The following is a 72,089-nucleotide window of genomic DNA, read 5'->3' as shown; positions in this document are numbered from 1 at the left end:
ATTGTGTTTGCTAACTGTGTAAGAAGGATAATGGATGTTTAGAAAACCCTAGAAAACCCTTGCACAAGTATGTTAGCCCAGCTGAAAAAGGTTTGTCTGATTTGAGAAGCTATAAAATTGACCTTCCTTTGAGCTAGTTGAGAATCTGGAGCATTACATTTGTTCGTTCTATGAAACTCTCAAAATGGCTAGAAAAAGAGAACTTTCATGTGAAACTCGACTGTCTATTCTTGTCCTTAGAAATGAAGGCTATTCCATGCGAGACATTTCCAAGAAACTGAAAATTTCCTATAACGGTGTGTACTACTCCCTTCAGAGGAGAGAACAAACAGGCTCTAACCAGAGTAGAAAGAGAAGTGGGAGGCCCCGCTGCACAACTGAGCAACAAGACAAGTACATTAGAGTCTCTTGTTTGAGAAAACAAGGAAAAGAACACAGATATTGGACAGAGGAAGATTGGAAAAAAGTTTTATGGACAGACAAATCAAAGTTTGAAGTGTTTGGATCTCACAGAAGAACATTTGTGAGACGAAGAACAACTGAAAAGATGCTGGAAGGGTGCCTGACGCCATCTATCAAGCATGGTGGAGGTAATGTGATGGTCTGGGGTTGCTTTGGTGCTGGTAAAGTGGGAGATTTGTACAAGATAAATTTTGAATAAGGAAGGCTATCACTCCATTTTGCAACGCCATGCCATACCCTGTGGACAACACTTGATTGGAGCCAATTTCATACTGCAACAGGACAATGACCCAAAGCACACCTCCAAATTATGCATGAACTATTTAGGGAAGAAGCAGGCAGCTGGTTTTCTATCTGTAATGGAGTGGCCAGCGCAGTCACCAGATCTCAACCCCATTGAGCTGCTGTGGGAGCATCTTGACCGTATGGTATGCAAAAAGTGCCCATCAAGCCAATCCAACTTGTAGGAGGGGCTTTCGGAAGCATAGGGTGAAATTCCTCAAGATTACCTCAGCAAATTAACAGCTAGAATGCCAAAGGTCTGCAATGCTGTAATTGCTGCAAAGCAAGAATTCTTTAACAAAAGCAAAATTTGAAGGAGAAAATTATTCTTTCAAAAAGAAATCATTATTTCTAACCTTGTCAATGTCTGGACTATATTTTCTAATCATTTTGCAACTCATTTGATAAATAAAAGTATGAGTTTTCATAGAAAACACAAAATTGTCTGGGTGACTCCAAACTTTTGAACGGTAGTGTATATATATGTTGTGGAATACCTATACTAACTATAAACAAGCAAATCTCGACTTGACTGAGCAGCATCTCTCCCTACTCTGCCTGTTTTCGGGGTAGAATGTGATGAGCATAGAGGCGCCAGGTATTATATAGACCCGATGACGCTGTGCGGCCAGCCAATCGCTGTAATGCCCACAACCAACATGGCTACCGCATTACAGTGCGTTACAAGCAATCCCTTCATGTTCATTGGCTCTCTAAAGAGCACCAAACATGCAGGGCGGGGACCCGAGTTCCCACCCGAGCAACCCCGAAATACTCGCAGAGCGCCGAGCTTGTCGAGCACCGTGATGCTCGGGAGAGTACTCAGTAGTGGCGAGCACGTTTGCTCATCACTAATTCCCAGTAGTGAATGAGAGGAAAAAGGGAATATGAATTATAAATAAGAATGCTGGAAAATGGGCCATGTAACAGTGGTCAATTATTAAATAAATTATCATAATAAATGTAAAGGAACAAGGATGATGAAGTCAGTGCACCATACAAGTGCAACATAGAAATATACAGCTATGAAGAAGTATACAGCTATGAATTATACCAGAATTTAATATGATGTATAGAGACTGCACCTTGTCATCTAAAACCATCGCACTCTAATCAACATGTCTGTTTATCCATTCCTCCTACAGGTACGTCACTCAGCTCTTCCCATGCTGTGATTCTCTCTACCTCTGCTGGCTGTACTCACTTGTACTTCACTCAGCTCTTCCCATGCTGTGATTCTCTCTACCTCTGATGGCTGTACTCACTTGGTACATCACTCAGCTCTTCCCATGCTGTGATTCTCTCTACCTCTGCTGACTGTACTCACTTGGTATGTCTTTCACCTAATCACTGCTCTACCCCCACTTTTATTTATGACCTCGTTTACTCTGCATTTGAATATCCTACATCTGGCTCAGTCTTAATTATTTGATAAAGATGAGCAGAGGCCTCTCCCCTCTATTTCACACCTGAATGCATTTTGTAACAAATATATTGTGAACACTACCTCTGCAAGGCGTCAGTCTGCTCAGTGTACCTTACAATTGCACCATAGAAGTCTACAGCTATGAAGAAGTATACAGCTATGAATTATATCAGAATTTAACCAGAAGAACACTGAAGGTAACTGGCTACTTAGTCACAGTAAACAATGTTTCTGTTGGTTTTCACTCTCACCCCTATAGTCGTTCACTTCTTACTAATCCCCTAATCCCTACACCTAGAAATAAACTGGTTATCTCTCCCTCCATCCTCCCCATTCATCTCACTGCCTCATCAGAATTGTTCCTCAACATACAATTCTTTGTCTCCAAACACAGACAGCCACCTCATGCCCTCTACTGCGCCCACCTACTAACACTTTCTCTGCTCCTTCTCACTGCCAGCGATATCTCTCCAAATCCTGGTCCTCGTCAACACACCCCCATAGTCACTTCTACCTCTCATCCACAATCTTTCACAAATTTCTGCAACCTTTCTAACCTTATACCCATCTGCCCAGCCCCCACTTCCCCAGTGCCTCTAACAGGAGCTCTATGGAATTCTTGCTCTGTCTGCAACAAACTTTCCTACATTTATGATCTTTTCATTACTAACAAACTTTCCTTCCTTGCCATCACCAAAATCTAGCTTACCCACTTTGACACAGCCTCTCCAGCTACACTTTCGTATGGTGGATTCCACCTTTCCCACACACCCTATCCCAGTGGCAAGCATGGTGGAGGAGTTAATTTAATTTCCTTTCCCCACTATCATCATGGGTGACTTCAACATCCCCATTGACACTTCCCTCTCAGCTGTCTCTTAGCTTCTAACACTTACTTCCTCCTTCAGCCTTGCTCAATGGTCTTCCGCAGCCACTCACAAAGATGGCCACACACTGGACCTCATCTTCACCCGCCTCTGTTCCCTATCTAACCTCTCTATCTCACCTCTCCCTCTTTCTGACCACGACCTACTTACATTCTCTTCCCTCCTCTCTCCAGGTCCACAATCCCCAGTCCATAAACTTGCACACCCCCGCAGAAATCTCAAACAACTTGACCTACATTCACTTTCTGAATCTCTTCTCCATCTTACAGACATAAATTCCTTATATGACGCAGATGCTGCCGCCGCTTTATATGACACCACAACAGCTGCAGCTCTTGAATCGGTTGCCCCCTCACGCATACCAAAGCTCGCACAATCAACAGGCAACCCTGGCACACCAGCTTGACTAAAAAACTGAGACAGGCTTCCAGGGTTGCTGAGCAGAGATGGAAAAGGTCCCACTCCAATGAGCACTTCAACACATTCAAACAGTCCCTCACTACTTTCAAGTTCACACTCACTGCAGCAAAACAAACCTACTTCTCATCTCTCATATCCTCCCTAAACAGCTATTCAGTACTTTCAAATCTCTCCTCCATCCCCCAGCGCCTCCTACCTCTCCTCTAATCTCAGCTGAAGACTTAGCCTTATTCTTCAAGCAGAAGATTGTCAACATAAGGCAAAGATTTTGTCTAAAGTCCCCACAGCCCCATAACTACTCAACTGTCCTCCAAAACTAGCTTCTCCACCATCACGGAAGATCAACTTTCCTCTTTACTCTCCAACTCACATCTCACCACCAGTGAATTTGACCCAATCCCTTCCCACCTCAGTCCAAACCTTACCATAGTCTTCATCCCAACCTTAACCCACCTCTTCAACCAGTCACTAACAGCTGGTGTCTTACCCTCATGCTTCAAACATGCCTCGATCACACCCATCCTCAAAAATCCCTCCCTTGAACCATCCTCTGTGTCTAGCTGTTGCCCCATATCACTTCTCCCCTATGCCTCAAAACTACTGGAACAAAACTTCCATTTTGAACTGTCCTCCCACCTCTCCTCCTGCTCCCTCTTTGACCACTTACAATCTGGCTTCCGAACGCACCATTCCACTGAAACTACCCTGACTAAAGTCAACACTGACCTACTAACCGCCAAATCCAAGTGAAACTACTGTGTCCTCCTCCTCGTGGACCTGTCATCTGCCTTCAACACAGTAGACCTCTCCCTCATACTATATCTCTCTCATCTCTTGGCATCACAGACTTGGCCCTATCTTGGATCTCCTCATACCTAACAGATCGGACATTCAGCGTCTTCCTCTCACATACCACCTCCTCATCTCGCCCCTATCTGTCGATGTTCCCTAAGGTTCAGTTCTACGACCCCTGCTCTTCTCCATCTACACCTTCAGCCTGGAACAGCTCATAGAGTCTCACGGCTTTCAATATCACCTCTATGCTGATGACACACAGATCTATCTCTCTGGACCTGATATCACCTCCTTACTAACCAGAATCCCACAATGTCTGTCTACTATTTCATCCTTCTTATTTGCTAGATTTCTAAAACTTAACATGGATAAAACTGAATTCTTCATCTTTCCACCATCTCATTCTACCCCACCAACTGACCTATCCATCAAAGTCAATGACTGCCTACTCTCCCCAGTCCCTTAAGCTCGTTGCCTCAGGGTAACCCTTGACTCTGAACTCTCCTTCAAACCTCATATCCAAGCCCTTTCCACTTCCGGCCGACTCCAAGTCAAAAATATCTCCCGGATCCGCACATTCCTCAAATGTGAATCTGCAAAAACACTAGTGCATGCCCTAATCATCTCCCGCCTTAACTACTGCAACCTCCTGCTCTCTGGCCTCCATTCTAACACTCTCGCATCCCTCCAATATATCCTAAACGCTGCTGCCCGACTAATCCACCTGTCATCCAACTATTCCCCAGCCTCTCCCCTCTGTCAATCCCTTCACTGGCTCTCCATTGCTCAGAGACTCAAGTTCAAAACCCTAACCTTGGCATGCAAAGCCATCCACAACCTGTCTCCTCCATATATCTGTGACCTGGTCTCCCGGTACTTACCTGCATGCAACCTCCGATCCTCACAAGATCTCCTTTTCTACTCCCCTCTTATCTCCTGTTCCCACAATCGCATACAAGATTTTTCCCGTGTATCCCCCCTTCTGTGGAACTCTCTACCCTACCATTTCTGACTCTTGTCTACTGTTGAAACCTTCAAAACGCACCTGAAGACCCACCTCTTGCGACATGCTTACAACCTGCAGTAACCCTCGCTCCACCATACCGCTGCTCGACCAGTTCTATCCTCACCTACTGTATCCTCACCCAGTGAGATAAGCTGCTGCCAGAGGTGTGGGTCTCTTGTAGAAAATACAGGATCGAGAAAGGAGGAATTGGGATATATAGTTGCTGAATGAACCATCAATCGACTGACAGCTATCTATAGTGTATGGGGTCCCTTACCGTGAAGAGGCATTTCTGATAGAATAAAAGGGCCTGATTCATCAAGACAGGCATTCTTCACACTGGCCCTGATGTGCTGGAGACAGATGCTCCTGATTCATGAAGAGGCATAAGCGTCGGACGAGTGGCGTGCACCTCTGTGTGCTTCTTGACAAAAATCCTGCTCCAGTGCCGGCTGGAGTAAGAATTATGGCTTAACAAACATCGCTGCTCATTATAAATGTAACGAGCGGCAGTCATTATGCCCCATCCTGCCCCAGCTCCGTCTTCTATGTCAAAATTGGTCAAAAATGGCGTGAGAACACTAAAAGTTGAGTTGCACCAAAATTATGTGACTTTTCAAAGCTTTTTATATCAGAATACTGGTGCAAAATTTTTAATGAATCGGCCCGATTGTATTTATCATCAGCCAGAAAACTCATAAGATTGCTCCGATTTAGAAAAACTGCTCACAATTCCAACCCTCAGTAGATATTTTCGTGATTTCACTCTGATGGTGGGAATTGAGAGTTAAAGTAAAAGTGATAAGTCTGCAGTCACTCTGTGTGACTGCAGACTTAGGAATCCCCCCCCAGCGCAGACACTGTGCGCTGCGGGGATTCACCGGTATGAGACCCGGGACCGGAGACTATGTATACCTTATACAAATCCCCGACCATTCAGCACCGCCTCGATCCATACACTTGTATGAAGCGAAGCCATGTCCTGTCTAGTGATGTGGACGACCATACCATCTCATACCGGCGAATCCCCGCAGCGCACAGTGCCTGCGCTGGGTGGATTCCTAAGTCTGCAGTCACACAGAGCGACTGCAGACTTATCACTTTTGACTGGAAAAGCCCTTTAAGGAAACTTATGTTGTGCTATTATTTGTAGGCTTTTGGAATACCGATGCATTGCCTCAGAGAGTAACTGTTCATGAAAGGCATTATCTCCATGAAGGAGAAGGGGAATATAAGAACCAGTTTCCTTTAGCATAGCTGTGATAACCATTGATCTCATGTTTCAGGGACATTAAAATTGTAGATATATAACTCAGTCCTGTCAAAATTTTGGAAACTGTTCTTGTGTTCAGTGAGAAATTTATTAAAAACTTACTATTCAAAGGGGGTATACTCATTTATGCTGAGCACTGTATACACACACGTAAAGTTTAGGGTTTTGTGGGAAATTATGTCCAATGTCTCTTTTTTACTCAGTTTTTTTTGCGTTGTTCCAATACACACAAAGGAAATAAAATGTGTATAATACAACATGTGTAATTGCAACAATTTTCTGGGAGAAATACATTTTCAGGAACAATTTCAAGGGTGCCAAAACATTCGGCCATGACTGCATTTCAATTAGACTACTATAGGGCTTGTATATATTTAGGTAGTTGTGAATGCAAGAAACAGCCACCAAAGGCATTTTTAAATTTGTATTGCTTAAAATGGTTGAACAGATTTAGAAATACATGACTGCTTTCTTTAACCACTTCTAGTGGCAGCCAATTTTGTGATGTTTTCCTCCCCTTCTTCTAATAATCATAACCTTTTTGTTTTTCTAGCATAACTATATGAGGGGTTGTTTTTGGAAGTATGATGTATAGTTTTGATGCCATATTTGACACCATTCTTTTTACCATACAATATACTGGAAAACAAAAAAAATATTCCAAATGCACTTAAATTATAAAGAGAGAGCAATTCTGCAGTGTTTTTTGGGGTTATTTTTAATTTTGTTCATTTTGCGGTAAAATTTACCTGGTAATAGGATTCTCCAGGTCAGTATACTTACAGTGATGCTAAGCTTGCATAGTTTTGTATTATTTTAGTGATTAAAAAAGTTCTGAAATTTGTAAAAGAAAATTAGTTTGTGACTCCATTTCCTGAGACCCCAACTTTTATATGTAGCTTTATGAAGCAATGGCGCTATACGAGGGTTTGTTTTTTGAGTGGTGATCTAATGTTTTTATTGATAGAATTTTGAGGTACATACCATGTTATCATTACTTTGTAGAGGCGGAGCAGTGTCTTAGTAATGGCAATTCTGGCGTTTTGACTTTTTTTTTTGCTTTATGGCCTTTACCGTATGCGGTAAATAATTATGTATTATTATGATTTGAACTTTTACATTCATGGCCATAATGAATATGTTTATTTTATAATGTCTAATTTTAAAGGGGAGAAAAGATTATTTGAATTTGTATGTTTTTTTTTTTTTTCAATGATTATAAAACCTTTTTTTATGTTTTACACTTTTTTAGACTCCTTAAGGAGCGTGAAACATTGATCATCTTATAACTTGATTTATACATACAATTTATTGCAGTATATAGCTAAAATCACTGTCTCATAGGAAGTACAGCCTGTAACTGATCTTTACAGGAGTACCAACATAGTAGCCAGGTCATTGGCAGGCCCATGGCTGCCATAGTAATCCATTGACACATCGATGGGCACTCAGAATGGATCATGGACCTTAAAAGGTTATTCCCAAGTTTTCTCTTTCACTTCCTTTTTTATGGTAGGGCAGGCACTCTTCCTTGAGTAACAAGTCTGGTGAGTAGCAAAGCTCTAGTATAAGTACAACAATTTAAAGCATAGCAAAAGTTCTGCTGCAACACATACAGCTACAGTAGTTTACTTTGAGTTTATACTGCTAGATCTATATATGTGCATAGCGATAAAAGGGCATTTGATCAAGCACATAGCTCTGGACAGTGAGAGCCGTGATTAGGACAGTGAGTGCCATGATTAGGAGACCTGCTTTGAAAGCAGCCGATGGTGAGAGCTGGAAATTTTACAAGATTTGTATCAGCAGCTTGTCAAGAGCTTGTCAAGGAGGAGAGATATGAGCAGCTCACTGCTGTTTAGAAATTAATGTGCTGGAGATAGCTGACTGATATGTGATGAGTTAAATGCTCTCCTGGAATGTAGTTACTGTGCACATTTGACCAGAGTCTGGGCAGGCACTAGTGACTCAAGCTCTACCAGCTCTACACTATGAAAAATAAAAGCTCTTATTGCTGGAGCTTGACAGCAGATAGAAAAAGCAAGTCAATTGCAAACGTGTTCATGCTGTTTAACACAATTTAATAACTCAAGAATACCACTTTAAATGCTGCTGTCAGAGATTGATAACAGCATCTAAGGGGTTAGCAGAAGAAATCAGAGCTTATCTGCGGTCAATGATGTTACAAGCAGGTGCCAGCTGTATAATACAGCCTTACCACATGCAATCAAAGGACAGATGTGGGGCTGTCTCTGGAATAATGCTGTAATCTTTTTATAATCCTGAACAACTGCTTTAAAGTTTTGTGTCTCTTGGGAAATATTTCATGTTGTGTTCAATATGACCTATCGCGTTACATAAATGCAAAGCTTCACATTCAAACTGGTAATATAGATTTTCAGTTATGTTGACAGCATTGGATTGGACTTCTGTTCTATTCGGTTCATCATTAAAGTAAAATAATATCATCAGAAATTATCGGCTAACATAAACAGATATGTCACCATTAAATAAACACTAAGCCCAAGCAGGATGTTAGGTGATCAATTTTCTCTTTCATTAGTTTATAAAATAGATCTAAGATTTTCTTACTTCACTAAGAAAGTTAACAACAAGTCACTGAACCATTCTATAGGTTTATAGAGCAGACATGCAGAAAGATTCCAAAGTTAGAGAAATGCATATATTAAAGCATTTTGCACTGTAAGGTTATAATTTTGTCAAACTTTATTAGAGATGGTAATTAATGAGCTGTAAAGCTTGCTAGTGCATAACCAGTAAAGGAGCTAGTCTTGTTCAAATCCGCAGTTCATAAATTTATTGCTACTCCTTTTTTCATTTATTAGTGTGGAGAGTGCTCCGAAAGCATATTAACTACACAGTGCCGAAGCTATCAAGGCATAAAAAGGAGAGAGGATCTAAAGGAGCAGGGACTGTAAAATAAAGTAATTCGATATCAACTTGCAGATGTGCTAAGAAATAAACTTAGTCTTTGAAATCTTAAGCATTTTTTTAATTTTTGAAAAAAGAAAGGACTCCAAAATCGTCTAAATCAGGTTAAATATCTCTATTGGTTTATGTTATGTTAACAGTTTTTTTTGTAAATATCGTACAACTAGACATGGAATTGTAATTACACTAATACTATTATTATTATTTCTGAACTGAATTCATTTGAGCAAAAGGATTACTACCTTCACACCTTCTCATATGAATAAATTGACATAGATCACTGGATCAATATTCGGCATTGTAGCATTAAAATGAGACTCTTTGGGCCCCACAAAGGAAATGACTCTGAAGGACTATCCTCCATCTCTACAGAATATGTGCCTTGCACTTGCTGGACATATTATCAATAAGGTCGAATAGATTATTTGTGTGCCAACCCATAATAAAAAAGACACTTGGATTAAATGATTGTTCCAAAAGTCAGTTTCAAATGGGGTTGAGACCTTGTTGTAATAGGAATCCTTCATTCTATCTGGTCCACAGACTATTGAAGAATCTTCTGTTACTTTGGTGGAACAGTCCAGTGCTGATTAAAGATGTGCGAATCCATACAGAAATGTTCAACGTTCGTACAGGACAGTCACAGTTCGAGCCTGCACGCCGAACAAGGACTTTCTCCTGAAGTCTGGTGGGGAGAGAGAAAGAGAGAGAAAGAAAGACAGAGAGAGAGAGAAAGAGAGAGAATTATTTTCTTTCCTTAGGCGTTTGTGTATCCATTATTTCAATGGGGTTTGGGTACTTGTGGAAGTTCGGGTCCTGTTTTGGTACCAAAACCCAAACTTCCACCGGTCCGCCCATCCCTAGTGATGATTATCATAACAATCTAATACACTCTGTAGGTCTGCATAGGAGTCCTATACAAATCGTTATATATTTTTAGTCAACACTATTTTCAAAGTTGCTTTTATATTTTAGAGACATTGGATCAGTTGTCAAGTAAACAAAATAATTAACAATAATGCTCTACTGGTACATTGCTAGGAAACGTGCTTGCCCCTTCTCAATTTCCTGTATTTTTGCATAATAATCTTTACAACAAAATGTTTCAGATTGTCAAATTACCTTTAAAGGTATCCTCTCATTAGATTCATTGCTGACCATACCACGAGTCAAACACTGAATGATAGTAGCCAGCTATGTTTTCCTTTGAAATGCTAAAAAGGGCTATGTGTCTCAGCTGACTGGACTATCTCGGACTGACTTCTCTTTACACTGCTCCCTATGACTGACAGGTATCTCCTGATACACATGGAGAAACTGGTTAGGACTTCACTGGACTATTCGGCTGAGACACCCTGGCTGGCTTTTCAAAGTATTTTTACTATGAGATGCAACAGAATTTTAGAGGAAAATATAGCTGTCTGCATTTACACAGTCAGTTTCTGATTCATGCCGCCTATGGTCCGGTCAGCATGAATCTGGTGACAAGTTTTCTTTAATACTAGAAATGGGTAACCAAAGTAAGCACAAAATGCTATTTTTAAATGATCATTTCATTTATTGAAGAAAAAATGCTGTTCCAGTCTATGCGACCTATGTGAACAATTAATTTTCGTCGTACCTACCAAATTAATCCTTTACCCAAATTCAATTTACTAAACCCATTCTGGCTAAATTAGTTCAGATCTGTCTGGTAATGTGACGCAGGCTCAAAAGTCTTAAAAAGCAGCACACATCATGTTCATATACAAGTGGAGAAAACTTGATACAGTGATTAACATTCACCAAAAGCAAGTTGACGACTCATTCAAGAGGCCTCAAGAAGCCTAGACAAACACCTGAAGAACCGGAGGTTTTGCCTTAATTAAATAAATGCATATAATACCAAAACTAAAAAGATAATGGTCAAAAATTGTATCTGTGGTGAAGATGCAAGATAAAGGCTTGTATCTAATTTACCAAAATGCTTGTACAACCCCTGGCAAAAATTATGGAATCACCGGGTTCGGAGGATGTTCATTCAGTTGTTTAATGTTGTTGAAAAAAAGCAGATCACAGACATGGCACAAAACTAAAGTCATTTCAAATGGCAACTTTATGGCTTTAAGAAACACTAAAAGAAATCAAGAAAAAGTTTGGTACTCAGTAAGGGTAATTTTTTTCAGACCAAGCAGTGGGAAAAATTATGGAATTACTCAATTCTGAGGAAAAAAATATGGAATCATGAAAAACATACACACAAAAGAACACTCCAATACATCACTAGTATTTTGTTGCACCACCTCTGGCTTTAATAACAGCTTACAGTCTCTGAGGTATGGACTTACTGAGTGACAAACAGTACTCTTCATCAATCTGGCTCCAACTTTCTCTGATTGCTGTTGCCAGATCAGCTTTGCAGGTTGGAGCCTTGTCATGGACCATTTTCTTCAACTTCCACCAAAGATTTTCAATTGGATTGAGATCCGGACTATTTGCAGGCCATGACATTGACCTTATGTGTCTTCTTTCAAGGAATGTTTTCACAGTTTTTTCTCTATGGCAGGATGCATTATCATCTTGAAAAATGATGTCATCAGCCCCAAACATCCTTTCAATTGATGGGATAAGAAAACTGTCCAAAATATCAATGTAAACTTGGGCATTTATTGAAGATGCAATGACAGCCATCTCCCCAGTGCCTTTACCTGACATGCAGCCCCATATCATCAATGACTGTGGAAATTTGCATGTTCTCTTCATGCAGTCATCTTTATAAATCTCATTAGAACAGCATCAAACAAAAGTTCCAGCATCATCACCTTGCCCAATGCAGATTCGCGATTCATCACTGAATATGACTTTCATCCAGTCATCCACAGTCCACGATTGCTTTTCCTTAGCTCATTGTAACCTGGTTTTTTTCTGTTTAGGTGTTAATGATGGCTTTTCTATAGCTTTTCCGTATGTAAATCCCATTTCCTTTAGGCGGCTTCTTACAGTTCGGTCACAGACATTGACTCCAGTTTCCTCCCATTCGTTCCTCATTTGTTTTGTTGTGCATTTCCTGTTTTGGAGACATATTGCTTTAAGTTTGCGGTCTTGACGCTTTGTTGTCTTCCTTGGTCTACCAGTATGTTTGCCTTTAACAACCTTCCCATGTTGTTTGTATTTGGTCCAGATTTTAGACACAGCTGATTGTGAACAACCAACATCTTTTGCAACATTGCGTGATGATTTACCTTCTTTTAAGAGTTTGATAATCCTCTCCTTTGTTTCAATTGACATCTCTCGTGTTGGAGCCATGATTCATGTCAGTCCACTTGGTGCAACAGCCCTCCAAGGTGTGATCACTCCTTTTTAGATGCAGACTAACGAGCAGATCTAACTTGATGCAGGTGTTAGTTTTGGAAATGAAAATTTACAGGGTGATTCCATATTTTTTTCCTCAGAATTGAGTAATTCCATAATTTTTTCCCTCTGCTAGGTCTGAAAAAAATTACCCTTACTGAGTACCACATTTTTTATCTTGATTTCTTTTAGTGTTTCTTAAAGCCATAAAGTTGCCATTTGAAATGACTTTAGTTTTGTGCCATGTCTGTGATCTGCTTTTTTCAACAACATTAAACAACTGAATGAACATCCTCCGAGCCCGGTGATTCCATAATTTTTGCCAGGGGTTGTAGATGTCCCCCCAAACTTTTAGGATAATAGTATGTGGACTGATGAATCACATGAATTTCACAAAAAAATTGTTTTTTTCAAAATTCTAATTTTTTGAAAGTTGATTTAAGTGAATCCAGCAGAAAGGCTAGTTGGTTTTCATTTTGCTAGGTTAAAAAGGGCTGGGAAGGGGTTAAAAACAAAGATTAATATTCACAGGACATTGGACATTGCAAGGCCAAGTGGGCGTATGAGACCTGAATGACTGGACTTGACCAGAGCAGCCTTGCTGGGAGCTACAAAGTCAAGATGAGGGCCAGGAAAAGGAAAATATTATACATTTTTTTTTTACATTGTAGAAACTTTAGAGCATACTAAGACACATTTGGTTTGCATTAAACATAAATCAATGTGAATTAAATTTGAGCAACTTGCCAAATTCAAATTTCAGTAGATTCGCTCATTACTAAAAGACACAAGTCTGGTTGCATCTGGCATAAAGATAACACCGTATTTCATCATATGAACATCTTACCAACAGTCAACTAACAGGCTGCTTTGCTCCTGCAGGACCTAAATGACTTTTCATAATTGTTGGATCCATTGGTTCTGATCTCTATCACAAAATCGTTAAGAAGAACGTTTATCAGTGTGTGACATAAAGCTCAAAAGCAGTTGGGATATGCAGCAGGACAATGATTTGAAGCACACAATCCAGTCCATTTGTGAATGGATCAAAATGAACAAAGGATTTTCGCGTGGCCAAGACAAAGTCTTGCGTTGAATCCCACAGAAATGCTGTGGCAAAACCCTAAAATATTAGTTCACACCAAAAAGCCCTTTGAATTAAAATAATTATGCAGAAAAGAGCCAAACAAAATTTATCCAAAGCGATGTAAAAGACTCATCGCAAGCTATGCTAATCATTGGATTGAAGCTGTTAATTAGTGTTGAGCCACCCCCGTAGTGTTTGGTTCGGTTCGTCGAACACCCTTGTGTTCGCTGAACTGTTCGTCGAACTGCTCGTCGAACACCTTCGAACACCGTTAAAACCAATGGCAGGCAAACAAAAACACATAGAAACACATAGAAAACACCTTCAAAGGTGTCCAAAAGCTGACAAACTGCTCAGAAGACATAACTAACACATGGAAAATTGACAAGGACATATAGTCATGCGAAAAGAAAAGAGGTGGAGGAGTAAAAGGAGGGGGAGACACAGATATAGGCATGTCATGCCCTTCTAAAATCCAAAAAGTGAGAAGCCGACACGGCCAGTCCGTTCCTGCCCGTGCCACCTCCGTGTCGCCGGGTTTGTGCCAGAGCCGCGGTGGACCCTGACGGCCAGCCCCCCTCTCCCAATACTGGTGCCTGTCCGCTGGTGGGTCGAGCGAGCCCCCCTGTGGTGGAGACAGCTCTAAGCTTTTTAATTTAAATTGTCTCTCTAATTTGAATGAATACACTTTAAATCCTTTTACAAGGATCTATTGGAGGGCAAGTCTCATGCCAGCAGCCGCGTAATTCCAGCTCCAGTAGCGTCCACTAAAGCTGCTGCAGTTAAAAAGCTTTTATAAGGATCGAGCTCGACTGTCCACCGCAAGGCGTCCTACCGCCAGTCCCAGCCCCTATGCCTTGGGGTGCCTCCTGATGCTCTTCACTGAGTATCCCGTGGTCCCTAAGCATTTCCTTTGAAAACATTAAGTGTCCAAACTACAGGTGGTGTAGCTTGCTTAACAGCCGGGATAATCCGCTGACTAGCAGACACTGCTACTAGGCACAAAGTATTTCCTGGGCCAGATGCAGTTAAAAATTTGTAATTAGATACTCTCGTTGGATGCTGAGAAAGCATTCCATAGAGTCTCCTGGCACGCCATATATTATTCTCTTAAAAAGCTTGGGGTAGGGGTCTAGGGGACCCTTTTATAGCCAAAATCACGGCCCTGTATCGCAATGCGTCACCTAGGCTGAAGATAAATGGAACTGTAGCACCTCGAGGGCTCGGTTGCTGCAGAGGTATTGCACCTCACCCAGAGGTGTGATATCTCACTCTCAGGTAAGGATGGAGTGTGGATCAGGACCCCGACACCTGCATGCATTACACCACATTGCCGTGGGGCAGGGCGACCAATATGCCCCTGAGATGGGCACGACAGTCCCTGTCCCTGGCTGGAGTGGGGGGAGGGAACACTGAGGAAGGGGAACCCTGTAGTGCAGGAGCAGGGAGGAAGCAGTTCCTGGGTGCATTGAGAAGGGAGTATAAAAGGTGGGCACCATCTTAGTTCAGTGCAGAGAAGTCTGAGCAGAAGTGACAGGGAGCAGGGGCTCTGCATGAACTCTGCTCCAGAGGCGGGCCTAGTAACAGAGGCCCAGGCCTGGAAGAGGGAGAAGGAAGGAAGAGGAGCGGAGAAGGCTCCAGGACCGAGGAACGAAGGGATCCCAGGGGTGTGGACGGGCGAGTCGCCACCGCACGCCCGAATCCACCTGCGTGGAGGGGTCAGGCCAAAGGGGGAGACCGGTCCCCGAAACTAGTGGAGGCGGGAAACGACCCTCAGCTAGAAACCAGAGGCTGTGACATTTTATGTGGCGCAGCCCCTCGCTACACCCGCTAGGAGGGCAGCACATAGGGTCAGGGAAACTGGCGCCAAGTTTACCAAGAGGAGGCCCGAGGCAGCCGGACAGAAGGGTTGGTAAGAAAGGCCAGACAAAGGACACACAAAGGGGGTCCTGTGAACCGCTCCAAAGTTATCTGGGAGTTGTCTGAGCCCCACACCTGGTGAGCACAGTATGACGTGGGCAGCCGTTACCTGCAGAAGTGGTCTGGATAATAAGAACTGTGAGTAAAGGCCCTGGACTGCATCACTGACTCCGTGTCGTTAGTGCTGCTGCCCTGCACCATCACCCCCATCCTCCGCATACACTGCCCTGAGGCTATACTCCTCCCGTGGGGAGTTATGCTACGCTCTGCTGCACCCACAACACCAGCCTCAGCGGTCTGCCCTGCAGCGGCGGTTCACTCTGACCGCAATGCACGGGTGGCGTAGTCGGACATTTAAACATCAAAACCACATAAATAGTTCCGCCACTGGTTTGACCGCCCTGAGCCACGGAACCGGGTCGCCGCCACGGAGACTACAACCACCAGCATCCACCAAAAAGGGTCCGGCTCCGGATGTCCCAAGGCCCAGGGGGCGCGTCAGAACATTTTCATCACCTTTCATAATCACCAATGGGACAAGGCAGGGATGTCCTCTGTCCCCTCTCTTATACATCCTAGTGACGGAGCACCTGCTCTCATCAATTCGCCATAACCCCAATATTAGGTGGATTGAGGTGGGAGGCACCGAGTACAAGTGCTCTGCATTTGCTGATGATGTCAATCACATATATCCATCAGCAGGCTGTTATGGCTGAAATAGATCACTTTGTTACATGGTCAAATTTTAAAATCAATACAGCGAAGTCTGAGGCCCTCGATGTCTCCCTCCCCAAATCCATACAGGATTCCACCCAGTCCAACTTTCCCTTTGCCTGGCCCTCACAGGGTATCAAATTCTTAGGAATTCCTATTCATAGAGAACTCTCCCGTCTATGTTATTTTAATTTTGGGCCCTTTATTGAACAACTCCATACAGACCACGGTTGGCAAGTTAGAACTGTAACATTCACTACGTGAACCACTGGTGTTTTGTGGAAAAGCACATGTACACTGTGTTCCAAATTATTATGCAAAAAGTGTTTAGGAGTGATAAGGGAAGAATTTGTTTGTTTGTCAGTTAAACTCATTGATGGTGATGTGTGTCAGGGCTCTTTATATCACTCTAAGCAATTGCAGACACCTGTGCTAATTAGTTTGGCAGGTGTGTCCAATGAATGGCAAGACTACTTAAGAAGGCTGTCCCACATTATTAAGCAGCCTACATTTTCTGCCAAAATGGGAAAGAAAAAGGATGTGTCGGCTGCTGAGAAGCAACAAATTGTGCAGTGTTTAGGTCAAGGCATGACTACAATCAACATTGTGCGATGATCAGGATGAAGTGTCTTGGCAATCAAGAAGTATGTAGCTGATTCACAGTACACACGTGTGAGTGCTGATAAGGGCAAATTGAGGACTCTTTCCTACAGGCAATTACGTCAGGTTAAAAGAGCAGCGGCAAAAAAGCCTTGTCATAGCAGCAGACAAGTTTTTGAAGCTGCTGGTGCCTCCAACGTCCCCCGAACAACAAGATGCAGGGTCCTTCAGAGGTTTGCAGCTGTGCGTACGCCATCCTGTCGACCTCCTCTATCCATTGCACACAAGCAGAAACGGCTCCAGTGGGCGAAACATTACATGAAGACTGATTTCAAAACTGTTTTGTTCATGGATGAGTGCTGTTCAACGCTCGATGGTCCAGATGGATGGAGTGGAGGATGGCTGGTTGATGGACACTCCACGCAAACACGGCTACAGCGCCAACAAGGAGGAGGTGGAGTAATGTTTTGGGCTGGAATCATGGGGAGAGAGATTGTCAGCCCCTTTAGGATCCCTGAAGGGGTAAAGATGAACTCCATAATGTATGTGGAGTTTCTCAAACAGCACTTCCTGCCATGGTTCAAGAAGAAGAACCGTATATTCCACAGCAAGATCATTTTCATGCATGATAATGCACCGTCTCATGCTGCACGTAACTCATCTGCATCTCTGGCTGATATGGGCATAAAAGGGGACAAACTTATGGTGTGACCCCCATGCTCCCCTGACCTTTAACCCATTCAGAACCTCTGTAGCATCATCAAAAGGAGTGTCTATGATGGCGGGAGGCAGTTCACATGTAAGCAACTGCTCTGGGAGGGTATTCTGTCCTCATGCAAAACAAATGAAGAAGAAACCATCCAAAACCTGACAAATTCAATGGACGAGAGAGTTCAGAAGCTCCTTTCGAACAAGGGGTCCTATGTGCAAATGTAACATCACCTAGAATAAAGTTTTGAGTTGAGAACTGTTTGATTTCAGTTTCTAATAACCTGCTAATGCTTATAATTTCAAAAAATGACCATTTTTTTGGTCTTTATTAAAATGAAAAGGTTGATCGAAGAGTGTGGGGGATCTAAGAGTGTGGCAACCCAGTAGTCAGGATTACTTCGAATTCTGACAATCTGAGGGTCATGTTGCAGGTAGTGCAGCAAGAAGGCACTTATGTGTCTTGCGCATCTCGGAGCCCCAAAATTATTTTCCGGGCTAGATGCAGCTAAAAATTAATTTTAAATCTGGTGGAGCTTAGTATAGATGGCCTAATAGAATCAGTACTGCACACTGCTACAAAGCCCAAATTATTTTCCAGCCAAGATACAGATAAACATGATTAGTAATTTGAAAGCTTAAAACAGTTGGTGAGGTGATTTTAACCAATCATGAAGCTTTTACTCTCCCCAGGATGACACAGGGGTAGAAAAGTCGTTTCGGATCCATGATTTGTTCATCTTTATGAACGTGAGTCTGTCTACATTATCAGTGGAGAGCCGCGTGCGCTTATCTGTCAGCACACCACCAGAACGCTGTCAGACAGAACGCTGGCTGCGGGGCATGACAAGATCTCCAAGGCGTAAGTGGCGAGCTCCGGCCATTTATCCAGATTGGAAGCCCAAAAAGAGCAAGGGTCCAGTGACACAGTCATGGCTTCAATGTTTACTTGGAGATACTCCTGTACCATCGTCTCTAGGCGTTGACTATGTGTCAGACTTCTTGTCTCCTGTGGCCTTGCAAAGGATGAGCTAAAAAAGTGGTGAAATGATTCCGCAAAATTGATGTTACCAGCAGATACTGTGTTTCTGTTACTGTTTGAGTGCTGAACACTCGACGGTCCCACGGTTGGCAAGTTGGAACTGTGAGATTCACTATGTGCACCACTGGTGTTTTGTGTAAAAGCACATGTAAGATTCTGCAACAGTCTCTGCTGATACTCCTGCATGCGTGCATCCCTTTCTATGACAGGAATTATTTCTGCAAATTTACTTTTGTACCGGGGATCTAACAGTGTGGCAAACCAGTAGTCAGGATTATTTCTAATTCTCCCAATTCGAGGGTCATGTTGCAGGTAGTGCAGCAAGAAGGCACTCATGTGTCTTGCGCATCCAGGAGCACCAAGTCCCTGTTGTGTTGGTGGCGAGGTAACAATCATGCTTCCTTCCTCTGTCCTCTCCCGCCAACCTCGCACAACAGAAATGTGATCAAGGTTTCCCTCATCTGATGAGTCTTCCATCAGTTCGTCCTCCACTTCTTCCTGGGCTCCTGCACCTTCCTCACTAGTTTGGCTGCTACCATGCGCCCTGGTAAAACCATCTCCCCCACCCTCACATGCCTGCCGCCTTGGTGCTGCCGACCGTCTGGACCTTGCAGATGTTAGCCCTTCCGCATACAACTCCTCCTCCTCTACTTCCTCCACCTCCTCTTGTGCCACCACCTGACTCCGAATTCTGTTTAACATGTGCTCCAGCATGTAAATCACCGGAATAGTCATGCTGATAATGGCATCGTCAGCACTAAACATCTTCGTCGCCATTTCAAAACTGTGCAGAAGGGTGCATAGGTCCCTGATCTGAGACCACTCCTTCAGCGTGATTTTCCCCACCTCTGGATCCCGTTGGCCCAGGCTATACGTCAGGACGTATTGCACCAGGGCTTGTCGGTGCTGTCACAGTCGCTGAAACATGTGCAGAGTTGAATTCCACCGGGTAGGCACATCGCACTTTAGCCGGTGAAGTGGCAGGCCCAACAACTTCTGTAGAGATGTAAGTCGCTGAGCTGCGGGATGCGAACGGCGGAAGTGAGCACACAGCGACCGTGCCCTCGGCAGAAGGCCATCTAGTCCGGGATAGTGGGCTAAAAATTGCTGGACAACCAGGTTCAACACGTGAGCCATACAAGGCACGTGTGTGACATTGCCCCGGCAAAGGGCCGCACCCAGGTTTGCAGCATTGTCGCACACGGCCTTCCCTGGTTTCAGGTCCAGTGGAGACAACCATTCATGAAATTGGGTCTCCAGAGCTGACCACAACTCCTCAGCTGTGTGACTCACATTTCCCAGACATTTCAAAGTAAAAACCGCCTTATGACGTTGAGCCCTACTGCCAGCATAGTAAGCAGGTGTGCAGGATCCCTTCTGCGCAGTTAGAAAGCTTGTGGCATGACCAGACAGGCTTTGGGTGCAGATGGAGGACCGAGAGGAGGTTGAGGAGGCAGAAGCAGTGGAGGAACTTTGACATAAAGAGGATTGACGCACCTTGTCCTGCTGTCACTATAGCTACCCAGTGCCCAGTCAGCGACATGTAACGCCCCTGTCCATGCCTACTCGTCCAAGTGTCTGTGGTGAAATGCACCCTGTCACACACAGAGTTTCTCAAAGAAGCGGTGATGTTGTGTGCGACATGCTGGTGGAGCGCAGGCACACCTTTCTTTGAGAAGTAGTGCCGACTGGGCATCTGGTACTGGGGCACTGCGACGGACATAAGGTCTCGAAAATCATAGTTACATAGTTACATAGTTTATAAGGCCGAAAAAAGACAAGCGTCCATCCAGTTCAGCCTATTTCTTGTGCACTGCAGCTATTCCGCAGCGTTGATCCAGGGGAAGGCAACAAAAAAACATGCGGTATAGGCCAATTTACATCATTGAGGAAAAATTCACTTCCCGACACCAATCTGGCAGTCAGATTAAATCCCTGGATTAATTAACTAAGCATAAGATGTAATTTTATTGTTCTCAAGAAAGGCGTCCAGGCCTCTCTTGAACTCTTTAAGTGAGTTGGACATCAAAACTTCCTCTCCCAGAGAGTTCCAGAGTCTCACGGCTCTGACCGTAAAGAATCCCCTTCTATGCTGGTGCAGGAACCTCCTTTCCTCCAGACGCATAGTGTGCCCCCTCGTCTTTGTCACCATCCTTGGTATAAACAGGTCATGGGAGAGATCTCTGTACTGCCCACTGATGTATTTATACATGTTTATGAGGTCTCCCCTAAGCCTTCTCTTTTCCAACGTAAATAGGCCTAATTTTGACAACCTCTCTGGGTATTCTAGTCCCTCCATTCCCTTTATTACCTTAGTCGCCCTCCTTTGTACCCTCTCTAGCTCCAATATGTCTTTCCTGAGCACCAGAGCCCAGAACTGTGCACAATATTCTAAGTGCGGCCTTACCAGCGCTTTATACAGAGGAAGAACAATGTTCTCATCATATGCCCCTATTCCTCTTCTGATGCATGCCATGACTCTATTTGCCTTCGTGGCTGCTGCCTGACACTGGGCACTCCAATTTAATTTGCTGTTAACCAAGACTCCCAGGTCCTTCTCCATGTCAGATTTCCCCAATGGTTTCCCATTTAATATGTATGGGTGACTGCTGTTTTTCTTTCCCATGTGCATGACCTTACATTTCTCTGCATTGAACCCCATTTGCCATTGTTTGGCCCAACTCCCCAATTTATCTAAATCCTCCTGTAGCTGTGCCCTATCCTCATCTGTATTAACTACTTTACAAAGTTTAGTATCATCTGCAAATATTGCTATTTTACTATGCAACCCTTCCACTAGATCATTAATAAATATATTAAATAATATAGGGCCCAAGACAGACCCTTGAGGCACCCCGCTAGTAACCCTGACACACCCTGAGCTTACTCCATTGATAACCACCCTCTGCTTTCTATCACTCAGCCAGCTATTTACCCACTTGCACATTATCCCCCAGGCCAAGCATTCTCATTTTATATACCAACCTTTTGTGTGGCACGGTATCAAACACTTTGGAGAAGTCAAGGTATACAACATCCACTGACTCTCCCCGGTCCAGCTGTGAGCTCACCTCCTCGTAGAAGGCGATCAGGTTTGTTTGGCAGGAGCGATCCCTCATGAATCCATGTTGATATGGAGTTAGACAGTTATTATCATTAAAATATTCTACAATAGCATCTCTAAGAAATCCTTCAAACAATTTCCCCACAACAGACGTTAAGCTGACTGGTCTATAGTTCCCAGGGTCACTTTTAGACCCCTTTTTGAATATTGGTACCACATTTGCTTGGTGCCAGTCTAGTGGGACAGTCCCTGTCCATAAAGAGTGCTTGAATATAAGATACAGCGGCCTGTCTATCACATTACTTAATTCTTTTAGTACCCGGGGGTGTATGTCATCTGGGCCTGGTGACTTGTCTATTTCGATATTATTTAGGCGTTTCTGAACTTCCTCCTGGGTTAGGTGGGTGATATTTAGCGGAGGGTTTACTTTATCACTCTGCATTTCCTCCGATAAATTGTTTTCTTTTGTGAAAACAGTGGAGAAGAAGCTATTGAGTAGGTTTGCTTTACCCTCATCGCCCTCTATGATTTTACCCAGGTTTTTTTTCAATGGGCCAACTCCATCAGTTTTAATCCTTTTACTGTTTATATAGTTAAAGAACAGTTTGGGATTCGTTTTACTTTCCTTGGCAATTAGTCTCTCTGTCTCCTCTTTTGCTATTCTTATTTGTTTCTTACAGATTTTGTTTTTTTCCCTATAAGATATTAGCGCTTCCTCGCTGCCTTCTTGTTTAAGTTTACCGAAAGCCCTTTTTTTGTTTTTCATTGCCCTCTTGACTTCCTTATTTAGCCACATTGGCTTCCTCCTATTCCTAGCCCTTTTATTCCCATAAGGTATGTACCTTCTACAGTGACTATGTAGGACTGTTTTGAAAATTTCCCATTTTCTATCCGTACTCCTATTACTAAAGACACTATCCCAGTCTATAAGGTTAAGGGCATCTCTTAGCTGTTCAAACTTTGCCCTCCTGAAGTTCAGTGTTTTTGTGACTCCCTTGCTGGGCACCCTACTGAAGCACATGTGGAATTGTATAATGTTGTGGTCACTATTTCCCAGGTGCCCCCCGACCTGCACCTCAGTTATTCTGTCTGGCCTGTTAGTTAATATTAAGTCTAAAAGGGCCGTCCCTCTAGTTGGTTCCTGCACAAGTTGTGACAAATAATTGTCTTTGATAATTGACAGAAACCTGTTTCCTTTCTGAGATCTACAGCTTTCGGTTTCCCAGTCTATATCGGGGTAGTTGAAGTCCCCCATAATAATCACCTCGTTATTTTTTGCTACTTCGTCTATTTGTCTCATTAATAGACTTTCCGTGGCTTCTGCTATATTTGGTGGTTTATAACAGACTCCTATGATAATTTTATTATTGTTTTTTGCCCCATGTATCTCCACCCATAAGGACTCGACCTCCTCATTTCCCTCCCATACATCCTCCCTCCCGTATTGTAGGCTTTAGACACGTCTTTACATATAGACAGACTCCACCCTCTTTCCGACTTCTTCGATCCCTTCTAAACAGACTGTAACCCTGTAAGTTAACTGCCCAGTCATAGCTTTCATCTAACCATGTCTCGGTTATTCCCACTATGTCATAGTTACCTGTTGATATTTCTGCTTCCAGTTCATCCATCTTGTTTGTCAGGCTCCTGGCATTTTCTAGCACGCAGTTTACACGATTTTGTTTTGTTCCAATCTTCTCCCTGTGGATTGTATTAGAAATTTTCTTACCTCCCTTCCAAGTATCTTGTCTTGGAACTTCTTTGTCGCACTTCATATCTTTCATTAGTATGTTCTCTGGTTGCATGTTCGTGTCAGGCGTTTTTCTTCCCATCCCCTCTTCTTCTAGTTTAACGCCCTCCTGATGAGTGTTGCGAGTCTCCTGGCGAATGTGTGCTTCTCGGGTTTGTTGAGGTGTAGTCCGTCTCTGGCAAGGAGTCCGTCATAGAGGTAATTCACACCGTGGTCCAGGAATCCAAATCCTTGTTGTCTGCACCATCGTCTCAGCTAGTTGTTCACATCAAGGATCCTGTTCCATCTCCTGACGCCATGCCCGTCTACTGGAAGGATAGAAGAAAAAACTACCTGCGCATTCAGTTCTTTTACTTTCTTCCCCAATGCTTCAAAGTCCTTGCAGATTGTCGGTAGGTCCATCTTTGCCGTGTCATTGGTGCCAACATGTATCAGAAGAAATGGGTGGACATCCTTGGAACTGATGAGCTTCGGTATCCTATCGGTAACATCCTTGATCTTCGCCTCTGGGAGGCAGCATACTTCTCTTGCGGTTATGTCCGGTCTGCAGATAGCTGCTTCTGTTCCTCTCAGTAGTGAGTCTCCCACCACCACCACTCTTCTTCCCTTATTGGTTGTCCTTTTTCTTGTCGCTTCTGGGTGTTTCTGGGTGCTCTTTTCTTTTTTGCTTGCTGGTAGTTCCTCATCCTTAGGTGTGCCATCTTCGTCCTCTACAAGTCCTTGGAATCTGTTTCTCAGTTGTGTGGTTGGTGGTGTCTCCATGGTCTTCTTGCTTCTTTTGGTCACTTGCCTCCACTTGTCTACCTCTGGAGGTTCTCTGATGCTTCCTTCACTTTCCGTGACCAGTAGTGACGCTTCTGTTCTGTCCAGGAAGTCTTCATTTTCCTTGATGAGTTTTAATGTCGCAATTCTTTCTTCCAGTCCCCGCACCTTTTCTTCTAAAAGAGCCAGTAGTCTACACTTCTGGCAGGTGAAGTTGGTTTCAGCTTCTGTGTCCACCAGACGGAAAGGCAGCATTTCTGTAGCCAAGAGCTTGCAGATGGTGAAATTCAACCTCTTAGCTTTCTCATGGCTAGGAGGAAATGGTCTTTTACTTGTCCACATCTGAGGGACTGAGGGCTGGCTGTTGTGCTTAGACGGGGTTGAGAAGGGTGTCCCCGGCAAACTGCCGGTCTGTGAGGAAGATGCAGGCGGACAAGTTAGGTTGCCTTGATCCAAAGGTGGTGCTATCGATGTCGGACAGCGCTGAACACCAGCTGGTGTTACCACCTCCAAAGAAAATGATGACCTGCCAATCACGCTGGCTGTTGCGGGTAAAAAGGTGGCAGGTCTGCGTCCCAAAACAGGTGTGACTGCTGTCCCCCCAGTCACAGAGGATGAAGAGGCTGCGGATGCACAAGATGTGGCAGACGGCGGTTGGCCCAGCCAGCTAGGCCGCATTGTAGCACAGTGAGCTTCCCACTGCAACTTATGCTTCATGTCCATGTGCCGGTTCATGCATGAAGTACTCAAACTATGTATTTTTTGGCCTCTACTTAGCTTTTGCTGACAAATGTTACAGATAACATGAGTTGGGTCATCTTTATCGATCTGAAAAAATGCCCGGGCTAAGCAAGGCTTAGCACCCATGCGACCTGAAGAGCCACCACGACTTGTGGTCAGAGGCAGAGTTGTGTTTGAGGATGCAGTTGTTGACGTGCTTCCAGTACTATGTCTCTGTCCAGGAAGGCGCAACCTGACCTCGTCGTCACTAGCATCCTCCTCCACCTCCACTGCTGACCTCATCTCTTGGCTGACTGTGGGTTGACAGTAAGTGGGATCTCCAACCTCATCATCATCACCCTGTGTGTTATCACACCCGTCGTCCTCAGAGCCAACCTGTTCCTGCCCTGACAAAAAACTAAAGTTGTCGCTCCAATCAGGTATTTGAGTGTCATCATCGTCTTCCTCATTGTCTCCACCAACAGGAGTTACAGTTTGGGAATGAGGGTCTACATTATGGTCAGAACCTTCTGCGTCTGGTCCTGGATCCGACTCATAAAGATTCTGGGCATCAGTGCAGATCATTTCCTCGTCTGGATTCACAGAAGCGCTGGAGCCGACCTCTGATTCCCAGGCTATAGTATGTGTAAACAGCTCTGCAGACTCAACTATCTGTTCTACCTCATACTCAGATGGGCAGCTGGAGATTTGGGAGCTGTGAGGTAGCAAGTGCGATTGGGGTGACACCTCTGAGGACTGGAGTATTTGTGATGTTGAAGTTGATATGGAGGAGAGCCCATTTAAAGGAGCACTTGATATCCGTTGAAGCACCTGCTGTTTTTGTGCCTCATGTGGAATTTGTAGCGATTGGCGTGGCCGTAAGAAAGGGATCTTATCACATTGTCCGCTAAAAGAAGTAGACAATTTAGTTTTGCTGGAAGATGGTCTTTCTTCTGCAGATGTTACTGTTGCTTTAACACCTACTCCACGGACACAACCTTTTTTCCCCTTCCCAACACGCCTATTCCCCTTTCCACCAGCAGCAGGCCTTTTTCCACTCATTTTGGTGGTTAACTAATTCACAACTCTGGAGTTGTTTGCACAAAAAAACAATGGATGGGAACCGAGCAGAGCTGAATGGCCAAACTGTGGTATTAGGCCAAAACTATTGTCTGGGTTAGATGCAGAAAAAAATTATATTCAGTTTGCAACCTGATGGAGGTCAGTATAGATGGACTAATAGAACAAGTCCCACACACTGCTAGAAGGCCAAATATTTTTTCAGAGCTAGATGCAGAAAAAAATTATATTCAATTTGTAACCTGATGGAGGTCAGTATAGATGGACTAATAGAACAAGTCCCACACACTGCTAGAAGGCCAAATATTTTTTCAGAGCTAGATGCAGAAAAAAATTATATTCAATTTGCAACCTGATGGAGGTCAGTATAGATGGACTAATAGAACAAGTCCCACACACTGCTAGAAGGCCAAATATTTTTTCAGAGCTAGATGCAGAAAAAAATTATATTCAATTTGCAACCTGATGGAGGTCAGTATAGATGGACTAATAGAACAAGTCCCACACACTGCTAGAAGGCCAAATATTTTTTCAGAGCTAGATGCAGAAAAAAATTATATTCAATTTGCAACCTGATGGAGGTCAGTATAGATGGACTAATAGAGCAAGTCCCACACACTGCTAGAAGGCCAAATATTTTTTCAGAGCTAGATGCAGAAAAAAATTATATTCAATTTGCAACCTGATGGAGGTCAGTATAGATGGACTAATAGAACAAGTCCCACACACTGCTAGAAGGCCAAATATTTTTTCAGAGCTAGATGCAGAAAAAAATTATATTCAATTTGCAACCTGATGGAGGTCAGCATAGATGGACTAATAGAACAAGTCCCACACACAGCTAGAAGCCCAAATATTTTTTCAGAGGTAGATGCAGAAAAAAATTATATTCAGTTTGCAACCTGATGGAGGTCAGTATAGATGGACTAATAGAACAAGTCCCACACACTGCTAGAAGGCCAAATATTTTTTCAGAGCTAGATGCAGAAAAAAATTATATTGCATTTGCAACCTGATGGAGGTCAGTATAGGTGGACTAATAGAACAAGTCCCACACACTGCTAGAAGGCCAAATATTTTTTCAGAGCTAGATGCAGAAAAGAATTATATTCAATTTGCAACCTGATGGAGGTCAGTATAGATGGACTAATAGAACAAGTCCCACACACTGCTAGAAGGCCAAATATTTTTTCAGAGCTAGATGCAGAAAAAAATGATATTCAGTTTGCAACCTGATGGAGGTCAGTATAGATGGACTAATAGAACAAGTCCCACACACTGCTAGAAGGCCAAATATTTTTTCAGAGCTAGATACAGAAAAAAATTATATTCAATTTGCAACCTGATGGAGGTCAGTATAGATGGACTAATAGAACAAGTCCCACACACTGCTAGAAGGACAAATATTTTTTCAGAGCTAGATGCAGAGAAAAATTATATTCAATTTGCAACGTGATGGAGGTCAGTATAGATGGACTAATAGAATGATGCTATGCCCAAAAGGTTTTACTTCACTAGGTACAGTAAAAAAATTGTTATTCTATACACAGGTGGTGTAGCTTGCAACACAGATAGGCTACTCCACTGACTAACACACTCTGAAATAGGCCAAAAAGGATTAGCTTTGCTAGATTTAGCCAAATGCTGTGAAAAAAACTTGCACAGCACTGGCACAGACCTGCCTGGCAAAAACTGATAGGAACGATGTAACCTAGTCCTGAAAAGGACTGCAATTACAATTAGTCTTTACTCCCACAACCTATCTATTTAAGAGCACAGACCTGCCTGATAAAAGTCGTAGGAAATGCTGTAACCTAGTCCTTAAAAGGACTGCAATCACAACTATTCCCTACTCCCAAGCTATCTGTAGATTTGTGCGAAAATTGGCTTGAAATTAACAAGGTATAGCGCACACAGCAACAGCGGTGCCGTCTAACACGCAGCTGCAGCAGTGAGAAAATGGTGGCGACGGGGAAAATGGCTTGGTCTTATAGGGCAAGGACATGTGACATACACTGCCAATGACACATGCCCTTGCTTGTGTGAAAAAAAGCACTTCGCTCCGTGTGTGCGCTGCTGATAGGCTGACAGATTGCACCTCCCCACTGTAAATGCGGGAAAGAGAAAAAAAAATGGAGATCTTCATTATTCCTGCAGAGATCCATCCCCTGCCCCTCCCCCCGCCCCGCTGTACACTCAAACTGCGTATTAACATTAATTTTCATCATTACTGAGAAAAAATCCAGTTATGATTTTGGTGCACGAACAGTTATCGAACATAACCTCGAACAGCTGAATTTTTTTCAAATCATTTGTGTTCGCCGAACGGCTCGAACACCGCCCAAAACAGCTCGAATTTGAGATTGGCGAACAGTTCGAGTCGAACAACGCTCATCTCTACTGTTAATGCTACTGGTGGCACAAGCAATTCTTAGGTTTAGGAGGGAAAAACTTTTTTTGCCCACAGCTGATATAGGTTTTAAATAAATCTTTACATTCAATAAATGGAACGATCATTTAAAAACTGCATTTATTTGTGTTATCTTTATCTTGTATTAAATTATTTTGGATGATATGAAGCATTATAACAAATTAATAAAAACTAAAAAAAATTGAATGGGGGGCAAATACTTTTTCACGTCACTTTAGGTACTGCTCAGAGTCCTAAGGTAGATTCTAGGGGACTCTTCTACCAGAGCAGGTAGTTGTATGTAGAAATTACAGATGCAAATCGTTTAGTAATGGAATAAATTCACAATGTTTAATGTTTGCCACTCCCTTTAGCATTGGGATTCTCATTATGATCATCAAAAAGTTATGATGTTTAAAGAGGTTTTCCACTACTAACTTAATCCTATTTCATATGTTCTAACTCTTCCTATCAGTTTTCCAATATACTCCTATTACCTGCTCTGCTCCTGTAAGCTCATCGCTATGTGGGTTATCCTGCCTGCTGTTGTGATTCTGGCTCTGCTACTTTCGGTCTGTAAGCCGGAATTGGACGAACAGACTTCACTCTCCTCCTCTGCCTGGATCCTGCCGATGCTTTGAAGTGCCGTCCCTTCAGCTGACAAGCGCTGCAATGTGCTGCTTGCTATTAGACAGTATATTACAGGGCTTGTCAGCTGAAGGGACGGCACTTCAAAGTATCGACAGAGTCAGTCTGCATCATGCATGACCAAGGTCAGATCAGGCTTCACTCTCCTCTCTGCTTGGTCCTGCTGAAGCTTTGGAGTACTGTCCCTTCATCTGACAAGCCCTGTGATATGCTTTCTAATAACAATTTTGCTTATGAGTGTTTTCATATAAACCAATTCTTGTAGACCTATATACTGATGGATATGTATAAATGATGACATATTGGATATTAATGCATTCCTGTCATGATATAAATATCTATTAATTTTGAGGGCTATTTATGAACTTAAGGTGAATGACTTTGCCGGTGTATGCGTTCATAAAACCAATTTTTGTAAACCTGATATACTCTGATGAAATATTTGCATATATGCTTTGTGTGTTTAGGTGAATGGTTTACTAGGGTCTTCAGGGACAGTCATCAGTGAGCGGGGGCACCATGTAGACTAATTAGAATGCCTATAAGGGTCAGCTAGTTTGTTTTTCTGTAATTTCCCTGAAACTCCTTTTCAATAGGAGTGGTTCTAATATGGACATGTTTTTATAAAAATGTATTAACAAAGGTTATTTTAAAGGTTTTTTTCCCTCTATGGTACATACGTTTTTGGGACTCCACTATAGATATACCCATTATATGCTTCTTTCAAAATAAGATAACATCATTATCTCTGAGCAGAGATCTAAGCAGTTTCCATCCCTTTAAACGACTCTGCAGTTTGGGATATATTTTTAGTCACACTAGTCTATCAGTAATGCTATCATGAATGTAATACTCTTCATAGGAACTTGCTGACTGTAAATTGCATATTGTGCTTAACAAGATTTTTTTTTCAATAATTCAATTATGGTCATTTTTATCCATTTATGTTTTCAAAATACCTAAAAAGAAATTTGATCCAGATGTATGAAACACAGAACAAAATCTACACCTTTTTTTTTTAAAGAAAGTGTTTCTAGCATTTTCATAAATCATACAGGATTTTAGAATGGTTATAATAACTATGGATCTAATGCACTAAGCCCCAACATGCCTTGAATTCCTACTTCCAAAGCCTAAATCAAATTAGGTTACACTATTTATGCCTAAACCAATATTGTGCTGTGAAAAGTATCTGCCCCCATGCAGATGTAAAAAAATCACTTTTACAGAATGGGACCCTGGTAAATAAATACATCTCTATTCACCTTCATTCTCCCTTATGTCTGTCTTAAGGGGAAAGTTTGGAGATCTCTATACACATTAGCATGCCAACTAGTTGACTGACTTGATTTGAATTCAATTTGTGAATATACATTTGTGTATTATGAAGGATGTGGAGGCTAAGCTTATTAGTATTTATACCATTTCTAATTGGCATGTGGCCTGTAACGGCCTCCACAATTCTGGAAATCTGGGCTGACACTGAGCTCACCACAATTAGCCACAAAAGAGCAGGTGGTCAGCAAATGAGCAGCATGACATACTATTACGTCACGGAGCAGGTGCAGGTGTATGGACGTGAGCCCGCTCTACACAGGGCTGGTGCCAGCTGTGCTATACAGTCAAGACCTGCCTCTAATTGCAGTGATTAAAACTAGCCCTGATTGCTGCTGTTAACTTGGTAAATGCTGCTGTCAATTTCTGGCAACAACACTTAAGTGAGCATGGTGGGACGCCCATCGTCCCTCCTGGGCACAATCAAGGCAGCTGATGGATTACTGACGGAAACCTGCAGCCATCGTAGCTCCCCTGTACAGCATAGAATACCTTGTTTTTCACTATATACTGCAATACTAAGGTATTGTAGTACATGGAACAAGCGATCAAACAAGTAAAACAACATAAAAATTGTAATCATGCAATTTTTCCCATTTAAAAATTAAGAAGTAATATATTATTGCACAATAAATGTTGTAAAAAACAAACAAAACCCAGATAACTATGGTGGAATTGCATTTTTTTCACCATTTCAACACACTTGGAATCATTTTCCCATTTTTCGCTTTAGGAAGAAAAAATTAAAATGCGAAAGCAAAAATTAGGGGGCTAGAGTGAATCTGTTACTAGAAAAACTATGCCTGTGTAAGGTCACTACAGTGTCAAGATCATTAAACACCACTCATATTGATTGTTGGAATACTTCTAGATTCTTTCCATCCTTTAAAATTTGTTTATTGTCAAGTATGTCCATCATATTGGTGGTGCTGTCTGCAGCAATCCAATCTGCCTGTAAAAATACACCCAACTAGCAAACACAAAAAATTGTTTCTAAAGAAAAAGTTTCTCTTCTCCTCATGCAGATCAGTGTCCGGCCCATAGCCTGAAACAGGTCATTTATACACTGCTCAAAAAAATAAAGGGAACACTTAAATAAAACATCCTAGATCTGAATGAATGACATATTCTCATTGAATGCTTTGTTCTGCACAAAGTTGAATGTGCTGACAACAAAATCGCACAAAAATAATCAATGGAAATCAAATTTATTAACCAATGGGGGCCTGGATTTGGAGTCACCCCCAAAATTAAAGTGGAGAAACACACTACAGGCTGATCCAACTTTGAGGTAATGTCCTTAAAACAAGTCAAAATGAGGCTCAGTAATGTGTGTGGCCTTCACGTGCCTGTATGACCTCCCTACAACGCCTGGGCATGTTCCTGATAAGGTTGCAGATCTCCTGTGGGATTTCCTCCCAGACCTGGCCTAAAGCATCTGCCAACTCCTGGACAGTCTGTGGTGCAACGTGACGTTGGTGGATGGAGCGAGACGTGATGTCCCAGATGTGCTCAATCGGATTCAGGTCTGGGTAACGGGCGGGCCAGTCCATAGCTTCAATGCCTTCATCTTGCAGGAACTGCTGACACACTCCAGCCACATGAGGTCTGGCATTGTCCTGCATTCGGAGGAACCCAGGGCCAACCGCACCAGCATATGGTCTCACAAGGGGTCTGAGGATCTCATCTCGGTACCTAATGGCAGTCAGGCTACCTCTGGCGAGCACATGGAGGACTGTGCGGCCCTCCAAAGAAATGCCACCGCACACCATTACTGACCCACTGCTAAACCAGTCATGATGAAGGATGTTGTAGGCAGCAAATCGCTCTCCACGGCGTCTCCGGACTCTGTCACGTCTGTCACATGTGCTCAGCGTAAACCTGCTTTCATCTGTGAAAGTGGCGACTTTGCCAATCCTGGTGTTCTGTGGCAAATGCCAAGCATCCTGAAAGGTGTTGGGCTGTGAGCACAATCCCCATCTGTGGACGTTGGGCCCTCATACCACCCTCATGGAGTCGGTTTCTTACCGTTCGTGCAGACACATGCACATTTGTGGCCTGCTGGCGGTCATTTTGCAGAGCTCTGGCAGTGCTCCTCCTGTTCTTCCTTGCACAAAGGTGGAGGTAACGGTCCTGCTGCTGGGTTGTTACCCTCCTACGGCCCCCTCCACGTCTCCTGGTGTACTGGCCTGTCTCCTGGTAGCACCTCCAGCCTCTGGACACTACGCTGACAGACACATCAAATCTTCTTGCCACAGCTCGCATTGATGTGCCATCCTGGATGAGCTGCACTACCTGAGCAACTTCTGTGGGTTATAGAGTCTGTCTCATGCTACCACGAGTGTGAAAGCACAACCAACATTCAAAAGTGACCAAAACATCAGCCAGAAAGCATTGGTACTGAGATGTGGTCTGTGGTCCCCACCTGCAGAAACACTCCTTTATTGAGGGTGTCTTGATAATTCCCAATAATTTCCATCTATTGTCTATTCCATTTGTACAACAGCATGTGAAATTGATTGTCAATCAGTTTTGCTTCCTAAGTGGACAGTTTGATTTAACAGAAGTTTGATTTACTTGGAGTTATATTCTGTTGTTTAAGTGTTCCCTTTATTTTTTTGAGCAGTGTATATAAGAAAAAAAAAAGAAAAAGGATTTCTCTGGAATAAGACATCAGATTGCCGATATCACAGTATCATTTTATTCAGCCTCCTATGACCTACATGCCCATATAGATGGCTTAGGAGGGTTGATCCTACTGACAGATTCTGTTTAATCCCACACTATTGTAAATGTATGGCCCAGGTTAAAGCTACTTCTCTTGCAATCTTGCAAGAGCAGGTCATATCTTCGGCTGTCAGACACAGCTGGGGACCCAAAGATGAAGAAGACAGAAGCAGCTTATTACCGCGATTATCTTCTATTTCAACATCTACATGAGCTGAATGAGCACTATGTAGTGTACAGAAACATAGGCATTGGTGATGCTTCTGTAGAACCTTTTTATCACATGACCATGACCACTGGGTTTTTACTGGCACAGTAGAGATGCCGGAACCCAGATTCACTCTACTAGTGACTTATGTCACTGAGCGTGCTCCTTTCCCCTGAAACTGGCGCTTGTACTGTATATTTATATATATATATATAACAGCAGCCATGGGTTTCTCTAAGCAGCTGCCTAGCTTTCTGAAAATGAAAATAGTTAAGGCCAACAAAGCAGGAGAAGGCTATAAAAAGATAGCAAATCGTATTCAAGTTGCCCTTTCCTCAGTTCGAAATGACAGTTAACAGGAACAGTGGAGATCAAGATAAGGTCTGGAAAACCAAGCAAAATTTCAGTGAGAGCTGCTTGTAGTGAGCACAGACCTGTAACTCTGCCTCAACCCCTTCCACATCTCCCACAGAGTCATACACAGGCCCAGCATGACCTTCCTGTACAGGACACTGCAGGCAGTAACTACAATAGGCACAGGGATTGCAATCGCACCTGGGCCCTGGAGCATAAGGGGCCCCAAAATATTGTTGGCCTATATGAAAAGACCATAGCTATTAACGCCTTGTAATATTTGGGGGCCCTGTTGGAGCTATTGCATTGAGGCTAGTGTTGAGCGATACCTTCCGATATCGGGAAATATCGGATCGGATTGGATCGGACCGATACAGAAAAAGTATCGGATATCGCCGATTCCGATACCGGAAACCAATGCAAGTCAATGGGACAGAAATATCGGAATGAAAATAAACCCTTTCTTTCCTTGTAGGTTAATTCTACATGAAGGAAAACAACTAAGAATAATGTAGAATGTATTGGGGGAGGTGGGGGAGACAATAAAGGCATAGAGGTTTAGCCCAATCAAATGGAATAGCAGGAATTAATATTTTTTTTAAGACGTTCTGAGTTACGGAAATATTGACTATGTTAAGTATTTTTATATTTTGTCAGATATTTATGTTTCACTACTTCCATGCTCTTCACCTTCTTTTTTACTTCTCCCACACTTTCTCCTTCATCATCCTCAGCATCTTTTTCATCCTCTTCTTCTTCACATTCTTCGTATTATTCTTTTTTTTTACATTCTTCATATTCTACTTCTTCATCTTCTTCATATTCTTCTTCTTCATCATATTCTTATTTGTGACAGGCATTCCTGTAGTTGTTATCTATAAAAGGTTGGACATTACACCTTTCGTTCTGCCCGTCACAAAAGATTTACAACAGGATTTGTCCGCGTTCAGTTTGGCCTGCAGCAGCAGGTCTTTTCCAGGGGCACCACGAGGAGGAACGGACTCACCCCCATACACTGCTTAGTCATCTTCTGCTTATAATTTAGATATTATCTTTTGCTCTGATTTTTAGTCTTATGCTTAATGTTCTTCCGCTTTTTGTTCTGCAGCCTCTTGTATTTCTGCTTCTTGGTTTTCTGTCTCTTGTTCTTCTGTATCTTGGTGCTTGTCTTCTCTTCTTTGTCCTCTTGGTCAACTTCTTCAGGGTCATCTTCTTGGTCTTCTTCGGGGTGGTCTTCAGGGTCGTCGTCTTCGGGGGTCCTCGTCTTCGGGGTCCTCGTCTTCTTCGGGTTGGTCTTCTGGGTCCTTGTCTTCGGGGTCCTCGTCTTCTTTGGGGTGGTCTTCAGGGTCCTCATCTTCTTCGGGATGGTCTTCAGGGTCCTCGTCTTCTTCGGGGTGGTCTTCAGGGTCCTCATCTTCAGGGTCGTTGTCTTCGGGGTCCTCGTCTTCTTAGGGTTGGTCTTCAGGGTCCTCGTCTTCAGGGTCCTCGTCAGGGAGATCCAGAGTGATTACCAAGAACCATTTCAAAAAGCTTGAACTTGGAAATGTAGCAGAAGGTACAAGAAAGCTGAGGAACTACCGAGAACCAGCTGACGGTACTGGAACCCGGATGGGTAGCAGAAGGTACAAGAGCCAATGGAACTGCCGAAGACCAGCTGACGGTACTGGAACTCGGTTACTAAGCAGGAGGTACCTGTGCCAGAAAGCACTACCAAGGACCAGCAGACGTTGGTGGAACTTGGATACCGAGAAGGAGGCACCTAATCCAAAGGCACTGCCGAGAACCAGCTGACGGTACTGGAACCCGGATGAGTAGCAGAAGGTACCCATGTAAAAAAAAGTTCAAGGCCGCGAGCCGGCCGCAGTTACCAAAACCAACAGTCCTACAGGGGGTGCTTGTCCTATTGGCACTATGGAACCAGCCTTCATTGCCAGATCCCGCAGCCCACATAGGAGTCACCTAAACTGCAGGCACCATAGAGTCGGCTAACCCGACCGCAACACGACAGGATAACGCATTGGAGGCAAAGTGACGTTGACACTACCCGGAAACAGCTGGCGTGCTGGAACCAGGCTGGGCAGGAGGGAGTACCCGTGCCAATGTCACTGCCGAGAACCAGCTGACGGTACTGGAACCCGGATGGGTAGTAGAAGGTACAAGAGCAAATGGAACTGCCGAGGACCAGCTGACGGTACTGGAACCCGGATGGGTAGCAGAAGGTACAAGAGCCAATGGAACTGCCGAAGACCAGCTGACGGTACTGGAACTCGGTTACTAAGCAGGAGGTACCTGTGCCAGAAAGCACTACCAAGGACCAGCAGACGTTGGTGGAACTTGGATACCGAGAAGGAGGCACCTAATCCAAAGGCACTGCCGAGAACCAGCTGACGGTACTGGAACCCGGATGGGTAGCAGAAGGTACCCATGTAAAAAAAAGTTCAAGGCCGCGAGCCGGCCGCAGTTACCAAAACCCACAGTCCTATAGGGGGTGCTTGTCCTATTGGCACTATGGAACCAGCCTTCATTGCCAGATCCCGCAGCCCACATAGGAGTCACCTAAACTACAGGCACCATAGAGTCGGCTAACCCGACCGCAACACGACAGGATAACGCATTGGAGGCAAAGTGACGTTGACACTACCCGGAAACAACTGGCGTGCTGGAACCAGGCTGGGCAGGAGGGAGTACCCGTGCCAATGTCACTGCTGAGAACCAGCTGACGGTACTGGAACCCGGATGGGTAGTAGAAGGTACAAGAGCAAATTGAACTACCGAGGACCAGCTGACGGTACTGGAACCCGGATGGGTAGCAGAAGGTACAAGAGCCAATGGAACTGCCGAAGACCAGCTGACGGTACTGGAACTCGGTTACTAAGCAGGAGGTACCTGTGCCAGAAAGCACTACCAAGAACCAGCAGACGTTGGTGGAACTTGGATACCGAGAAGGAGGCACCTAATCCAAAGGCACTGCCGAGAACCAGCTGACGGTACTGGAACCCGGATGGGTAGTAGAAGGTACAAGAGCAAATGGAACTACCGAGAACCAGCTGGCGGTGCTGGAACCCAGGGTAAATACTAAAAACAGAGTGGAGCCAGAGGTGTAATTGGAGCAAGTTTTAAATCAGTAGTACAGTGGATGTGGACAAAGCAGGAGAATTTGCCGGACACACAGCAGGGGAACAGCTGACGTTACTGAACCCCAATAACACTGGAGCAAGCGTTGACTGTGCAGACGGCACTTCTGAGCAGCAACTAGCGGTATTGGAGCCCAGGGTAAATACTAAAAACAGAGGAGCCAGAGGTGTATTTGGAGGAGGTTTTAAATCAGTAGTACAGTGGATGTGGACAAAGCAGGAGAAATTGCCGTCCACACAGCAGGGGAACAGCTGACGTTACCGAACCCCAATAACACGGCAGCAAGTGTTGACTGTGCAGACGGCACTTCCGAGCGCCAACTGGCAGTGTTGGAGCTCAGGGATAATACTGAAAACAGAGGAGCCAGAGGTGTATTTGGAGGACGTTTTAAATCAGTAGTACAGTGGATGTGGACAGAGCAAGAGAAATTGCCGTCCGCACAGCAGGGGACCAGCTGACGTTACTGAACCCCAATAACACGGCAGCAAGTGTTGACTGTGCAGACGGCACTTCAAGCGCCAACTGGCGGTGTTGGAGCTCAGGGATAATACTGAAAACAGAGGAGCCAGAGGTGTAATTGGAGCAACTTTAAAATCTGTAGTAGTGAGAATGTGGACAGAGCAGGAGAAATTTCCGTCCGCACAGCAGGGGAACAGCTGACGTTACCGAACCCCAATAACATGGCAGCAAGTGTTGACTGTGCAGACGGCACTTCTGAGCGCCAACTGGCGGTGTTGGAGCTCAGGGATAATACTGAAAACAGAGGAGCCAGAGGTGTATTTGGAGGAGGTTTTAAATCAGTAGTACAGTGGATGTGGACAGAGCAGGAGAAATTGCCGTCCGCACAGCAGGGGAACAGCTGACGTTACTGAACCCCAATGACACGGCAGCAAGTGTTGACTGTGCAGACGGCACTTCCGAGCGCCAACTGGCGGTGTTGGAGCTCAGGGATAATACTGAAAACAGAGGAGCCAGAGGTGTAATTGGAGCAACTTTAAAATCTGTAGTAGTGAGAATGTGGACAGAGCAGGAGAAATTGCCGTCCGCACAGCAGGGGAACAGCTGACGTTACTGAACCCCAATGACACGGCAGCAAGTGTTGACTGTGCAGACGGCACTTCCGAGCGCCAACTGGCGGTGTTGGAGCTCAGGGATAATACTGAAAACAGAGGAGCCAGAGGTGTAATTGGAGCAACTTTAAAATCTGTAGTAGTGAGAATGTGGACAGAGCAGGAGAAATTGCCGTCTGCACAGCAGGGGAACAGCTGACGTTACTGAACCCCAATGACACGGCAGCAAGTGTTGACTGTGCAGACGGCACTTCCGAGCGCCAACTGGCGGTGTTGGAGCTCAGGGATAATACTGAAAACAGAGGAGCCAGAGGTGTAATTGGAGCAACTCTAAAATCTGTAGTAGTGAGAATGTGGACAGAGCAGGAGAAATTGCCGTCCGCACAGCAGGGGAACAGCTGACGTTACTGAACCCCAATGACACGGCAGCAAGTGTTGACTGTGCAGACGGCACTTCCGAGCACCAACTGGCGGTGTTGGAGCTCAGGGATAATACTGAAAACAGAGGAGCCAGAGGTGTAATTGGAGCAACTTTAAAATCTGTAGTAGTGAGAATGTGGACAGAGCAGGAGAAATTTCCGTCCGCACAGCAGGGGAACAGCTGACGTTACTGAACCCCAATGACATGGCAGCAAGTGTTGACTGTGCAGACGGCACTTCCGAGCGCCAACTGGCGGTGTTGGAGCTCAGGGATAATACTGAAAACAGAGGAGCCAGAGGTGTAATTGGAGCAACTTTAAAATCTGTAGTAGTGAGAATGTGGACAGAGCAGGAGAAATTGCCATCCGCACAGCCGGGGAACAGCTGACGTTACTGAACCCCAATGACACGGCAGCAAGTGTTGACTGTGCAGACGGCACTTCCTAGCGCCAACTGGCGGTGTTGGAGCTCAGGGATTACAGTTCAGGTGGTAGAAACATGAACAGAACAGGAGACCTGGATACTTTTGCCAACAATTATTTATTCGGGAAGAGGACTGGCAAATTCATGAGAGATCCAGGCCTTGTTCATTTTGAGAAAAGTAAGCCGGTCAACGTTATCGGAGGATAGTCGCATGCGACGGTCTGTTAGTACACCACCTGCGGCACTAAAGACGCGTTCCGATAATACACTAGCAGCAGGGCAAGCTAGCACCTCCAATGCATACTGACTTAGCTCTGGCCATGTATCTAGCTTACAGACCCAAAACTTGAAGGGAGAAGAGCCGTCTGGGAGTACACTAAGAGGGCAAGACATGTAGTCTGTCACCATCTGACGGAAACGTTGCCTCCTGCTGACTGGAGCCGTCTGTGATGGTGTAGACATTTGTGGCGGCGGGGACACAAAACTTTGCCACATTTCGGCCATACTGGTCTTGCCTTGTGCTGAGGCGCTGCTTCTGCTCCCTCTTTGTGCAGAGCTTCCTCCACTGCCTCGACGCACTGAGCTGCTTTGTAAAGCACTAGCAGCACTGCTCTCGGTTGGAATGGAGAACATGATGGAATGCACCAGTGCGTCTTGGTACTCCCGCATTTTACGCTCCCGGTTCAACAGTGTTATGAGGCTTTGTAAGTTGTCCCGGTAGCGAGGATCTAGGAGGGTGGACACCCAATAATCAGCCGTGTTGAGAATGTGGGCGATGCGGCGGTCGTTTCTCAGGCACTGCAGCATGAAATCAACCTTGTGCTGCAGACTGCCAACTGGCCAAGAAACGCTGTCCCCTGCTTGAGGCGTGATCTCTGCCTGCTCTGCATCACCCCACCCTCGCTCTAGATACTGACTACTAGAGCATTCTGTACCTCCCTCCTCTGGACAGATGTCTTCCTCATCCATTGACTCCTCCTCATCCTCCTCACAAAGTGTCCCCTGCCTAGGCCTTTGTGAGGAACCACGTTGCGCAGACTGTAGAGAAGCAGATGGCATTTGTGACTCCTCATCCTCCACCTCTTCCAAAACCTCGTCCCTTAGTGCTTGCAGTGTTTTTTCAAGCAGGCAGATAAGGGGGATAGTCATGCTGACTAGTGCATCATCTGCACTCGCCATCCGCGTGGAATAATCGAAGGCACGCAAAACGTGGCAAATGTCCTCCATAGAGGCCCACTCAGTGGTGGTGAAGTGTGAACGGCGCGCACTGCGACTTGTTTGCGCCTGCTGCAGCTGGTACTCCATTACTGCTGCCTGCTGCTCACACAACCTCTCCAACATATGTAACGTTGAATTCCACCTGGTGGGTAGGTCACATATGATGCGATGTTCCGGAAGACGTAATCGGCGCTGCAGAGCTGCAATGCGTGATCTTGCATTGCTGGAACGCCGCAAGCGAGCGCACTCTATGCGGACCTTGTGAAGCAGTGCATCAAGATCCGGATAGTCCCTCAAAAAACTCTGCACGACCAAGTTGAGCACATGTGCCAGACATGGGATGTGAGTGAGGTTGCCTAGGCCCAGAGCTGCCACCAGATTTCGGCCATTGTCACACACTACCATACCTGGCTGGAGATTCGCTGGCACAAACCACACGTCGCTCTGCTGCTTGATGGCATTCCAAAGCTCCTGCGCTGTGTGGCTTCGATTCCCCAAAGAAATTAATTTTAATACGGCCTGTTGACGTTTGGCCACGGCTGTGCTCATATTGGTCACCATAACAGGTAACCGTTCACGGGTCGATGTGGAGGTAGACCGTGACGGCTCCTGCAGCGCTGATTCAGAGGAACTGGAGTATGAGGAGGAGTCAATGTGTACAGACTGGATTCCTGCAATCCTTGAAGTTGGCAGAACACGTACAGCGCCACTCTCAAGATCTGTACCCGGCTCCACAACATTTACCCAATGGGCAGTGAGGGAAAGGTATCGTCCCTGTCCATGCTTACTGGTCCACGCATCGGTGGTCAGGTGGACCTTGCTACTGACGGCGTTTTGTAGCGCATGTTTCCCTCCACATGATGTTGCAGGGCAGGGACGGCTTGCCTGCTGAAATAAAATCGGCTGGGCACGTTGTATTGTGGGACTGCCAATGCCATAAAGTTACGGAATGTGTCAGTCTCCACCAGCCTGAATGATAGCATTTCAAGGGCCAGTAGTTTAGCAATGCCAGCATTCAGAGCCTGTGCTCGGGGGTGGTTTGCCGAGTATGGGCGCCTTTTCTCCCATGCCTGTGCTAACGATGGCTGTAGACTGGCCTGGGAGTGTGAGGATGACTGGGAAAGTGGTGCTGTGGGTGGAATTACACTGTGTCTCTGTACAACAGTGCCAGAGATTCTTCCATGGCGATCCTGTGAGGAAGCCGAACCAGCTGTGTGTGAGCTGGAGGAAGAGGCTACAACACGAGCTGAAGAGGTGATAGGTGGCGCTGTAGGTTGGCCTAGGTCTTCAGTGTGTTTTTGTAACTCCATCACGTGCTTGGTCCGCACATGTTTCCACATATTTGTGGTATTGAGGTTGCTGACACTTTTCCCTCTTTTCACCTTCTGATTACACAGCTTGCATTTGACAAAGCAAATGTCATCTGCAACTGTGTCAAAAAAGGACCAGGCACTGCAAGTCTTGGGAGCGCCCGCTTTGGATTTTGGAAGAGCCATGCTCCTAATGGGTGCCGAAGTGGAGGCTACAGGCAACCAAGTCTGCCCCCTCCCTCTCCCTCCTTTTTGGGCTGTTCGGGAAATCTCTTCCTCAGAGCTGCTCCCACCACCTTCCTGTCCCTCATGCCATGATGGGTCAAGGACCTCATCATCTACACCACCCTCTTCAAACAACTGCTTCTCCTGGGTAGTCTCGACAGCACAGTACGCACCAGAAAGTGGCACCTGAGTCTCATCATCAGATGCGTACTGAGGTGTGCTGCTGATCATAGGCACTGGCCCACCCGCCTCTTCAGATTCAGAGAGACAAAACGGTTGCGCATCACTGCATACTACCTCTTCTTCAAATTCTCGAATTCTGCTTGGCTGGCCCCCTCTTTCCAAGCCAAGAGATTCAGAGAACAGAAGTAGAGATGGCTCCTGTCCAGGGCTCTCTGACTGCCTGGGCAATTTGGCAGGTGGTGAAGAGACAGATGGGTGCTCTTCAGTGCTCAGGACCTGAGAGGATCTGGAACTAATTGAAGTCGATGCGTTAGCTGCCATCCATCCGACAACGGCTTCAATTTGGTCCTCCCGCAGCAGTGGGGTACGGCTAGCTCCTACAAAGCTGCGCATAAAGGACTGTTCCCTGGTAAAACTGGGGGATGCTGAGTCACTGGTGCCCGCAGCAGGCACAGAATCCCCACGTCCTCTCCCTGCAGGCACAGAATCCTCACGTCCTCTCCCTGCAGAAACTCCACGCGCACGCCCACGCCCACGCCCACGACCACATGCCTTACTCCCTGCCTTCTTCATCTTGGTAGACTGATAAAGATAGGCAGAAAAGTACTAAGGGCTTAGTGTGCTTATTCCTGAACAGCTGCTAACAGGTATAAGAAACACTAATTTTATAAAGTGTGGACTAGACTTTAATATGAGCTAATGTGGCCTACACAACTGTAAAGTGGAGTGTTTGGTGAACTTTATTTAGGTTTTTTTTGTCACAAAAAGACACTGGATGTGCCTAAAGATGTAATAACGATACTATCACAAACTTTTTGTAGCTATTACAATGTAGGAAGGTAACCTACAATGCAATAGATGAGGCTGCAAAAAATAGGCTAATACTAATCTGGCTGGGGCTGCAGGGCCCAATGCTGCAGAAAGGCTCCTCTAACTACTCCTATATAGTGTGTTTGGAACCAATTTAGCTGAATACGGATGGAACCACCACACTAATAGGAGAAATCAGGAAAAATTATGAATTGGCAAAAAAGGACAATGTATGAGGCAGTGACACACACTGAGTGCACTACAACCAGACGTGGTTGAAGCACACACTACAGGGTGAGCTGCACTCACACACCAGACCTTGCAGACAGCGGTGAACAGTACAGATGCAGAGCACTGTGCACTAGCGCTGCAAGACCAAAAAAATTTCTCTATCTACTCCTATATAGTGTGTTTGGAACCAATTTAGCTGAATACGGATGGAAACACCACACTAATAGGAGGTATCAGGAAAAATTATGAATTGGCAAAAAAGGACAATGTATGAGGCAGTGACACACACTGAGTGCACTACAACCAGACGTGGTTGAAGCACACACTACAGGGTGAGCTGCACTCACACACCAGACCTTGCAGACAGCGGTGAACAGTACAGATGCAGAGCACTGTGCACTAGCGCTGCAAGACCAAAAAAATTTCTCTATCTACTCCTATATAGTGTGTTTGGAACAAATTTAGCTGAATACGGATGGAACCACCACACTAATAGGAGATATCAGGAAAAATTATGAATTGGCAAAAAAGGACAATGTATGAGGCAGTGACACACACTGAGTGCACTATAACCAGACGTGGCTGAAGCACACACTACAGGGTGAGCTGCACTCACACACCAGACCTTGCAGACAGCGGTGAACAGTACAGATGCAGAGCACTGTGCACTAGCGCTGCAAGACCAACAAAAAATTCTCTATCTACTCCTATATAGTGTGTTTGGAACAAATTTAGCTGAATACGGATGGAACCACCACACTAATAGGAGATATCAGGAAAAATTATGAATTGGCAAAAAAGGACAATGTATGAGGCAGTGACACACACTGAGTGCACTATAACCAGACGTGGCTGAAGCACACACTACAGGGTGAGCTGCACTCACACACAGAGACCTTGCAGAAAGCGGTGAACAGCACAGAGAACTGTGCACTAGCACTGCAAGGCACAGCGATTTATAAAGTAGCTTGGGTAAAGCAGAATAGACCAAATAGGTAGCTAAAACTGTCCCTCAGAACAACAGCATCCTATCCCTAACTGAATTCACAGCAGAGTGAGCTCAAAATGGCGGCGGCGGCTTTTATAGTGCATCATGACATCATTTCAGCAGTCAATCACAGCCATGCCATTAGTTAAGATGCCTACATGCCTAACAGGATGTGCCCACATTTTTTAGGATCCTCATTGGCTGAATAAAATGAAAATGGCTCATTGCATTATGGGAACTTCCGATTCCGGTATACGATATTGCAAAAGTATCGGAATTAAGTATTGGAATTCCGATACCGCGAATATCGGCCGATACCCGATATTTCAGTATCGGAATGCTCAACACTAATTGAGGCCCATGAGCTTCAATTTATGCCACTGACTGCAGGGATTAGAAGTAATACAAAAAGCACCATAAAATTAGCCCTGACAATAAAGATTAACCTCTACTCCCCCTTACTGACATGAATGATGGGATGGATCAATAAATGGATAGGGGGAAATCTGAATGTAAAGAACCTCTGCTCGTCTCCATCCTACACCATGTGTCATCCATCCTGTCCCATGTGTCATCCATCCTACCACAGGTGTCATCCATCATGCCCCAGATGTCTTCATCCTGCTCCGGGTGTCATCCATCTTGGCCCAAGTGTCATCCATCCTTCCACATGTGTCATCCATCTTGTCCCATGTGTCATCCATCCTGCTCCATGTGCCATCAACCTTGCCGCATATGTCTGCTTTAAAGTGCACCTGTCAGCAGGATTGTTCTCATCTGAAACAATGGATTCTGGAAGCCTGTGCTAGCATTTCTTCTTCGGTGTTGCTATCAGTGTGTCAAGAGTGGGAGAAGAGGGTTGCATTGACAATCCAACACAATGGGCAGCACTTTGAACACTTTATAAGTGGTCATAAACTTGTAAAAAACTCATGAAAGAATAAAATTATGTTAAAACCAAGCACACCATTGTTTTTCTTCTGAAATTCTCAATAAGTTTGATGTGTCACATGACCCTTTTCCCATTGAAAAAAATAAAGTTGGATCCAAAATGGCCGTCTTCAAAATGGTCGCCATGGTCACCACCCATCTGGAAAAGTTTTCCCCCTCCCATATACTAATTTGCCACAAGCAAGAAGTTGATATCACCAACCATTCCCATTTAATTTAGGTGTATCCATATAAATGGCCAACCCTATAGATTACATAGGCTATACAGAAGTATGTGCACATGTATTTATATCCTGCTGTATACATATATATAGAGACAGAGAGAGAGCTGGGTCTGCAGGGAGTCCTGCCAGCATTCACAGAAACCGAGTGAGCTCTGCTGAATGCCACCACGCTCACTCATGTGGTAAGCCCTGCCCACACAATCAGTATCCAGAGCCCAAAAGACAGGGAGAATCTGATGTGACAAGACAGGAAGCAGGAGATTCTCAGCTGGAGATCATGTGACCAGAAGCACAGCTCAGGTTACAGAAGATGTGGCAAAGCAGGGTATTTAGTGAAGTGCTTATCTATGGCAGTTAGTTCACTTGAAAGTGACATATTAAGTAGTAGCCAAGTACTTTAGTATAACTCTCAATGCAAAACATTCAGTTTTACCAAAATTAGTTGTTGCAAAAATGAATACTCTAGCAGAAATTAACACTCCCACTCAATAAAAATTAACCTTTACTAATAACAATTAAAAGGAATTCAATAAGCAATATATATATATATATATATATATATATATATATATATATATATATATATATATATACATATATATATATATATATATATATATATATATATATAGTGGCCCAGGTGGTTTGGATGTCCACTACTATGCCACACAAAAACAGGACTCAGGGGGGCAGAGAAAGGCCTAGATACTACTTACAGGGAGTCCTCTTAAACAACAAACCCCTAGTATGGATGAAATCACCTTGTATAAGGAAGACAGAACATCCATAAACATGGGTAATAAAGTTACTATCCCGGCAAGGATACATACTCACTGTCAGATATAAATCCCAAGATAAAGTGCTATTGGTGCTTGTATAACAAACTGATATATACTATGCAATTAGGTGCCTGTGCAGGCAATCAAAAATAAAGAGCTACTACAAGTAGTTGATGTATTTTTTAAATTAATTTTCTAAATGTACGGTGCCTACAGTGAAGCATGGTGGTGGTAGTGTCCTTATGTGGGTCTGCATGAGTGCTCCTGGTATCGTGAATCTACCTTTCATTGATGGTATCATAAATTCACAGATATACTGCTCTATATTGATAGAGAAAATGCTATCATCACTCCGTGCACTTGGTAGACTTGTACTTTTCCAACATGACAAAGATTCAAAACAAACACCTGTTGCATTTCTAAAGAAGAACAGGGTGGGTGGCCAAGTATGTCTCCTGATCTAAACCTAACCGAAACACCTATGGGGAATTCTGAATTGACAAGTTGAGCATCACTCTTCATCCAGCATCCAAGCTCTAAAACAGGTCATTCTTGAAGAATGGATAAAGATAGTGTAGCGTCGGCGTCCCTGCCTCCTGCTAGGCAGGGACGCCGTTCCCCTCACCTCTCCGCTCCGTGCCCGGCGTCTTCCTCCCGCTCTGCTGGCAGCTCGCGCTGCTTCCCGGCCTCTGTGCTTAGGGCGCGCGCGCGCGCCGTCCTAAGGAGTCCCCGGCCAATGGCCGGAGGATCTCACCATATATAAGGCACCTCCTCTAAAATGGAGGTGCCCGAGCAATGTTGTTGCAAAGCCTTTCAACTCTGCTTCAGCCCTCAGGTCCCGTTACCAGTTACCTGCCAGTCACCTGCCAGATTCCTGTTTGATACCTGCCTGATACCTGCCTGATATCTGCTTACCTGCTTGCTATCCTGTGGTCCGACAGTCTGCCTACCAGCACCTGCCAGTCTGTCTATGGAACAGTCCGCCTGCGGACCAGGAAGTACCTGCCAGATACCTGCCTGCCTGTCCAGAGACTCTTACTCGCTCACCTGGGAGCGCTCACCTGCTACCTGCCTGCTAGCCTACCTGGAGGCTTAGCCGTCACTTGCTGTGACCACCTGCCTGTCCAGAGACTCTAACTCACTCACCTGGGAGCGCTCACCTGCTACCTGCCTGCTAGCCTACCTGGAGGCTTAGTCGTCACTTGCTGTGACCACCTGCCTGTCCAGAGACTCTTGCCCGCTCACCTGGGAGCGCTCACCTGCCACCTGCCTGCTAGCCTACCTGGAGGCCCTGCCGTCACTTGCTGTGACCACCTGCTCGTCTAAAGACTCTTACCCTGCTGTCACTTGCCGTGACCACCTGCCCGTCTGGAGACTCTTACCCTGCTGTCACTTGCCCTGACCACCTGCCCGTCTAGAGACTCTGACCCTGCTGTCACTTGCCGTGACCACCCGCCTGTCAAGAGACTGTCCCCGTCACTTGCCGTGACTTCCTGCCCTTCTACCCAGAGAATGTCCCTGTCACTTGCCGTGACTACCTGCCCGCCTTCCCTGGGAGCCACCCGCTTCCTTACAAAGACTGCCCCTTTGTATAGTTGCTCAGAGGTTCCACCTCCCAGACCCGTTACAGTTTGCTCGGGCCATGGAACCCGGTGGCACCCAAGCTCCCTCGCTCTTGGACCTATGCCATGAACTGTCCCGTCAGAGGTCACAACAGGAGTCCATCCTGAGCCACCTGCGTAGTGTTAACTCCCGCCTGGACACACTGATTACATCTTCGGGACCGGCTTCCAGTCGCACGGCTCCTACCCCGGCAGCGCCGCTGCTCATCAATTCCATGGCATCTCTTCCCGGTCCCCGCCTCACCGCCCCGCCTCATTTTGGTGGAGATCCCGGTCAGGCACGGGGCTTCATTAACCTGTGCACTCTGCACTTCGAACTGTTGGCACACCAGTTTTCCACCGACCGAGCCAAAGTAGCCTTCATCATGTCCCATCTCACGGGGGAGGCGCTGGCTTGGCTAAATCCTCTATGGGAGAGAGGAGACCCCCTGGTGTCCAATCTGCCAGCCTTTCTTTCGGCTTTCCGGAAGGTCTTCGACAAACCAGGACGGAGGACCTCATCCGCCTCATCTCTGCTACGCCTCACCGTGGGCCAATATGCCATACGGTTCCGTACCCTTGCTTCGGAGCTTGCCTGGGATAATGACGCCCTGGTGTCCGTCTTCTGGGAGGGTCTGTCCGGCCGTATTAAAGATGAACTCGCCGGTCGGGACATTCCTACCACTCTCGACGACTTGATTACACTTGCCACCCGGATTGACATCCAGTTCCAGGAGCGCACCAAGGGGGTCACCCGTGAGAGGAGGTTTTCACGCCTTGCCCCTACCTTCCAGAGATCCGTCACTTCCTCCGTTACTCCTCCGGAGCACTCACCCGAGCCTATGCAGGTCGACCAGACCAAGATGGTCAAGACCCGTCAAGAATTACGCCGTGCCGAGGGGAGGTGCTTCTACTGTGGCAGTAAGGAGCACCGGATCCGTTCCTGCCCGGAGAGGTCCTGGAATGCCTGTGTCTAGGATCGCTCAGAGAGGTCACCCTAGACAGAAATAAACCCTCTACATCTCTAATGCTGTCGGTCTCTATCATCTGCGGGGAGAACCGTTCTTTTGAACTGGCTCAACTTGACACTGGAGCTGCCGGAAATCTCATTTCTCAGTCCCTGGTAGAGAAATACCGCATTCCCACCAAACCTCTGGCTGTACCCTTATCCGTCGCCGCCGTGGATGGGGGCCTCTTACCACATCCCATCCAACTCATCACCGAATCCATAACTCTGCAGGTGGGAATGCTGCACTCTGAGTGCATCTGCTTCCATGTTCTGCCTGGACTCTCTCACGCCCTCTTGCTAGGCCTACCTTGGCTCCAGAGACACGCATCCGTGCTTGATTGGCAGACCGGAGAAGTTCTTCGCTGGGGACAGGGCTGCCATAAGACTTGTTTAGTTCCCGTTCATCCTGCTCGTCCTTCTCCTACCCCAGCCAATCTACTCGGCCTACCGGCTCCCTATTGGTCTTTTGCGGACGTCTTTAATAAAAGAGAAGCAGAGACATTACCCCCTCATAGACCATACGACTGCCCAATTGACCTGATGCCCGGCGCTACTCCTCCCCGTGGGCGTATTTACCCTTTGTCCGCTGCTGAGACCCGGTCCATGTCTGAATATATTGAGGAGAATCTGGCCCGGGGATTTATCTGGAAATCTACCTCCCCGGCGGGAGCAGGCTTCTTCTTCGTCAAAAAGAAGGACGGCTCACTCCGTCCCTGTATAGACTATAGAGGCCTTAACCAGATCACAGTGAAGAATAAATACCCCCTTCCGCTCATTCCTGAATTATTTGACCGTCTGAGGGGGGCTAGAATCTTCACCAAGCTGGACCTCTGTGGGGCGTATAATCCGTCAGGGGGATGAATGGAAGACGGCATTCAACACCCGGGACGGCCACTATGAATATCTTGTAATGCCCTCTTTCTCTGTAACGCTCCCGCCGTCTTTCAAGAGTTGGTCAATGACATCTTCCGTGACCTTCTCTACTCCTGCGTGGTGGTGTACCTGGACAACATCTTGGTCTTCTCTCCGGATCTTCTCACTCACCGGAGGGACGTTCGTCAGGTCCTGCTCAGGCTCAGGCAGAACCACCTTTACGCTAAATATGAGAAGTGCCTCTTTGAGCAGACCTCGCTTCCGCTTCTGGGCTACATAATCTTTCAGACCGGCCTACAAATGGACCCTGAGAAACTGTCTGCCATCCAGAAGTGGCCCCGACCAGAGGGGTTGAAGGCTATTCAGCGGTTCCTGGGCTTCGCCAACTACTACCGCCTCTTCATTCCGCATTTCTCTTCCCGGACTGCCCCTATCTCGGCGCTCACCCGTAAGGGCGCTAATCCCAGAGAATGGCCGCCCGAAGCAGAGGAGGCCTTCCTTTCCTTAAAACGATCTTTTTCCTCCGCCCCTGTGCTGCATCGTCCGGACGGCAACAAACAATTCTTTCTAGAAGTCGACGCTTCCTCCTCCGGAGCCGGAGCAGTACTTACCCAAAAGTCGTCTTCCGGAAGAATGGTAACTTGCGGCTTCTTCTCCAAACTCTTCTCCTCTTCTGAGCGCAATTATTCTATAGGAGACCGAGAATTGTTGGCCATTAAGCTGGCACTGGAGGAGTGGCGTTACCTGCTCGAGGGGGCTCTTCACTAGTGTTGAGCCACCCCCGTAGTGTTCGAGTTCGGTTCGGTTCGTCGAACACCCGTGTGTTCGCCGAACTGTTCGTCGAACTGTTCGTCGAACACCGTTAAAACCAATGGCAGGCAAACAAAAACACATAGAAACACATAGAAAACACCTTCAAAGGTGTCCAAAAGCTGACAAACTGCTCAGAAGACATAACTAACACATGGAAAAGTGACAAGTACATATAGTCATGCGAAAAGAAAAGAGGTGGAGGAGTAAAAGGAGGGGGAGACACAGATATAGGCATGTCATGCCCTTCTAAAATCCAAAAAGTGAGAAGCCGACACGGCCAGTCCGTTCCTGCCCGTGCCACCTCCGTGTCGCCGGGTTTGTGCCAGAGCCGCGGTGGACCCTGACGGCCAGCCCCCCTCTCCTAATACTGGTGCCTGTCCGCTGGTGGGTCGAGCCCCCCGCGGTGGGGGGGGAGTAACATCTGCAGAAGAAAGACCATCTTCCAGCCAAACTAACATGTCGACTTCTTTTCGTGGACAATGTGATACGATCCCTTTGTTACGGACACGCCCATCGCTACAAATTCCAGATGAGGCACAAAAACAGCAGGTGCTTCAGTGGATATCAAGTGCTCCTTCAAGTGGGCTCTCCTCCACCTCAACTTCAACATCACAAATACTCCAGTCCTCAGAGGTGTCACCCCAATCGCACTTGCTTCCTCACAGCTCCCAAGTCTCCAGCTGCCCGTCTGAGTATGGAGTAACACAGATGGTTGAGTCTGCACAGCTGTTTACTCATACTATATCCTGGGAAACGGAGGTCTGCTCCAGAGCTTCTGTTAATCCAGACGAGGAAATGATCTGCACTGATGCCCAGAATCTTTATAAGTCGGATCCAGGACCAGATGAAGAAGGTTCTGAGCATAATGTAGACCCTCGTTCCCAAACTGTAACTCCTGTTGGTGGAGACAATGATGAAGACGATGATGAGACTCAAATACCTGATTGGAGCGACAACTTGACTTTTCGGTCAGGGCAGGAAGAGGTTGGCTTTGAGGACGACGGGTGTGATAACACACAGGGTGATGATGACAAGGTTGGAGATCCCACTTACTGTCAACCCACAGTCAGCCAGTCGATGAGGTCACCCGGGCCTTTGCCTGGCCTTTGGGATGTCGCGGTGGTCGGCTCCCTGGCCTGTACCCTGGGGTCACTCTTTAAAAGGGTGGATAATTGTTAATTTTATAAGAGTTTGTGACACCACCTGTGGTATCTGGTGAGAAGCACCAGCGCTGCAGCAGTCCACTGAGGCCCGTGATAAGGCAGCTCGATGGTATAGCTCCCCACAGGTGGAGCTAGGTCTCAGGGCAGCGTATGCAGGGGGAATGCAGGACAGGCGAGACCCAGCTGGGTCAGAGCAAGAATGGAAACGGACACGGTAGTCACTTCAGTACCTTTTACTGGAGGAAATTCAGGCACATCCTGGAGGACTGTAGGGTGAAGGGTGCATATCAGGATCCTCCCCAATGAGCGGGTGTAGGGCCTCCTGTTTCTTGCCTCTGCGCAGTAAGTTTCTGACCTGCCTGGAGCTAGGCCTAACTTTGTCTCTGTCCTGCGCTGGCTGATCTTGTGGTAGGGCCTTCTCTTGAAGTTCACGCTCCCAGTATGCGGGGCCTAAGCGTCTCCTGGCTCTGTTACGTATCAGCACCTTAGCGATCCTGGGACTTGTAGTTCTCCAGGGATTCCAGTTATGCTTTACTGGGTCATAGAGATCCCGGTAAGCTCGGATCCGGTGTCCGGTAAATGCTTCGGGGTGAGCTGGTTAAGCTCCTCTGCCCCTTATGTACTAACTCGCCACTCGCCTTCGGCCTACTCGGGCCCTCAATAGGCTATACACACTAACGGCAGCTTGCCGCGCTTCACCGATCTTATGACGCCAGCACACCTTAAGCTCTATCTGGGCTCCCTGAATCTAGCTAGCAGGAGCCTCGTGCTCCACTGCTGAACTATTAACTGAGTTCTCTAGACTAGACTGAGCTCCACTGCAGACTGACCTCTCTTAGGCTTCTCTACTGCAGGAACTCTTCAGAGGAACTGAACTGCCTAGCTCCACCTTCCCTATTTATATCCCTAACGGGCTCCCTCTGCTGGTCTGAGGTGGAAGGTGGAGATGTGTGAATGTTTATGGGGGCCTCTTGTGGAGGATTCCATCAATACACTCTTCTAGGATCTGTGATACCAAGCGCAGCGGGGCGTCACAGATGCTATTGACGACGAGGTTAGGTTGCGCCTTCCTGGACAGAGACGGAGTACTGGAAGCACGTCAACAACTGCATCCTCAACCACAACTCCGCCTCTGACCACAAGTCGTAGTGGCTCTTCAGGTCGCATGGGCTCTAAGCCTTGCATAGCCTGGGCATTTATTCAGATCGATAAGGATGACCCAACTCGTGTTATCTGTAATATTTGTCACCAAAAGCTAAGTAGAGGCCAAAAAATACATAGTTTGAGTACTTCATGCATGTACCGTCACATGGATATGAAGCATAAGTTGCAGTGGGAAGCTCACTGTGCTACAATGCGGCCTAGCAGGCTGGGCCAACCACCGTCTGCCCCATCTTGTGCATCCGCGGCCTCTTCATCCTCTGTGACTGGGGGGACAGCAGTCACACATGTTTTTGGACGCAGACCTGCCACCTCTTTACCTGCAACAGCCAGTGTGATTGGCAGGTCGTCAGTTCATTGGGAAGTGGAAACACCTGCTGGTGTTGAGAGCTCTCTGACATCGAGAGCACCACCTTTGGATCAAGGCAACCTAACATGTCCGCCTGCATCTTCCTCACAGACGGGCAGTTTGCCAGGGACACCCTACTTAACCCCGTCAAAGCACAACAGCCAGCCCTCGGTCCCTCAGATGTGGACAAGTAAAAGACCATTTCCTCCTAGCCATGAGAAAGCTAAGAGGTTGAATTTCACCATCTGCAAGCTGTTGGCTACAGAAATGCTGCCTTTCCGCCTGGAGGACACAGTGGATTTTTGAGACCTTATGTCCGTCGCAGTGCCCCAGTACCAGATGCCCAGTCGGCACTACTTCTCAAAGAAAGGTGTGCCTGCGCTTCACCAGCATGTCGCACACATCATCACCGCTTCTTTGAGAAACTCTGTGTGTGACAGGGTGCATTTCACCACAGACACTTGGACGAGTAGGCATGGACACCGGCGTTACATGTCGCTGACAGGGCACTGGGTAACTATGGTGACAGCAGGACAAGGGGCTGCTGTCCAAGTCTTGCCATCCCCGCGAGTTGTACGTCAATCCTCTTTATCTAGAAGTTCCTCCACTGCTTCTGCCTCCTCAACCTCCTCTCGGTCCTCCACCTGCACCCAAAGCCTGTCTGGTAATGCCACCTGCTTTCTAACTGCGCACCTCCTTACTATGCTGGCAGCAGGGCTCAACGGCATCAGTGTTTAGTTTGAAATGTCTGGGAAATGTGAGTCACACAGCTGAGGACTTGTGGTCAGCTCTGGAGACCCAGTTTCATGAATGGTTGTCTCCACTGGACCTGCAACCAGGGAAGGCCGTGTGCGACAATGCTGCAAACCTGGGTGCGGCCCTTCGCCGGGGCAATGTTACACACGTGCCTTGTATGGCTCACGTGTAGAACCTGGTTGTCCATAAATTTTTAGCCCACTATCCCGGTATAGATGGCCTTCTGCAGAGGGCACGGTCGCTGTGTGCTCACTTCCGCCGTTCGCATCCCGCAGCTCAACGACTTACATCTCTACAGAAGTCGTTGGGCCTGCCAGTTCACCGGCTGAAATGCGATGTGCCGACACGGTGGAATTCAACTCTGCACATGTTGCAGCGACTGAGGCAGCACCGACAAGCCCTGGTGCAATAGTTTCTGACGTATAGCCTGGGCCAACGAGATCCAGAGGTGGGGCAAATCACACAGCAGGAGTGGTCTCAGATCAGGGACCTATGAAGTTGACGCGCCCCCTGGGCCGTGGGGTACCCGGAGCCGGGCCGGTAGACGCTTGGGGTTGTAGTCACTGTGGCGGTGACCCGGTCCGTGACCCAGGGCGGTCAATCCAACGGTAATTTGTATATATGGATTTTATAATGTCCGACTACGCCACCTTTGGAGTGCGGCCAAAGGGGCCGCCGCTGCGGAACAGTCCTCTGAAGCTGGTGGTTTTGCTGCAATGGTATTATTACTCACCACAGGAAGAGTGTAGCTTCAGGGCAGTGTGGGTGGATGATGGTGGTTGTAGTGCAGGGAGTCAGTAATGAACACAGAGTCCGTGTGATGCAGTCCCAAGATCTTTACTCACAGTTGTTGCAGTCCAGATTACAGGTACCAGAGCTATCTCACCCGTCGTGCTGTGCGTACTCAGTGAGGGGCTCAGTCCACCCCCAGATAGCTCCGGAGTACTTAGCAGGACCCCCTTCTGTGTGTCCTTTCTCTGGCCTTCTCCCTGCACCTCACACCCAGTGACACTTCTATCCGGTATCCTCGGGCCTTGGCGGGCGACTTGTGTTCCGTCCCCTGGGTCCTATGTGGCTACCTTCTTAGTGAGACTGGTGTGGACTTTTGCCTGCAGTACATGAAATGCTGCAGCCTCCGGTTTCTAGTTGAGCCTTGCTGTTTCTCCTCTAGTTGAGGGACCGGTTCCCCTTATCTGGCCTGACCCCTCTACCTCCTGGTAGCAGCGGGAGTACAGGTGGCCTTCTGCACGGCCCGTAGCCCTAGGGTCCCTTCGGTTCCTGGAGCCTTCCTGCTCCCACTCCTCTCTTCTCTCCTTCAGTCCTGGGCCTCTCAGGCTAGGCCCGCCTCCGGAGCAGAGCTCATGCCGAGCCTCTGCTCCTGTCACTTTTCCTCCTCTGACTGGCTTGCTCTTTCTAAGATGGCTTCCTATTTATACTCTCCCTGTCATGTGCTCCCCTAAGCTGCTCCCCTAAGCACCCACTACATAGGATCCACCCACCAGCTAGGGACCTGGGACTGTGCTCTCCCTTAGGAGCAATCTCGCCCTAACCCCACTGCGGGTATGTGTTGGATGCAGGTGTTAGGGTCCCGAGCCATACGCCTTCCTTACCTGAGGGTGAGATACCACACCTCTGGGTGAGATGCAGTAACTCTGTGGTGACTGCACCCTCAGGGGCGCCACACACCTTTCTGCACAGTTTTGAAATGGCGACGAAGATGTTTAGTGCTGACGACGATGCCATTATCAGCATAACTATTCCGGTGATTTACATGCTGGAGCACACATTAAACAGAATTCAGAGTCAGGTGGTCGGACAAGAGGAGGTGGAGGAAGTAGAGGAGGAGTCGTATGCGGAAGGGATAACATCTCCAAGGTCCAGACGGTTGGCAGCACCAAGGAGGCAGGCATGGGAGGGTGGGGGAGAGGGATTAAACAGGGCGCATGGTAGCAGCCAAACTGTTGAGGAAGGTGCAGGAGCCGAGGAAGAAGTGGAGGATGAACTGGCGATGGGCATGGAAGACTCATCAGATGAGGGAGACCTTGATCACATTTCTATTGTGTGAGGTTGGGGGGAGAGGGCAGAGGAAAGAAGCATGATTCTTACCTCGCTACCAACACAACAAGGACTTGGTCCTCCTGGATGCGCAAGACACATGAGTGCCTTCTTGCTGCACTACCTGCAACATGACCCTCAGATTGCAGAATTCGAAGTAATCTCGACTACTGGGTTGCCACACTCTTAGATCCCCGGTACAAAAGTAAATTTGCCGAAATAATTCCTGCCATAAAAAGGGATTGACGCATGCAGGAGTATTTGCAGACGCTGTTGCAGAATCTTACATGTGCTTTTCCACAAAACACCAGTGGTGCACGAAGTGAATCTCACAGTTCTAACTTGCCAACCGTGGGACTGTCGAGTCTTCATCACTCAAACCGTAACAGTAACACAGTATCTGCTGGTAACAGCAATTTTGTGAAATCGTTTCACCACTTTTTTAGACCATCCTTTGCAAGGCCACAGGAGACAAGAAGTCTGACACATAGTCAATGCCTAGAGAGGATGGTGCAGGAGTATCTCCAAGTGAACATCGAAGCCATGACTGTGTCACTGGACCCTTGCTCATTTTGGTATTCCAATCTGGAAAAATGGCCGGAGCTCGCCACTCACGCCTTGGAGATCTTGTCATGCCCTGCAGCCAGTGTTCTCTCTGAACGTGTGTTCAGCGCTGCTGATGGTGTGCTGACAGATAAGCGCACGCGGCTGTCCACTGAGAATGTAGACAGACTCACGTTCATAAAGATGAACAAATCATGGATTCGCAAGGACTTTTCTAATCCTGTGTTATCCTTGGGAGGCTAAAAGCTTGAGGATTTGGTAATATCACCTCACCAACCGTTTTAAGCAACTGTGGGGCAATTGATGCCACTTAACCCTAGAACGCATGACCATAAAAATCTACACTTTCATATACCTGGGGCCTTTTAGGCCCGTGTGCAAATAACATTGAATAACTCAAACTCAAATGACAAACAACTATATACATGAAGAATACCTAGAGTTTCAAAATTCTAACTAAAGTAATCTTGCAGAAAATAGAAAACAATTAACAGGGCGGGACTGCGAGGCCCCAGGTATGCGTTCTAGGGTTAAGTGGTGTCTGTGCCACAATTTTGGGAAAAAATGGAAACTCTTTTTGGAGTCCCCTTGCTGTGTCTTACGTGACGTTGGCATCGTCAATTCCAGGTGGGTTGGGTCGCTCCCCCCCCCCCTTTTAACTGTAAGAAACTACATACACTATGGCTTGGGGTAACTCAGATGGTTGAGTCTGAAGAGCTGTTTACTCAGAGGTCTGCTCCAAATCTTCAGTGTCTGCTAGTCAGCGTAGAATTTTTAACTGCATCTAGCCTAGGCAATACTTTCGGCGTAGTAGCCCAGCTGCGAAGCAAGCTGCACCGCCTGTGTATCTAATAAGAATTTTTAAATGCATCTAGCCTAGGCAGACTGTGGGGACCCCCAACCAAACCCAGACGCTCAGCCCCCCTACCGCCCCCCTTTCCTTGACAATACAATAATGTAACTCTTACAACTGGATGGGTGAGGATCGGTCACAGCTTTATTAACTCTTTATACTCATTCCATTAGAAAGACATTTTATTTCTAAAATAATTCAGCTTGTTGCAGCATGCCCTGGGTCTCCACTCCGGCAACTTGGCCAACAAGTGTAACTCTCCAACATGTCCTTTCTATTTCCAGGCCACGGAGGATCCTGCGTACTCGTATGCAGGACTCTGACCCCCACCCATCACTCTTAACGCTTGTTCCACTCCGTCCTGGAATCCTGACAGGAATATGTCCAGTCCAATATCCATTAAGTGAACACCGTCGGGCCGTATGAGGCCTGCTTTATCTCCTTCCAGTTGTCGGTGTCGTACCACTACACCGCCTCTGTCTCTTCTAAATTTTGCCATCCGAATATTTATTACCCGCCTTGTCCGTTCGATGGCCGTGATGTCTCGCGCACCTTGCCATACCGCTATCGGCACAATCTCTGACCATACTATAGCTAGTTTTGTGAAAAATTCTCTGAAGCGCTCAGTGTCTAGTTTCATTATTGCCATTAGTTATGCGCTCTTGTGATGACCTAGGTTGTTTCCCCCGGCCTGTATAACTAAGATGACCAGACATCTTGCCTCTCTCCCTACCTTGATTACCTCCATTAGTACCTGTGGCCATAGCAGGCCTCTAATACCTCTCCAGTTGAAATATGTGTTATGAAACTCTTATTTCCTCCCGCCTGGGCGGACTTTCGCCCTTTAATCTGCCCAATATATATACGAGTGGCCTATCACCCACACTGTTGGCTTAGCGTCACCTGTAAAAGAAACAAACCCCGTTAGGATAACAAGTCCGGTCTTATGTATCTTGCCAAACACGTGGATCACCATCTCTCTATCCTCTGAACTTCCGTTTCTGACAGTCCTGCTCTTGCTGCTTCTGTGGCCGCGCCTATGCGGAATGAGTGTGTCCCGTAATCTTTGGGGTGGTTCCCTGCCGATGTTATGCATTTATTAAATATAGCTTGGAACTGGTATCTTGATAATGGCGTCCCATCAATGTGTGATAGGAACAAATTACTTTGTGATCTGATGGTTAGATATGGTTTTACTATTGTTACCTGACTCAGTGTACCGTTTGTGGGTTGTAGAAGTACCCAAGTGCCCCTGCCCGCTGGAACCATTTTCGATTTGTGTATGCGTAGACGTATTGCATTATTGCCTATGACTACGTCCTGGTGTAATAAGCCTCCACTGGTGCTAATTTTGGATTGAGGGACTAATTCGCTTATGCATAGCGCCCCGAAGAAGGCGATCACAAATGCAGTAGACAGTAGTGTTGCTTCAAATTGTGAGTGTCATGTTAATGGTGTTAGGGATATGATGTGAGAAATCAGTTTTAGTGACACGGGACGGGACGTCTACACTCCTGACTTGGCTGACCCCTTTTCCACCCTTTTATGGATTGTCTGATGATGAATCTTTGTCACATCTCCCCAATTCAGTAGTTGGAAGTGAAATGCTACTCCGGTCAGACACCGCTGCGCTGACGCCCCTGATATGCCCCTCATCATTAGCTGGTGGAGAAATTCTATGGTGACTTGTGATCTGGCTTGTTCACATTGGTCAACCCGTCTGCCTGCTACTAGTCGTGTCCACTCTTCCCATGCCTTACCGTATGCTTGCCACGTCGACGGGGCAACTGACGCTCTGATTAATGGCATCAACTATTCGCCACTAGATCCCATAGGGAAGGTGGGCAACTGTTGTCCCGATGGGTGGGCATTGTGGAAGAGCTCTGTGAAAATCTGCCAATTGAATTGTTATAAAGCGTTAGCAGCAGCTTTAGACCCCTCAGCATAGTGGCTAGCGCGGACCCATACATTGTGTTTTAGGCACAGGAATGCTAGTCTGGGTAGTAGGCCTAGCACTGGGAGAGACGATGATGCCATCTTATTAATGCAGTGCGCTAAGCTGGTGTTTTTTGTTATGAAGCGTATATTTTTGTAAGCCAGGAGCGCGCCCCATATTTCTATTGCTACCACTATTGGGAAGAAAAATTATTTTCAGGGCTAGATGCAGCGAAAAATTATTATTAATTGAAAAGCTGGTGGAGCTTGGTATAGATGGCCTAATACAATGAGACCCACACACTGCTAGAAGGCCAAATATTTTTTCAGAGTTAGATGCAGAAAAAAATTATATTCAGTTTGCAACCTGATGGAGGTCAGTATAGATGGACTAATAGAACAAGTCCCACACACTGCTAGAAGGCCAAATATTTTTTCAGAGGTAGATGCAGACAAAAAATTATTTTGAATTTGCAACCTGATGGAGGTCAGTATAGATGACTAATAGAAAAAGTCCCACACACTGCTAGAAGGCCAAATATTTTTTCAGTGCTAGATGCAGAAAAAAATTATATTCAGTTTGCAACCTTATGGAGGTCAGTATAGATGGACTAATAGAACAAGTCCCACACACAGCTAGAAGCCCAAATATTTTTTCAGAGGTAGATGCAGAAAAAAATTATATTCAGTTTGCAACCTGATGGAGGTCTGTATAGATGGATTAATAGAACAAGTCCCACACACTGCTAGAAGCCCAATATTTTTTCAGAGGTAGATGCAGAAAAAAATATATTCAGTTTGCAACCTGATGGAGGTCTGTATAGATGGATTAATAGAACAAGTCCCACACACAGCTAGAAGCCCAATATTTTTTCAGAGGTAGATGCAGAAAAAAATATATTCAGTTTGCAACCTGATGGAGGTCAGTATAGATGGACTAATAGAACAAGTCCCACACACTGCTAGAAGGCCAAACATTTTTTCAGAGCTAGATGCAGAAAAATATTATATTCAATTTGCAACCTGATGGAGGTCAGTATAGATGGACTAATAGAACAAGTCCCACACACAGCTAGAAGGCCAAATATTTTTTCAGAGGTAGATGCAGAAAAAAATTATATTCAGTTTGCAACCTTATGGAGGTCAGTATAGATGGACTAATAGAACAAGTCCCACACACAGCTAGAAGCCCAAATATTTTTTCAGAGGCAGATGCAGAAAAAAATTATATTCAGTTTGCAACCTGATGGAGGTCTGTATAGATGGATTAATAGAACAAGTCCCACATACTGCTAGAAGCCCAATATTTTTTCAGAGGTAGATGCAGAAAAAATATATTCAGTTTGCAACCTGATGGAGGTCTGTATAGATGGATTAATAGAACAAGTCCCACACACAGCTAGAAGCCCAATATTTTTTCAGAGGTAGATGCAGAAAAAAATATATTCAGTTTGCAACCTGATGGAGGTCAGTATAGATGGACTAATAGAACAAGTCCCACACACTGCTAGAAGGCCAAACATTTTTTCAGAGCTAGATGCAGAAAAATATTATATTCAATTTGCAACCTGATGGAGGTCAGTATAGATGGACTAATAGAACAAGTCCCACACACAGCTAGAAGGCCAAATATTTTTTCAGAGGTAGATGCAGAAAAAAATTATATTCAGTTTGCAACCTTATGGAGGTCAGTATAGATGGACTAATAGAACAAGTCCCACACACAGCTAGAAGCCCAAATATTTTTTCAGAGGTAGATGCAGAAAAAAATTATATTCAGTTTGCAACCTGATGGAGGTCAGTATAGATGGACTAATAGAACAAGTCCCACACACTGCTAGAAGGCCAAACATTTTTTCAGAGCTAGATGCAGAAAAATATTTTATTCAATTTGCAACCTGATGGAGGTCAGTATAGATGGACTAATAGAACAAGTCCCACACACAGCTAGATGGCCAAATATTTTTTCAGAGGTAGATGCAGAAAAAAATTATATTCAGTTTGCAACCTTATGGAGGTCAGTATAGATGGACTAATAGAACAAGTCCCACACACAGCTAGAAGCCCAAATATTTTTTCAGAGGTAGATGCAGAAAAAAATTATATTCAGTTTGCAACCTGATGGAGGTCTGTATAGATGGATTAATAGAACAAGTCCCACACACAGCTAGAAGCCCAATATTTTTTCAGAGGTAGATGCAGAAAAAAATATATTCAGTTTGCAACCTGATGGAGGTCTGTATAGATGGATTAATAGAACAAGTCCCACACACAGCTAGAAGCCCAATATTTTTTCAGAGGTAGATGCAGAAAAAAATATATTCAGTTTGCAACCTGATGGAGGTCTGTATAGATGGATTAATAGAACAAGTCCCACACACAGCTAGAAGCCCAATATTTTTTCAGAGGTAGATGCAGAAAAAAATATATTCAGTTTGCAACCTGATGGTGGTCAGTATAGATGGACTAATAGAACAAGTCCCACACACTGCTAGAAGGCCAAACATTTTTTCAGAGCTAGATGCAGAAAAATATTATATTCAATTTGCAACCTGATGGAGGTCAGTATAGATGGACTAATAGAACAAGTCCCACACACAGCTAGAAGGCCAAATATTTTTTCAGAGGTAGATGCAGAAAAAAATTATATTCAGTTTGCAACCTTATGGAGGTCAGTATAGATGGACTAATAGAACAAGTCCCACACACAGCTAGAAGCCCAAATATTTTTTCAGAGGTAGATGCAGAAAAAAATTATTTTCAGTTTGCAACCTGATGGAGGTCAGTATAGATGGACTAATAGAACAAGTCCCACACACTGCTAGAAGGCCAAACATTTTTTCAGAGCTAGATGCAGAAAAAAATTATATTCAGTTTTCAACCTTATGGAGGTCAGTATAGATGGACTAATAGAACAAGTCCCACACACAGCTAGAAGCCCAAATATTTTTTCAGAGGTAGATGCAGAAAAAAATATATTCAGTTTGCAACCTGATGGAGGTCAGTATAGATGGACTAATACAACAAGTCCCACACACAGCTAGAAGCCCAATATTTTTTCAGAGGTAGATGCAGAAAAAAATATATTCAGTTTGCAACCTGATGGAGGTCTGTATAGATGGATTAATAGAACAAGTCCCACACACAGCTTGAAGCCCAATATTTTTCCAGAGGTAGATGCAGAAAAAAATATATTCAGTTTGCAACCTGATGGAGGTCTGTATAGATGGATTAATAGAACAAGTCCCACACACAGCTAGAAGCCCAATATTTTTTCAGAGGTAGATGCAGAAAAAAATATATTCAGTTTGCAACCTGATGGAGGTCTGTATAGATGGATTAATAGAACAAGTCCCACACACAGCTAGAAGCCCAATATTTTTTCAGAGCTAGATGCAGAAAAAAATTATATTCAATTTGCAACCTGATGGAGGTCAGTATAGATGGACTAATAGAATGATGCTATGCCCAAAAGATTTTACTTCACTAGGTGCAGTAAAAAAATTGGTATTCTATACACAGGTGGTATATCTTGCAACACAGATAGGCTACTCCACTGACTAACACACTCTGCAATAGGCCAAAAAGGATTAGCTTTGCTAGATTCAGCCAAATGCTGTGAAAAAAACTTGCACAGCACTGGCACAGACCTGCCTGGCAAAAACTGATAGGAACTGATGTAACCTAGTCCTGAAAAGGACTCCAATTACAATTAGTCTTTACTCCCACAATCTATCTATTTAAGAGCACAGACCTGCCTGATAAAAGTCGTAGGAAATGCTGTAACCTAGTCCTTAAAAGGACTGCAATCACAACTATTCCCTACTCCCAAGCTATCTGTAGATTTGTGCGAAAATTGGCTTGAAATTAACAAGGTATAGCGCACACAGCAACAGCGGTGCCGTCTAACACGCAGCTGCAGCAGTGAGAAAATGGTGGCGACGGGGAAAATGGCTTGGTCTTATAGGGCAAGGACATGTGACATACACTGCCAATGACACATGCCCTTGCTTGTGTGAAAAAAAGCACTTCGCTCCATGTGTGCGCTGCTGATAGGCTGACAGATTGCACCTCCCCACTGCAAATGCGGGAAAGAGAAAAAAAAATGGAGATCTTCATTGTTCCTGCAGAGATCCATCCCCTGCCCCTCCCCCCACCCCGCTGTACACTCAAACTGCGTATTAACATTAATTTTCATCATTACTGAGAAAAAATCCAGTTATGATTTTGGTGCACGAACAGTTATCGAACATAACCTCGAACAGCCAAATTTTTCTCAAATTGTTCGTGTTCGCCGAACGGCTCGAACACCGCCCAAAACAGCTTGAATTTGAGATTGGCGAACAGTTCGAGTAGAACAACGCTCATCTCTACTCTTCACCCGGTAATAATTTATATGGACCACAAGAACTTGGTTTACCTCCAGAGTGCCCAGAGACTTAACCCGCGCCAAACCCGGTGGTCCTTGTTCTTCGCCCGCTTTAATTTCATTCATTTTCGCCCGGCTGACAAAAACATCAAAGCTGATGCCTTATCCCGATCCTTTTTGGTCTCTGATCTTGAAGAGGAGCCTAAACACATCATCGACCCCCCCAAAGTAATGCAGGTGGCCCCCGTGAATCTAAATCGTCTTCCACCCGGTAAGACGTTCGTAACTGTTCCTGATCGTGAGAAGGTTCTACACTGGGGACACTCGTCCAAGCTAGCTGGTCACGCTGGTCAGAAAAAGACCCTCCAGCTTATTACCCGGCATTACTGGTGGCCTACCCTGCACAAGGACGTAATAGACTTTGTTTCAGCCTGTGTGTCCTGTGCCCGCAACAAGGTTCCGAGACATCTGCCAGCCGGCCGTCTCCTTCCACTTCCTGTACCTGCTGCCCCGTGGCAGCATATAGCTATGGACTTTATAACGGACCTCCATGTCTCTGCCGGTTGTATGGTCATATGGGTGGTCGCTGACCGCTTTTCCAAAATGGCTCACTTTATTCCCCTGCCGGGTCTCCCGTCTGCATCAGAGTTAGCTAAAGACTTTATCCATCATGTCTTCCGTCTTCATGGTCTTCCTCTCCACATCGTATCCGACAGAGGGGTTCAGTTCACCTCTCGTTTTTGGCGAGCCATGTGTAAACTGCTGGGGGTCACCTTGGACTTTTCTTCCGCTTATCACCCACAGTCCAGTGGCCAAGTAGAACGGATCAACCAAATTTTAACCAGTTACCTCCGGCACTTTGTTAATGCTCACCATTCCGACTGGGTGGATCTTTTACCGTGAATCTTCCTCCAAATCCCCGTTTTTTGTAGTTTTCGGTCAGCATCCTCGGATCCGTTTCCCGTCTCCGCCTCGGTGGACAATCCGGCTGCGGAATCTCTCGTTAACGAATTTTCCTCCATTTGGGAGAGTACCAGATCCGCACTTCTTCAGTCATCTGAGCGGATGAAAAAACAGGCTGACAAGAGACGTCTGGATCCACCACAATTCCGTCCTGGAGATAAAGTCTGGCTCTCGTCCAAATATGTCCGGCTCATGATTCCTTCCTACAAGTTAGGGCCTCAGTTCATCGGCCCACTGGAAGTTATCAAACAAATCAACCCGGTGGCCTATAAATTGAAACTCCTGGCCAATTTGCAGATTCCCAACTCCTTCCATGTATCTCTACTCAAACCCGTGATACTTAACTCTTTTTCCAAGTCTACAGGTATGCCTCCTGCTCCGGTTTCCGCTGAAAACGAGTTTGAGGTAGAGAACATTCTGGCCACTAAAAGGGTAAGAGGAAGGACCTTTGTTCTAGTGGATTGGAAGGGGTTTGGTCCTGAGGAGAGAACATGGGAGCCCCGGGAGAACATCCATGCCCCGCTCATCCTAGATAAATTTCTGTCTGGCCTAAAAAAGGGGGGGGGGGGCTAAAGGGGTAGGGGGGTACTGTAGCGTCGGCGTCCCTGCCTCCTGCTAGGCAGGGACGCCGTTCCCCTCACCTCTCCGCTCCGTGCCCGGCGTCTTCCTCCCGCTCTGCTGGCAGCGCGCGCTGCTTCCCGGCCTCTGTGCTTAGGGCGTGCGCGGAGGATCTCACCATATATAAGGCACCTCCTCCAAAATGGAGGTGCCCGAGCAATGTTGTTGCAAAGCCTTTCAACTCTGCTTCAGCCCTCAGGTCCCGTTACCAGTTACCTGCCAGTCACCTGCCAGATTCCTGTTTGATACCTGCCTGATACCTGCCTGATATCTGCTTACCTGCTTGCTATCCTGTGGTCCGACAGTCTGCCTACCAGCACCTGCCAGCACCTGCGGACCAGGAAGTACCTGCCAGATACCTGCCTGCCTGTCCAGAGACTCTTACTCGCTCACCTGGGAGCGCTCACCTGCTACCTGCCTGCTAGCCTACCTGGAGGCTTAGCCGTCACTTGCTGTGACCACCTGCCTGTCCAGAGACTCTTGCCCGCTCACCTGGGAGCGCTCACCTGCTACCTGCCTGCTGGCCTACCTGGAGGCTCTGCTGTCACTTGCCGTGACCACCTGCCCGTCTAGAGACTCTTACCCTGCTGTCACTTGCCGTGACCACCTGCCCGTCTAGAGACTCTTACCCTGCTGTCACTTGCTGTGACCACCCGCCTGTCAAGAGACTGTCCCCGTCACTTGCCGTGACTTCCTGCCCTTCTACCCAGAGACTGTCCGCCTTCCCTGGGAGCCACCCGCTTCCTTACAAGGACTGCCCCTTTGTATAGTTGCTCAGAGGTTCCACCTCCCAGACCCGTTACAGATAGATGTTGCAATATGTCACCAACTTGTTCATTCCATACCTAGAACACTTGATGCTGCCCTTAAAAATTATGGAGGTCATACAGACTACTAGATGTAGCAATTTTTGATGTGGGGTTAATTCATTTTTACATCAACCAATTTGCGTGAACCTGAAGATTTTGTAATGGAAGTTATATTATTAAATTTACTTTCATGCTATGGGTTAAAAAAATGTTCTATGAAACTCAGTCTTTTTTTTCTTGTAAAATACAATTTATTATATACTTGTAAGATAAAAACAAAAATGTACACATATTAGCTATCTGCACAACCATAATGACTTGGAACGTTCATTTAACAGGTTATTTGGTATGAAACATGAACAGTAAAAAAAATAAACAAAAAAAATGTAGAAAAAGCTTTTTTGATAGTTGTGTTGCAAAAAGATTACATAAATTGACCTGTCCTTAACCTCTTAGTGACGGAGAAAAATTTTGACCTTCCTGGCCAGGCCATGCCATTTTTTTTTAAATCTGACCAGTGTCACTTTATGTGGTAATAACTCTGTAATGCTTCAATGTATCCCAGTGATTCTGAAATTGTTTTTTTCATGCCACATTGTACTTTATGTTAGTGGTAAATTTTGGTCAATGTGTTTTGCATTTATTTGGAAAAATATTGGAATTGTGGCAAAAATTTAGAAAAATTAGCAATTTTCAAACTTTCAATTTTTATATCCTTAAACCTGCTAGCCATGCTGTACAAAATAATTAATACATAACATTTCTCATATGTCTGCTTTACATCTGCATCATTTTTCCAATGTCATTTTATTTTGTTAGGATGTTAGAAGGGTTAAAAGTTTAGCAGCAGTTTCTAATTTCAAGATTTTACAAAACCTGTTTCTTTAGGGACCTATTCAGATTTAAATGGACTTTAAGGGGCCTATGTATTGGATACTTCCTAAAAGTGATACCATTTTAAAAACTACACCCCTCAAATACTTCAAAACTTGTGTCAAGAATTTTTTTTAACCCTTCAGGAGCTAAACAGGAATTAATACAAAGTGGAATAAATTTAAATTTTGCGTGTAAAATGTTGCTTTAGCCCAATTTCTTACTTTTAGAAGAGATAGCATACTAAAATGGACCACAAAATTTGTTACCCAGTTTCTTTTGTCCGTGCTGCTACCACACATGTGGTCAGAAACCTCTATTTGGACAAATGGCAGGTCTCGGAAGGGAAGGAGAACCATTTAAATTTTGGAGCACAAATTTGGCTGAAATAGATTGCGGATGCCATGTCGCATTTGCAGGGCCCCTAAGGGACCTAAACAGTAGAAAATCCTCCACAAATGACCCCATTTTGGAGACTACACCCCTCAAGAATTTTATACAGGGGTATAGCGAGCATTTTCAACTCACAGGTATTACACAGAATTTAATAACATTAGGTCATCATATTGAAATTTTTCATTATTTTCACGAAAATGTTGCTTTAGCCCCAAATTTTTCACTTTTATAAGGAATAGCATGAGATAATTGACCCCACAATTTGTTATAGTGCTTCAGTTTCTTCTGTGCGCACTGATACCCCACATGTAGTTAGAAACCTCTATTTGGACAAATGGCAGGGCTCTGAAAGGCTCGAAAAATTAATTTATTTTTGCATCAACATATTCTGAGAGCTGTAACTTTTTTATTTTTTTGCAGAATGAGCCATATTAGGGCTTATTTTTTGAGAGACGGTTTTGCATTTTCATTTATACCATGTTTTTCTACCTATGGTTTTTTGATCGCTTTTTATTCACTTGTTTATGTGTCAGTATGAAGAAAAAACAACATTTTTGGCTTGTGTTTTTTTTTTACAGAGTTTGCTGTACGGAATAAATAAAGTGTCAGTTTTAAAGATTGGCTTGTTCAGGAGGCGGTGATACCAATTATGAGTGTTTTTTTGGTTATTTTTTTTTTTATCACAAAGGATGCATTTTTAGTGACAAAATGGCTTTTCGTGATTTTTGTGCTTTTTTGTTTTTTGTTTTACTTTTCTGTCCTCCCCTGGCCGGGAGCTGTGATATGATTGGACCATGTTCCTGCACAGTTAGGCACAGCCATTAGGCCTCTTTCAGATGTAAGTGTCTCCAGTACATGTGGTGCCAGGTGTCATACGTACTGGAGATACATACACACGTAGACCCATTAAAATTAATGGGTCTGCGCTCATGTCAGTGTGTTTCCATGGACTGTGTGTCCATGTGCAAAACAAGCTGACATGTCTGTTTTTTACCCCCTGCACGGACTGCAAAACGTTCCACACACGTGAACACTGATGACACATGGATGACACCCTCGTGTCATCAGTATCACACGTACCAGCACCGGGGAATCAGCGGTATAGTTCGCACTGTTCCCAAGCACTGGGTGCTGGAGTAATCTCTCATCATTGTCCCCTGCTTGTGCTGCAATCAGTGCGGGCAAGGAACAATGTTGATAATAGTATTCTGTCCCCGCTGTCTCCAACAAGTGTAAAAATAATAAAATAAAAAACACATTATACTCAATTTTACACCTAATTCCCTGATGCCATTGTCTCCTGTAACAAATAAAAAATAAAAGAGAACAATATCCCTCACCTGTCCGAAGATGAAATAATCAAGTGTCCCATGCCGTAATCCATTTGTGCGACATTTCTTCATCAGTGTGTGCGGTGGCTTGAAGTGACTTCACACACTGAGGACCAGGGGAGAATGACTCGATGCAGCGAGCGGGCCCCTGAACTGTGCTAAGCTCACTGAGCGGTGTCCTGTCACTCACTGACATCAGTGTAGTTCAGGGGCCCGCTCGCTGCAGAAAGTTATTCTTCTCTGCTGCTCAGTGTGTGCGGTCGCCTCAAGGCACCACACACGCTAATGAAGAAATGTCTCACAGATGGATTACGGCGTGGGACACTGGATTATTTAATCTTTGGACAGTTGAGGGATATTGTGTTTTTTTATTTTTGGTTTGTTTACAGGGGACAATGGCTTCAGGGAATTAGGTGTAGAGGTGAGTATAATGTGTTTTTTATTTTATTCTTATTTTTACACTTGTTGGAGACAAGAATACTAGTCTCAACATTGTCACTTGCTCACGTTGATATCAGCGCAAGCAGGGGACAATGTTGAGACTTGCCTCCAGCACTAACTGTACCACTGATTCCCAGGTGCCGGTACGTATGATTCTGATGCGGCACATAGGACAGCACATGGGTGCCACACGTATGCCACACAGGTACACATGGACACACGGACACTGATATCTCCGCTACTGTTTTTTCCAGTCCTGGAAATATAAGGATGTGTGAAAGAGGCCTTACACAGTACATAGCAGGGGCACATTTATAAGATTATCTGAGCATAGGAATGTTTTTATTTTTAACACATCCAATTGTGGAACTTATTTTTATTCAAAGATAAGTCAATTAAAATGTATTTTGTTTGTGGGACAACCCCTTTAAGGCTCTTTAAGGCCTGGTCATTAAGGAGTTAAATGAGATGCAGTCATAACACTCATTGCATTGAGAAAACAGCCATAATGCATAAAATTTATGACCCCAACCATCTTTTTTCTTTGATTTTTCTTTTAAAATGTGAATTAAATAATAATTGTGGTAGCACTGAATGTACTTATTGCCCTAATAAAAAAGTTTAAATTGGCAAAGAAATATGTCTTAAAAATGATACTGAAATTATGCTAATAAAGTCCTGAGAAGATTAAAACTTGACATTATATTGATCAAACTATAACTTCCAATATCAGTACAGATTTTCTGAGATAAATATTTCTTTGAATAACGAACATAAAATGTTATGCAATATGAACTTCCTGAATCTAATCTAAAATAATGTAATTGAGCCACAGCATTGTGGTTCTTTTCCATATATCAGCAATTAGCCCTCTGCAGTAATGTCAATGGAAAATCAATTTTCTGAAAATTAAATAATAAAATATGAATAAGGAATATTAGTTTTATTAAATTCTATACTATAAATAACACACTTAGGTTATTACCAATAGCCATCAATGTTACATTACCTATAAACATTTTAACTGCACTATCATTTTCAGCCAAAAACTAAAAATAATTGTTTTTAGAATAGGATATTCTACCCACATCCCATATCCACAATTATAGACAGGGCAGGTTTTAGACAACGTAGGGCCTTGGGCAAAAGTTTAAAGTGGCGCCCCAAATACTAACGTATTGCACCATGACAAAGAAATGTTTAGGTTGCATTTACATGAGTTGACTTCAGGCTGTTAGACTTGGTTGACAATATTGAAGTCACTTATTCACTGGTCTCTTTACATAGTCTGACAAAGAATGATGGGTACAGAATGATCAATGAGCGATCAATCTGTGCCAATACAGTATCATGTTATCAGCATTACATCTGCAGATTACACCATGCGATGTGCTGCTGAGAGCAATGATTTTTGTTGTGCCATAAACAATCCAATGACCCTATGAATGAGCAGCATTTTGCTTGTTCGTTTGGCAATTGCCGATGCTTACACCTATGAACTCTCATCTGCGCTGCCGGATTTATGAATGCAAATGCTACATACACACACTGTATGTGGCACAAACAATGTATGCTACACACATGTATACACAAGCTGCATGTTATACACATATGTATATAGACATAGTGCATGCTCTCATGTATACACAGAGCTACAGTGTCCATTTTAGGACATGATCAGATATCAAAATCAAACATCAGAATGATGTCAGTTTGAGGCTAAATACCCTGTCTGAGAACTGATTTTGATAAGTGATTCTGACAAGTGATTTTGACAAATGATTTTGACAAGTCATTCTGACAAGTGATTCTGACGAGTGATTTTGATGAGTGATTTTAACAAGTGATTCTGACAAGTGATTTTGACAAGTGATTCTGATGAGTTATTTTGACCAGTGATTCTGATGAGTGACTTTGACAAGTGACATCAGCCTCTGTAACTACAGTGTTAGAGTTCAAATCCCGATAAGAATAAGAATTTTTTTTTTAATTATGCCTATTCAGCACACAAACTACAGGGGTGTTTTACTTTTAATATCTGACACTCTGATTGTCATCCTGATGTGTTAAGAGTTTCAGACACGCTGTCTATTTGCATGGTAAATTACATAGCCAAAGTAAATTGGGGGGCACTAATTTACTACATATCTATTTCCAAGTGACTTTATGTTTTCATAATTTCTTAAAGGGGTCTAATGATAAAATGTCTTTATTGTAAATTTTTATTTCCATCCACCCAAGTACTGGCTGCAAACTCCCAATTTACTTTTGCCATGTAATTTACCATGCAAATAGACAGCGTGTCTGAAACTCTTAACACATCAGGATGACAATCAGAGTGTCAGATATTAAAAGTAAAACACCCCTGTAGTTTGTGTACTGAATAGGCATAATTAAAAAAAAAATTCTAATTCTTATCGGGATTTGAACTCTAACACTGTAGTTTCAGAGGCTGATGCCTTACCATTGTGCTATCCATTCAAGTGATAGTAGCTGGTAGCTTTTCTTGTCTTATGACATTAACCATGAAAATACTCAGGGTGACTAAAAGTCATTGTGATTCTGATTCTGATGTTTAAAGAAAGTCACACATCAGGCTCACACATCAAAATCAAACATCATTTGAATTTGGCTTGCTTGCAGTCTGTGTATAAGTCCCAATGAGTTATAGACAAGTTTGCATTGAAAATCATATAAGCAAATAGAACTCATAGGTTTGAACGACTGAGTTTGTATCTCTGTGGTTCGTGCACTGGCTTTGGGATGCAGAATTTTGGGTTCAAGTCCCATTAGCGAACAGTTACTTTTTTTTTATTATTATTATAGTTGTCAAAGTCACTTGTCAAAGTCACTTGTCAAAGTCACTTGTCAGAATCACTCGTCAAAATCACTTGTCAAAATCATTTGAGAAAATCACTTGTCAGAATCACTTGTCAGAATCACTTGTCAGAATCACTCATCAAAGTCACTCATCAAAATCATTTGTCAGAATCACTTATCAAAATCACTCGTCAGAATCACTTGTCAAAATCACTTGTCAGAATCACTTGTCAAAATCACTTGTCAGAATCACTTGTCAGAATCACTCATCAAAATCACTTGTCAGAATCACTTGTCAAAATCACTTGTCAGACATTTAGCCTCAAACTGACATCATTCTGATGTTTGATTTTGATATCTGATCATGTCCTAAAATGGACACTGTACAGAGCACATACACACACATAC

Source organism: Phyllobates terribilis, unplaced genomic scaffold (genome assembly GCF_046119375.1).
Source record: "Phyllobates terribilis strain yellow unplaced genomic scaffold, ASM4611937v1 Scaffold_1__5_contigs__length_1240528914, whole genome shotgun sequence".
In the NCBI taxonomy this organism is placed as follows: Eukaryota; Metazoa; Chordata; class Amphibia; order Anura; family Dendrobatidae; genus Phyllobates; species Phyllobates terribilis.
This window is presented reverse-complemented; position numbering follows the sequence as displayed.